At 33.2% G+C, this 70,083-nt stretch overlaps 8 protein-coding genes across 10 annotated transcripts; 4 read left to right on the top strand and 4 right to left on the bottom strand.

Annotated features, from left to right (window-relative positions):
* Positions 1-3,638: 3,638 nt before the first annotated feature.
* Positions 3,639-4,703, bottom strand: LOC122588262 (transcription factor TCP18-like). The gene has a single exon (XM_043760380.1). It carries the CDS (start codon positions 4,701-4,703, stop codon positions 3,639-3,641), a length of 1,065 nt encoding a protein of 354 aa, XP_043616315.1.
* Positions 4,704-13,803: 9,100 nt separating this feature from the next.
* LOC122589012 lies at positions 13,804-18,975 on the top strand. Its single transcript, XM_043761241.1, has 14 exons — positions 13,804-14,080; positions 14,543-14,633; positions 14,780-14,864; positions 15,058-15,142; positions 15,227-15,296; positions 15,727-15,796; positions 16,403-16,448; positions 16,544-16,745; positions 16,922-17,127; positions 17,582-17,656; positions 17,732-17,801; positions 17,917-17,997; positions 18,331-18,410; positions 18,501-18,975. The coding sequence occupies exons 1-14, from the start codon at positions 13,956-13,958 to the stop codon at positions 18,577-18,579; spliced, it is 1,365 nt and encodes a 454-aa protein (XP_043617176.1). The 5' UTR covers positions 13,804-13,955; the 3' UTR covers positions 18,580-18,975.
* Positions 18,976-19,934: 959 nt separating this feature from the next.
* Positions 19,935-25,133, top strand: LOC122587127. Of its 2 annotated transcripts, XM_043759213.1 has the most exons (16): positions 19,943-20,202; positions 20,536-20,599; positions 20,687-20,771; positions 20,998-21,082; positions 21,162-21,231; positions 21,570-21,639; positions 22,192-22,237; positions 22,329-22,425; positions 23,066-23,253; positions 23,535-23,609; positions 23,686-23,755; positions 23,863-23,943; positions 24,180-24,254; positions 24,494-24,550; positions 24,727-24,800; positions 24,896-25,133. In XM_043759213.1, exons 1-16 carry the CDS (start codon positions 20,060-20,062, stop codon positions 24,972-24,974), a joined length of 1,359 nt encoding a protein of 452 aa, XP_043615148.1. In that variant the 5' UTR covers positions 19,943-20,059; the 3' UTR covers positions 24,975-25,133. The 2 variants fall into 2 exon arrangements, 1 of the variants encoding a protein (XP_043615148.1); XR_006322114.1 differs by lacking the exons at positions 24,727-24,800; positions 24,896-25,133 and having other exon boundaries at positions 19,935-20,202; positions 24,177-24,254; positions 24,494-24,551.
* Positions 25,134-27,190: 2,057 nt separating this feature from the next.
* LOC122590175 (protein DENND6A) lies at positions 27,191-31,483 on the top strand. The gene is made up of 5 exons (XM_043762508.1): positions 27,191-27,404; positions 27,852-29,529; positions 30,290-30,482; positions 30,775-31,071; positions 31,173-31,483. Exons 2-4 carry the CDS (start codon positions 27,971-27,973, stop codon positions 30,913-30,915), a joined length of 1,893 nt encoding a protein of 630 aa, XP_043618443.1. The 5' UTR covers positions 27,191-27,404; positions 27,852-27,970; the 3' UTR covers positions 30,916-31,071; positions 31,173-31,483.
* A 5,879-nt stretch (positions 31,484-37,362) lies between these two features.
* On the top strand, positions 37,363-39,248 carry LOC122586544 (transcription factor MYBS1). The gene is made up of 2 exons (XM_043758533.1): positions 37,363-37,895; positions 38,462-39,248. Exons 1-2 carry the CDS (start codon positions 37,486-37,488, stop codon positions 38,931-38,933), a joined length of 882 nt encoding a protein of 293 aa, XP_043614468.1. The 5' UTR covers positions 37,363-37,485; the 3' UTR covers positions 38,934-39,248.
* A 152-nt stretch (positions 39,249-39,400) lies between these two features.
* LOC122586543 (histone deacetylase 15) lies at positions 39,401-47,643 on the bottom strand. The gene is made up of 18 exons (XM_043758532.1): positions 47,510-47,643; positions 45,576-45,820; positions 45,053-45,226; positions 44,777-44,891; positions 43,719-43,795; positions 43,454-43,529; positions 43,206-43,270; positions 42,859-42,914; positions 42,656-42,779; positions 42,433-42,558; positions 42,288-42,338; positions 41,998-42,066; positions 41,763-41,871; positions 41,555-41,634; positions 41,386-41,468; positions 41,257-41,302; positions 40,649-40,820; positions 39,401-39,669 (listed from the first exon to the last, which is right to left on the bottom strand). The coding sequence occupies exons 2-18, from the start codon at positions 45,816-45,818 to the stop codon at positions 39,536-39,538; spliced, it is 1,800 nt and encodes a 599-aa protein (XP_043614467.1). The 5' UTR covers positions 45,819-45,820; positions 47,510-47,643; the 3' UTR covers positions 39,401-39,535.
* Positions 47,644-49,521: 1,878 nt separating this feature from the next.
* Positions 49,522-58,012, bottom strand: LOC122588394 (histone deacetylase 15-like). Its single transcript, XM_043760499.1, has 18 exons — positions 57,836-58,012; positions 56,915-57,091; positions 56,638-56,752; positions 55,594-55,670; positions 54,913-54,988; positions 54,679-54,743; positions 54,308-54,363; positions 54,106-54,229; positions 53,878-54,003; positions 53,705-53,755; positions 53,433-53,501; positions 53,198-53,306; positions 52,960-53,039; positions 52,792-52,874; positions 52,664-52,709; positions 51,981-52,152; positions 50,356-50,873; positions 49,522-50,250 (listed from the first exon to the last, which is right to left on the bottom strand). Exons 2-18 carry the CDS (start codon positions 57,080-57,082, stop codon positions 49,747-49,749), a joined length of 2,439 nt encoding a protein of 812 aa, XP_043616434.1. The 5' UTR covers positions 57,083-57,091; positions 57,836-58,012; the 3' UTR covers positions 49,522-49,746.
* A 3,251-nt stretch (positions 58,013-61,263) lies between these two features.
* LOC122589632 (pentatricopeptide repeat-containing protein At3g53170) lies at positions 61,264-66,972 on the bottom strand. 2 transcript variants are annotated; one of them, XM_043761946.1, is made up of 9 exons: positions 66,470-66,972; positions 65,024-65,639; positions 64,540-64,942; positions 63,355-63,725; positions 63,148-63,177; positions 62,650-63,056; positions 62,087-62,286; positions 61,855-61,995; positions 61,264-61,703 (listed from the first exon to the last, which is right to left on the bottom strand). In XM_043761946.1, the coding sequence occupies exons 1-4, from the start codon at positions 66,797-66,799 to the stop codon at positions 63,710-63,712; spliced, it is 1,365 nt and encodes a 454-aa protein (XP_043617881.1). In that variant the 5' UTR covers positions 66,800-66,972; the 3' UTR covers positions 61,264-61,703; positions 61,855-61,995; positions 62,087-62,286; positions 62,650-63,056; positions 63,148-63,177; positions 63,355-63,709. The 2 variants fall into 2 exon arrangements, 1 of the variants encoding a protein (XP_043617881.1); XR_006322295.1 differs by lacking the exons at positions 64,540-64,942; positions 65,024-65,639; positions 66,470-66,972 and having other exon boundaries at positions 62,650-62,895; positions 62,990-63,056; positions 63,355-63,707.
* Positions 66,973-70,083: the final 3,111 nt, after the last annotated feature.

Genomic DNA, 70,083 nt, shown 5'->3' with positions numbered 1-70,083 from the left:
TTCGATAACCATTTGGTTGAAAGTTTATAAAGACAGCTTGAGAGAGGTCTTTAATTCTACTCTTATCTACACCCATTTTTTTTACAACAAAGAGCTGACTTAATGATTACACAAACACTTGGTGACCAGTGACGGATCTAGGATTTTGAGAAGGTGGGAGCAAAAAATTTTACGTTTATAACAACTATCTAACTTTTCAAACATGTGACAGAACAACACTTTTACTACTAACTATCAATCAGGCCCGTCCAAAGTTTATGATGTCCAAGGCGGAATGAAGAAAAATGCGTTATTAGATTAATAGACAAATAGCACATTAACTTTAAGATGTTGTGATCTAGTCAAATTAGCCCGCTTATTTTGATGATGATTTTTTTATGTAAAAAAACTCTTGCATACTTTATCAATCTTTATTATATATATAGGTTTTAGGTAAAATAAAACAAGTATTAAAGTAAAACAAATAAAACAATAGGTTCTTTCTCACTAACAATCACCGTGCATCATGAATATTATCGTGCATCAACTGCTTCATGAATCTTCGTGCATCAATTTAACCATGATCTAAGGGTCAAAATATTGTCTTATTTGTTTTACTTTAATACTTGTTTTACAATACCCAACCCTTATATATATATATATATATATAAAGGGATGGAAATATAAGGCTGTTAGGTACCTAAACTAAGATGCTGGACACTCACATATTAGTTTTTTAAACCATAAAAATCATGAGGCACAGACATTTATTCATTAAACAATAAATAATAAAATATTAATATGTGAGAGGTTCCACACCTAAACTTAGGTGTCGGAGAGCTTTATTTTCCATATATATATTTAGGGTAAGTTTCATGTGAGAAACATTTGCGTAAAATTAATTTGTGTCGTAGCAAAAGACTAAGTCATTGACTACAAAGAAATGTTTTAATCTATTTTGATTATGCCACTAGATTCTGCAAATTAAAAACCAATAAGTCAAAGGGTATAATATATATTGTCAAAAGTTATAAGGGGTAAATAATACGAGTAAATAACATGTGATCTTCTTCCATTACACAACTTCCAAGGCTGCAACATTCCTTTTTTCAATATTTACAAAAATCTGGTGGGTTTTTTTTTTTCCTTTTACTTTTTAGGCTGTTCACATAGAGGTTGAAATCTAGATAAAATTACTATCAAATTGCTAATATTGGGCTAATTTGGCTGGGGTCAGCCTCCCCCTCTCTAATGCTTTGCATCCGTCACTGTTGGTGACCTTAACGTTTCAAGTTTGATTCTCACTTTGTTTAGTTTTTTAAGGTATCGATTATATATCAATGAAGTCTAGGGCAACATGTAAATTTCTAAAGACACGGTTTCAACCATTCGGGGTGCCCAAATCATGTGGAGATTGTGATGGAAGTATTAAACCGTTATCATAAGGGTCATATGGGTTTAGTTTGATGGATATCTAATAATGCTAACAGAGATAGGGTTCCCCGACTTTTTTTTCACTACAGACACAAGGAAATGAACGAGAATAAACACATCAGATGTTTCGGTATGAACCATTTGAGGATATTAGAGCAATGAAACATATTCGTGATTAACTGTTGAATAACGCCTTGACAAGGACATCAAATCAAATAACTACTTATGTATGTTTAACCAATTAGTGTTTGGTTTTTTACTAGAAATTTTCAGTTTACTATAGAGAAGCATGTGTGTACTTTATATTTTGTTTATTTCTTCTAATTAAATGAAAGTGGTGCTTCTTTTTATCTTTAGCATTTAATGGCATAGTCGCTCATCCCTAATGATCCTTAAGCCCCGTCCGTTTTAGGACGGATGTCATCGCAGAGAGACAATAGGGAAAACCCCTTAATAGAACGACAAATGACAAAACAACTAATTAAGGGTAAATCTTTCATCTATTATACTCGAATCTAGGTTTCTCCAGAGCAAGCATCGACTTAAAATACCACTGGGCTATTGCTACAATGGTTAAATTCCACATAAAAGCCACTTATTTCCGAGGAAAACCATGTCTCCCGCCCGGGCATCATTTCTGTCCCCCCCTCTTTTTGATTTGATACCAGGAACCCAAGAGCTAATACTAGTACGTGGTGGGTCTAATTGTTTTAACTACATACGAGTACGTTATAATCTACTTGTATTTGTCATTTAATTTCATACGAAGTATTTATTTAAAGTCAGCATGCAGTGTAACTAATACAGTATGCTAGCTTTTTCGTTTCATCATCATCATCTTCAAAGTATATAGAAATTCTATATCCTGGGTACAGATAGAAGGGATCCGTACCATACTATACGCATGACGGCAATAACATTTAATTTGTTCCAAAACGTACGATTGGCCGGATATATAAATAAGCACCCACATATCTTATCCTCTAAAGTGTCGATTCCATTAAAAAGCTAGCTAGCTAGCTAGGAATATATATTGCACCGGCCAATCAACTCCTGTAGACAATAATAATCCTGTCATTATAAGTCATTTCTCCAAATTTACACAACCAATTATTAAGTACTCATCAACCAACATATGTGGAAGAACCTTTTGATACATGATACATACATATATAGTTTCATATACCAATTAAATGATTCTCTACCTTAAACAAAACCTACAATTGATCAAGCCGGATAATCTAACTGATCGACTATCAAAGTCGATCTCTTCTGAACTTTTATACAGCGCAGCCGAGAGATCAAGATATGATAGTGTAGCTAGGCCATTCTCTTAGAATTAATTAATGAAGGATACAACAAATTCTATATAGTAGCATATATAACCAAAAGTGGTTCTAATAAGTTAAGAATGGGAAGTTCTATTTATGTAGCAGCAACATATATAACCAATTAAAAGCAGGCATGCATTAATTGTATTTCATGTATAAATTAAGCAGTTTATTTGTTGAAGAATTAAGAAAAACAAAAAAAGCAAAGCAGTTTGGAAGCAAGTTAATTGGCTATATATATATATATATATATATGTTAAACATTACTTTTAAGGAAATAACTAATAGGAAATTAAACTTGTACATAGATGAGGAACGAGAAAGAGATCGAAGACTGTGTACTACATCATATCTTGAAAATTTATACGTAGTCGTATCAAAATTGGGCAAGCCAAATTCAAAAGGGGCTTACGACATATCCAATTCTAGCCAAACACGCAAATTGGTTTTAAACTAACCACAAGAACTTAAGTTTAATCACTTGAATTGAAATAACGAGCTAGCTTTAAACTAACGTACCACAAGAATGATTTCAGATGAATTATTAACAATCAGAATACGTTCATTAATTTATACATATGATCGACCTTATATTACAATTAGTTAATGATAAACCAACAAAAATGGAAAATGCATATGAAGAAGCAAGTCTTACTAATTACAGTAATTCATTGTGGATTCCTGCCCATATATATATTGTTTACTGAATCTGAAAGTCACTGAACTGATGCTGCTGATGCATATGCTGCAAACAAAGTTATGAAGATATATCATTTCTTGTGAAGGCCTATATATATCTATATGCTCAGTGACTTGATGATCTGTAACTTAATTGGTAGTCAACTACTACTACTTACAGAAGTATATTATTTGAGCTTATATATATAGATAAAGTTATATTACCTCATGAGAAGATGATCCAGGAATAGGATTAATGTTGTGATAATTGAACAAGCTGGATGGCATCCAGTTATTTGACATCGAATTTTCGCCAGCGATATTCCCTGCTTGCTTAAACTGATGAGTACTATGGGATGAGCTGCTTGGAATATATTCGGGTTGCTGATGATGATCAGTAGTAGTTGTCTGAGGTTGGTTTTCACCAAAGGGAATCCAAGACCCTAATCGGTTGGCATTTTGATCGATTACCTTATCCAAACTCGGTCTAATTAGTACTCTTGTATCACTACTAGCAGCAAACTTTAAATTCCTCTTTTCAAAGGTTCTCTTTCTAGCCCTTTCTCTTGCCTTTTCCCTTGTTTGTTTAGCCAGTGTTTGATCAATGTACACACTTTTCCTAGCTCCTCTATGCTTCTTCTTCGTCTCTTTGTTACCACTACTCTTCCTGCCAGCTGGGCAAGTGATGATCAAATTTTCATTATTTATCACACTTGCTTGATCATGATCATCAATGTCGTCAGAGAGAACTTCACAATCTGAACCAGAAGATGCACCAGTACTGTTGTTTAAACTTGTTATAAGGCTGCAGCTAGCAGCTCTCTGGCTGTTGGAATGTTGTTGTTGGGAAATTACTAGATCTCGAATAGCCGGTTTTGACTTCATTATCAGCCACTCGATGGTATTGCTCGCCTTATCGAACCCTAACATGTCTTGTAACCTAAAAAACTTCTTAGCAACATCAAGAGACAGTCTCATTCTTCGATCCCTTGGGCCTCGAGCCGTGTTGATCTTGCTGTGCCGGTCCTTCTTCGAAGATCTCTTGCTCATCGGCATATCTTCCACGACCACATAATTGTTATCATTAATGTAGCTGCACGATTTCTGCACATTTATAATATTCTTTAGATTTGAGTAGCTTTCATGATCCTTAGTGGTAAATGGCTTTTGTTGTTGGGAAACCGATCGAACGATAGGTTGATGATCTTCCATGTAATGAACTTGATAGTTTTTTGAAAGATTTTCAGTGTTGTAGTTACAGAAAAAAGAAGGATTATGCATTGTTTTAGTATACCCTGTGCAGATCTATATCTATATCTATTTATGTATATAAATGTTTGTTGTACATATAATTGATGTAGAAAGGAGATTATGAGAAACAAACAAATAGCCTAATTGCTTTATATTATGTGATGAGGGATGGTGACAGCCACAGGGAGAAAGAAAGCTAGAGTGACCATTTATTATTGCACATTCTTATACATTATTATTTATTATATTCAGACAGAGTAACTAGCTAGGCAGGCTTCCAGCAAGGAATATTGATTGTTTGTTGCTAAATTAAGGTGTTTCTGTTGACTGTAATATTATCTTCTTTTATGGTAGTATACTAGAAGGGTACCTATACGATGCGCGCGGCGGTGAAGATAACGGAGACGGGTCGTGGTGGTGTGCGGCAATAGTGGTGATGGTGACTAATTGTGGTGGCGTGCGGCGGTGATGGTGGTGACGATATAATGACGGCGGCGGCGGTGCCGACAACGATTGGTGGTGACGGCAGTGGGGTAGCAACCGATAGTGATTATGGACGGTAGTGGTGTTAATGTGTGTGTATGTGTGAGAAAAAGACGTGATTTTGTATTTGATGTCTTAGGAGTGATTAGGAATATTGGAAAATATTTATAAAAAAATGCTTAATTTTCTTAAAATGAGATGTTGTTTTGTTTTATAAGATAATATACATATGTTGGATTGAATATGATTTGTATAATAAGTATAATGAAAATATGATTAGAGAGGAAATGGTTGGAAATGGTTCTCTATTTATAGAGAGATCATTTATAACTTTAGCCCCTGGTGTTTAATATGTGTAATATAAGTCCCCGTAGTATAATCATCTAATGAGAAACCCTATAACATGTCTTTAAGAGTAAATACATCCATCGTATATTTACTAGGCATATGGATTTTAATTATCGTTAATTATTATATCACGAATGATAAATGATCAGTAATGGTCATATTTAACGTGGTTCCAACAACGTAGATATTTTGAATGATGAACTTGTAATTGTTAAGCAAAATCAACATGACAAGCTTTATAATAATAGGAAGAAAATAGAAATAGGATGTACTTGTTGATTGTTAAGCCAAATCAATATGACAAGCTTTACAATTTAATGCCTCTTCAGTAACTTCACCACTTTCATCGATAAATGATGTTATGTGTAAGGCTTGAGATAACTGTTCATTTTTTTTTTTTTTATTTTATTTTTTTTTTTATCTCCTTAATGTACAACACCCACTATGTTACATGTTGAATCTATTTAATTATAATGCTCAATTAAAGAGAGGATTTATTTGAGAACTAAGAAGACTTGATTTATTATGCTCTAGGTACCTTTTGGTGTATAAGGGTGAGGCAACTTTTTGTGCATTCGCACTAACAACTCTGGCTACCACTGATTGGCTGGGAATGGAATTGAAAGAAGATATATAATGGACAGATGTTCACATGGGAGTTTCATGTTAGTTTAGTCCAAAGCGATCGAGTGGGTAGGGAGAATCACTTCTTCTTGTGCCACTTCAATTGATTCATTCTCACTGGCCGGTCTATGAATGGGTGCATGTGTGTGTGCAAGAGAGAGAGAGAGAGAAGTGATCCATCATAAGTGAGTGTGCTTGTCTGATGTGGCTTTCTGTTGCGTTTTGAGTTGGATATGCTAAACCACAAGTCTACATTTTGTAGTCGTATATGTTAGTAGCATAAGTAAAACAGAAGTGTTAAAAGTTTTATTTTTGTCGAATTAAATTTGGATCTTGCTAATGATGTATTGTCATTAACATGTATAAAAAAGTAGTTAATAATACCTTAGTCTCCGATCCAAAGGCAGATGGTGTTACAAATAAGTATTTTCTTAAACAATGAATGCAATATAAGACCTCTTTTAATTATAGAAATTAAGATCGTGTTTGGTTTACATAATTTGATGGAATCTGATGTAATTAGATTTGAATTTCATTTCTTAGTACGTTTGGTTGTTCAAAGAAGAGGGATCTCATTTTGTAGGAATGAAAACATTACATCATTTTATTGAATCTCCATTCCTTGTGGATGGATGAAGAAATTTCATTTTTTCAGTCACTTGAATTTTCAGAAAATAAAAAACATTCCGTTAAATTTCACACCGCGGAAAAGGTTAAACGTCGTCTCTGTCAAATAAGCTATGAGACTCTGGTAATACCTGTTGCTGATCCTCATCTTGTACTTGTGAACAACATTATTTCAAATTCCAATATTTAAAATAAAAATTTTAAAAAGGCATATTCATTTTTTTTTTGTTCTAGGATATAATGACATAATGTTCTTCAATAATTAAACAGTCTTTGATGCGCACAACCTAATATAAATGACAACGCACCCTAAGTGAATACCGGGTCAATGAAAGTACATACAACCACGATGGTAGAGGCGTTGGCCTTTTGGAGAAAAGATCAGGGTATGGTATATAATTATGAAGTTTATAGCGTAGTCATAAAGTAGATTTATTGTTCAAAAAAATTTTATTCGGAGCAATCTTTGTTTGTCAAGTGCTATATTTGAAAGGATTTTGTTAATGACAGCCCTACGTAAAAATTAATTTGCTGCATTAAAATTTGTATCTTGCTGTTAACAAATTCAGGGTGGTTCATAATATATATAATGTACAAGTTTTTAAAAATTTAATAAGTTGAACAACCCTAAGGGCTCTCATCATCATTTTCCCATTTGAAATCACTATGAGTTCTAATTTTTATGGGAATGGGAATCGATTTTGAAATCCATCAAACAGGATAGGGTTAAAATATAAATAGATTGAGGAGTTTCATTCTCAAAAACCAAACACACCGTCCTTGTTCCAAAAACTACTATACATTTTCCATATTTGCATGCCGTCTTATATCGTTTACCTTCAAATCTATCGTATCCTAATGAGTTTTATACAAACAAATATTTTTGTACTTGAATTATGACTACTTATTAGGACCACAAGGGATGGGAATGGGAGTAGATAGATAGATATAGATAGATAGTACTATGATGATAGCTTAAAAAGACAAATGAATATCTTGAAAGAAGAGGTCCTACGCTACTTATAAATGTAGTACGCCATGCTTGGGTGGATGACAACGAAATCATATATAGAACAAACCTAAAATTAGTGCTTTCATTTCAGTTTACTTTATTTGCTACAGTGTGCACAATTTGAGGGTACTAATTAAACAGTGCCTAAAGAACAGATTCTTTGCTCTCTAGACCTAACTTGCAAACAATATAATTCAAACACCATTTATATGCACACTTATTATTCCCACTTGGCTTACATTTTTTTTCTTTTCATATCCAACAAAACTTATGTACTTGGGTATAATTAACATATTTGGATATCTATTTAGAGTATAATTGTTGATTTGTGGGTTTATTAATGTGATTCATGAGATTGTCCTGATTCGGATCAAGGAGCCAGATCGATAACCTGGATTGTGAATCAGTCACAGCATAGATGCATCAATAGATGAACCAATGGCAAAATCTACAACTACGTACGTACTTGGGTGTGGCATCAATTTCTAAACTTGGATAAAACAAATACACATGTGTCATTATATATAATCGTAATGTACGTACTATTGTTATGGCCAAATAGTAACACATGTGTTTAATGAAGCGATTTTATGATGAGATTATTTTTATGACTGGCGTTTATCTTAATTAAGTTAGCTCTCAAAACTAGCTACATATAGGACTCCAACCAAGAAGAAAATTAAGTACATACCTGCTAGATATATACTATCAAGAAGAGAAGCCAAACAGGGTAGATGTCAAATAATACGGATTTAAGGGAAAAGAGTGAATTACATGCGTCACCGTTTTATTACGGGAATATATTTAGGGGTAGGAAAGAGCTCCACTTGATTAGCAAGAAATTAAACTAATCAAGTTCGAGAAGCTCTCATCCTTTACCAAGCTAATTAATTCTGTGTATCTTATAAAACAATATTATATAAAATGGCGATAAGCAAAAACTTTGAGTTTCATGTACAAGTTGAATTTGACATGGTTATGGATTTGAGCTCAAGCACCGCGTTTAGTTAGAGATTAGAGACTCACGATCGAGATCAAAATCGATCTATGGGTTAACATGGTAAGTTGCATATGTATGGTAGGACTGATGAATATATACGATAATTTAATTATTAGTTGATGGCAAAAAATGGAACTAGAAATCCTTATTGCCCGGAAAACTGGCCGGCCGGCCAACAACATAGCCACAAAATGAATTTGAGATCGACTAACATATATATTTGATTTGATCATATATAATTAAGCCATCAACAAGGAATCACCTGCAGGCTGCAGCCAGTATATATATAAGATAACCACAAAGATCCCTAGAGAAATCATGTTCTATACATATATATGTCCAACTGCCGCGAGTTTTATAACTAGGAAACCAAAATCTGCAATCACTCCATTTACACCCATTTTGCGCTCCAAAATTAACTCTCATTTCGACCACAACTATATATAAAAAATACTATACAAACAAAAACCAGTAACTTGTCTCTCTCTCCCACTCTATATATTACATAGTCAAAATCAATCTTCACATTTAATTTAGAGGGCCTTCAAGACTGGATATGGTGAACAACAATTATATGATGAAGCTGTAACATTATTAGCTAGGGAAAGAAGAAAATCAATTAATTATTTGGGCATTATTAACTTTTTAAGTAGTGGCACTCATTCGATTATAGTTGAACTATATATATTAATTAGGGCATTAAGTGGCACAAAGTAATAAAGGTGATACAAATTTTACCCTGAATCCTTATATTTTTCTGGCTATGGTTATATCTGCATCCGAGCCGTACGTAGCTAGAAGAAATTAGTACGTACTGAGATTAATTAAGCAGAATAATTAAGTGGATGCACAGTAGTGAAGATATATCTATATATATATTTACACACATGAGATCTGGTACACAAATTAACAGGAAATTAAAATTTTGGTGTATGATGATCAGTAGACGCGCAGCATGCTCAAAATTAGTGGATCTTCCGAGAAAATTTTTGGCGTGAGAACTGTACTTCATTCTTTTCATCTAAAGAAACTTGCAAATTAAAGCATTAGTCCAGTAGTATTAATTACTTCAAATTAGTTTTTTTCTCCTAGAGTATTGTGGGCTCACATGCGTTGGCTGTGGATGTGTTAACGATCAAAATTCAAAAGCCCAATACAGGGAATTGAAGAATATATATTTTCTATAACTGTGTTTAATTTAATTTGTATCAGTTTAATACGAGTAATTATTATGCCTGCAGCTGATCAATTTTCAACACCACTCGTCCTTTTAAAATCAAGAACAATATCGTCCTAAGATTTTCTCAGTATGGTCTAACAGTAGATTATCTAAACATATAACTAGGGTTCTATGCACTACTATTCAATATCAATGTAAATGTGCCGTAAAGTTCTAAGCATCTTTATATATATACTCGTAATATATTTAATATTAATAAATTAACAATGATAACAATCAGTGAGATTGCATGAAAAGTAGCTTAGACCACCCCCATCGGGGTGTTATAGAGTTTGGTCATTCAGACATAAAGTGGAAAATAAATATTAAACAATCCAAATAATGTTTCATTTGTTCACACTTTTATTTAGCGTGAACAAATTAAAAGTTTTGTCACACTTTTATGTGTGTAAAAATATATAGAACTAAAAGTGTGTAAAAATTTTATACACAATAAAAAGTGTATAGATTTAATAGTTCACACTTTTTAGTGTGGACTTTCATAATTATTTTGTAACACCACATTTGTTCACGCTACCTTTTTAATTAGCGTGAACAAATGAGGTGTTACAAAATAATTATAAATGTTCACACTAAAAAGTATGAACTTTTAAATCTACATACTTTTTAGTGTGAAGAAATTTCTACACATTTTAGTTTTACATATTTTTACATACATAAAAACGTAACAAAATTTTTAATTTGTTCACCCTAATTAAAAGTGTGAACAAATGCAACATTATTTCTTGGGACACTTACCGACTAAGTCGGTTAGCCGACGATGTTTGTGTACCAAAAATTTGAAACTTGTTAACACTCAAAAGTTTTGTGTTTTGCCTTTATATGTTTTCTTTCTCTTGTTTTTTAAGTTTAATTTATCAATATTTTTTTATATTTTATTAATTTTAAATCTAATTTATTAATAACCAACATAAATCTAAAGTCTATAAAAAATGTATAAATATGTGATACAGAACAATGATGATTGATAACTTAATATATTAAATTAAAATAATATTTCTAATATTTTAAAAATTAATTTAAAATTAAAATGTTTTAACTAAAAACCTTACTCCGTATTATATAATTAAAATAAATAGTTTAGTTGGGTTGTGAATGAAAGTATAAAAATTGATATTAGTTGGGTTGGGTAATTGTAAAAGAGATAAATTAGTTTTTTAATGAATAGTACCGTTGAGTTGGGTTATGAATGAGGATGATCTTATAAAATTCGGTTATATTGAGACATGATTCAAGAACAAATCTGGAAAAAAAAAAAAAAAATTTAGGTCACCTGATTGATAAAAGTCTCATGATTAATTTATATAGGGAGTTATATATCTATATATAAAAAAAGTAACCATTCACAAAATAAACATGTTTTAAACATTTATATATGAGAAAAATAAATATAAGGCTATCCGATACTTAAACTTAGGTGTGAAACACCTCACATACTAATTTTCTAAAACTTTTTGTTTAATGAATAAATGTTTAGGCCCCCATGAATTTTATGGACTAAAAACTAATATGTGAGTGTTTCGCAATTAAGCTTAGATACCTAATAGCCTTATATTACTATCTTTTTTATATATATAGGTTGATGGGAATATAAGGCTGTTAGATACCTAAACTTAGATGTCGGACACTCACATATTAATTTTTTTAAACCATAAAAATCACGGGGGCCCAAACATTTATTTATTAAACAATAAATAATAAAATATTAGTATGAGAGGGGTTCCACACCTAAGCTTAGATTTCGGACAACCTTATATTCCTTTTTCTATATATATATATATAGGTAACACTTCGGTGAGAACACTCTTAAAATAAGAACGGTGAGAACACCTTAAAAACATCATTTTGATGCATTAAAAGTCCATAAACTAACATAGTGCAGAACTAATTATCTTTATTTAAGTGTTTAACAACACATTCATCCGTCAAAATCGAAATAATCATGTTTTTTGTTTTGTGCATCCATCTTGGATGCATAATCATCAAAATGATGCATCCAATAAAAAACGTAATTTTTTCGATTTTGATGAATCAATGTGTTGTTAAACACTTAAATAATGATAATTAGCTATTTACTATGTCAGTTTTATAGAATTTTAATGCATCAAAATGATGTTTTTAAGGTGTTCTCACCGTTTTTATTTTAAAATTGTTCTTATTTGATTTTTCCTCATATATATATATATAATATGTACATTTATTGGTAACTTTACATTTATTGTTGGTAACTTTAAAATGAACGTTCTATGGGAGAAGATTTATTTGATTATAGAAGAAAATCTCTAGATCCATAAATTAAAGGATGGAATATTGGTACATATTTATTATGAATAAACGAAATTTGATTTATAGTTTTGCAATCTAAGAAACAAAAGTTTGTTATTTCTCTTTGGTTAAAAGTATGTAAAGGGAAGGAGTAAAATACCTAAAGTTTAAACAGGCTAGTTATGAGAAAAAATGGTCGGCTAAAGAAATTTCATAAGGGTTCATGCCTTTAAATAGTTTTTTATGTTAGAGGCTCATAAAAGTAAAAATGTCAAAATTGAATTATTACTTTATTTAATAAGAGAATAGTATGTGAATAGTACCTATTTTGTCTCTACATGCATTTCTAATAAAAATAAAAGATTTAACAAAGATAAACAAAGCTATAAAATTGCTGGAATAGAAGAATCCTCATTTATTATACCTGAGGTACCAGGTTTTAATCTGACTTGAACCTTTAAGCCAAATTTTTTTGTTTTGTTTTTTATTTTCAAAATTCACTTTGCCCATTTCAAATTTTACATTTATAGCCCTGAAATTTTGTATTTAGTTATAATTAGATATAGTTTCATTTTAAATGATTACTTGGATTTAATTGTATGTGTTTAAATAGTTTTTTAAAATTTTTTGTTTGTCTTAAAAAAAAATAGTTATTCGTGAACTTTTATAAATAATTTATCTTTTTGTAATCTTTTGTTTCTTTTAAGTTTTTTTTTTCTTGTCTTATGTAACTTTTTGGTTTTTTATAACTTTTGTAGCATTTGTTATATATGTTCAATATTTAACATTTTGTTTTTTTTTATATTGAAGTTTTAGATTTTTAACTTTGTAATCTATGTTTTTTTTTCTTTGTATTACATTTTGTTATTTTTAACATAATTTATGACTTCTTTGTTTTTTTAGAAATATTATATCATTTTTGTTATTTCAAAACTTTATCTCAGATATTTTTTAGAATCTTTTCATATTTTTGATTATAATTTCTGACGGGTTAATTGGTTTTTCTGGGTTCTTTATTTTTAATGATGTGTTTGGTTTTTTACACTTTGATAAAATAAATTAATTATTCTTGGTTTTTTGGAAAACTTTGTTTTACATATATCCCATCCGGTTTTCCTTTTAATTCATTTTGTATCATTTTTTTTCTCCTTCATGATATTTTGCGGTAAACATAAATACGATGTTGTTTTTGTAATATTGATCTGAAAAGAAAAACGGATTTTCTAATGTTTTATACCTTATATTTAGTTTTTATAAATATGATTTTTATTTTTGTTAAATGAATACTACATGTTATCTTGAAAAAATTTGCTGCATTTCTTTAACTTCGTTAAAAAATGCAGACGCTTGCAGAAATAACGTCGCCCATCGGGCGGGTTAAACATCCTAGTTTAAAATATAAAGATAAAAAACTTCGGGGAAAGAAGGAACGGAAGAATCAGGAAAAAATATCTGTTTAAACTTTACACACGGCGTCCATCCAATCCATTCGTCATAAAACACGCGCGCGCACACACACTGTATCTATCTATCAAATTATATCTCCCACGCGCAAACACGCACTGCTAGAAGAAGAAGAAAATTTAGTGATTTTAAGCATGAGTGTTCTTAGATAATTATTATTAGCTTATTGAATTGATGATATACGAGTAGTTAGTTAGAGAGGGGGGTAATTAATTAATTATGAGGTGTAACAGAGGGATATGGAAATCATTGCAGGCTTTCTCAGCTCACACTTTACTCTTCACTTTCACTCTCTTACTCCTTCTGAAGCTCCAACATCACTTCTTTTCCCTTTACTCTTGGTGGTAATTAATTCTTTTTACTACTTCCATCTGTTTGTTTTAATTCTTGTTTTACTTTTTGTTTTATATGCTCCTGAGTTAACCGTCTGAATAATTACCATTTTACCCAATAAAATATAGTTGTGTTTCTTTGAATGAAACCTATAAATGATGTTTGCGAAAAGCCAAATATTTGAAATAAAAGTTAGTGACTTGATGGAAAAAAACCATGACCTTTTCAATTGGGGGTGTTTGGGGTAGCTTTTTTTTTTTAAAAAGCTTATTGCTATATATATTTTGCTATAACCTTGTATACAATACAAGGAGTTTAGTTCTCCCCTTTTTTTAATCATTAGAATCAATCAAGTGTTTTTAGATTAAACAAAATTGAAATATGTTAATAAGTGCTTTTTATAATTCTACATGCTCATGTTATATATATAGTCCATTTTTGCAAAATGTAACATAATTCGGCATGTTCTGTAGGATTATCTTCCTTCCGCTTTTCCTGTTTCACGCGGTTGTTGCCCGAGGAAGGTTCTCTTTACCTGCACCATCGGTTCCCCATGGCCGTCATGTATGATATATCTTTTTTCTACTTCATTGCTGTCATGAATTGTTATGTGATTAAAGATTTAACGGGATGACGTGTGTAGGACTAGGGTTGATTTTGTTGACTAGGTGAATAATCAAACTGTTGTTTTTTATGTGACGTTTTTGCAGTGGGCACCATTTCATGCGATTGTTGCGACTCCTTTGCTTGTTGCATTTGAAGTGCTTTTATGTGTCTTTCTGGAGACTGCACATGGTATGTATTGATTGTTCGTGCTCTACTACTTTTGCATATTTTGAATTTACTATTTTTTATTAGCTTCTTGATATCCAATGTAACCATTTTAAGAAAAGATTGCATTACTTCATAAAATAGTTGAACTGTTTAATCTTAGCTGTTTCTAGTAAGTATATTCAAGGTTTTGAAATTAGTTCAAATTTCTGCACAGTTAGGGAAGCCCCAACTGTAAGCTTGAAGCTTGTCTTTCTTCCATTATTGGCATTTGAAATAACTATTCTCGTCGACAATTTCAGGTAATGTTTGTTTGTGTGCCGCTGTTTTTTGCCCAAATGTGCTAATGGCAACACCTTAAAATTCTGATAATTTATTATATGTAGAATGTGCAAGGCTTTACTTCCAGGAGATGACGTAAATCTAAGCGATGATGCAATATGGGAGACGCTTCCTGTGAGTTTGATTATAAATACACATTGATGCCGAATATTATATTTGCAATTTCAGTTCCCCTATCTATTATACAATTATGTGTGTTCCCACCGTTTCGTATGTGTTCTATTAAAGGTCATGTTAAAAATCCTAAGTCCTTAAAACTGCAATACAGAAAAAAAATCAGGCCAAAATTTTATGTATCATGATTTACAAGCAAATCAATCCCTAAACAGTGGTTAGCGCCAAGGTGTCTATTGCTACTATATTTTATTTTTTTTGGGTGAAAATGTGAATTATATTACTAACCAAAATATTGCTACTATATTTATGCGTATAAAAGAACAAGAAAGAAAAAATAGTGTTATTCTGATAATGAACTTTAATGTTCCCACAAATTTTGTTTGCGTGCTTGATATGATACTGCCTAATGATTGTTCTGTATTTACAGCATTTTTGGGTTGCAATCTCTATGGTTTTCTTTGTAGCTGCCACCGTGTTCACCCTTCTAAAGCTATCCGGTAATATCCTCTCTCAAATATTTTCTGTGAAAAAGATTCTTCAAATCTCTTAAGATAGTGCATGAGCACCCTTAGGGGTTACAATATTGACTCGCTTATACTACCAATGGGTTGTTAGTGGTTATACTTAATCTTTGACGGTGATGCTTAATCATTGACAAGTCAAATCAAATGAGTTGAAAGACTAGATGAAAGGGGAAAACAGGGGGCAAAACGGTTGAGTAGGTTAAAAGTCATTTTAAATGATTTAAGTGCATAAAACATCCCAAATTCTAATATTAAAAAAAGATAAGATCACCATCACCAATTCACCATTGTAATAGTATAGTTTTTATTATATGTGTTACACATTAGTTTCTTATCCAAGTTTAAAAGAAAAAATTGAAAGGTCTTTACAGGTCAGCCTAACCCCGTTAACCTGTACGATAAGTTACCTCTATTGAGTCACTACCTAATCTACCCATATAGACATCCCTTCATGACCCCTTTCCAGCATCAATTAGGAAACTTTGCAGCAGATTCTACTCATAAACGTTATATTTGTGCAAATCCTACTTTCAGTGGTTTAAGTTATCACACAATATTGATACCACTCCCATTTAACAGGTGACGTAAGTTCATTAGGCTGGTGGGACTTGTTCATAAACTTTGGGTATGGTTGGCTTTAGATTTACTGATTTTCCTTTTTTTTTTTTGCATCTGATATGCTATAGCTAATCTAACATATACCAAGTTCATACTTTACAGAATTGCAGAGTGCTTTGCATTTCTGGTTTGTACTAAATGGTCCAATCCAGTAATTCACAGAACTTCTCAAATACCTGTACCAAACTCATCATCCTCGGATGAGATCTCTGAGCATAGCATATGTGGTGTACAAGATATAGGTGGCCATGTTATAAAAATTCCCATCATTGGTTTTCAAATCCTCCTTTTTATGCGCTTGGAGGTATATTTCCATTCGGGTGATTCATTCACAAACCCTCATTCCAAACACACCTAAATAGTTGGTAATTAATACTTTAATAGTGTCAATCTGCACTTCAAAATTGTAGCTTAAGCTATTGTTTGAATATTTTATTGTTATATTCTTAAAATGATTTGCCAACATACCATGGGTTTCAGGGGAAACCTGCTGCTGCTAGATTTATCCCTCTTTATGTTGTCTTCTCTCCTATATTTTTAGTTCAAGGAATAGGAGTCCTTATTTCTGCATCTAATTTGGTGGAGAGAATCATCATTTTACTACGTACGGGGGCTGGTAGAGGAAGATACTTTAGATATGCTGCTAGAGCTCGTGACTCCTTTTGCTTTTTGCACCGTGGATCCAGGTAAATGGACTCTGACATGTAAATGTTTGTAATTTTGATCTATTTTCTTATGAATAGATCTATTCTTGTTATGATTTTATCTCTAATAGGTCAGACGAGTAAAAATTTAACTTGGTTAAAAAGGTATTGGGTCAGATTGGTTTCAAAAGTCAAATGACAAGCTTTCTCTCCCTTTGGGAGAGTTTTACCGGTTCGAGTTTGTGACTGTGTGGATTTGGGCTCAGACCTTGTGGATACCAAAAAGTAAACCCTTTTGAATCACTATATTGAAAAGGTTAGATTATGAATAACATTATTTTGGGGAAAATATCGAATCAAAAGTACTGTGTCTCAACTTGATCTGCCCTGTTTTGACTGTTTAAACCACTTGACCCAGTGATCTTTTCCCCTCTACAGTGATGTGTGAATCCAATTACAGATAACCCACCATTCATTGTACTGTAATTGTGTGTAGGCTCCTTGGTTGGTGGTCAACTGATGAAGGAAGCCAGGAAGAACAAGCACGGATTTTCTTCAATGGGTCTTCTGGGCAAGTTCATGTCCTTATTTTTGTAGCTGTCGCTGTTCAACCCTTTTGTCTAACTATTCTGAATGTGAATTATAGATATAACACATTTTCTGGTTATCCACCTGAAATAGTCAAGAGAATGCCCAAGAAGGATCTAACTGAGGAGGTAATCTTTGCATACCTAAAATTTCAGCTTTGCCAAGTTAAACTTTGATTCAGTCAAGTCAATGCTTGGTGGCTGCATTGATAGCCTGATCTTTAATTGTTTTAATCTTATTAAGGTCTGGAGACTTCAAGCAGCTCTTAATGAGCAAACCAATATCACAGAATCCAGCGTACAAAACTATGAAAGACTTCAAAATGTAAGTTTTTCTGCAACTTGACTTACTTGAATACCTTATTTAAATTACTATCATGATTATCTGAATGAGTTCTCCTTTCGTCCTAAAAAAAATGGTACAATTTCCGTTTTTGCTACTTTTAGTTTCGAATATATGGCGGGCCATTGTCATGGTTATGCAAATGATATTCATTTGCATTTACAAGATTCTCTTATTTTGCATTACCAAAGGGTATTTGAGAACTGAGAAGAGTTGGTTGATAGCGACACATTTTATCATTCTGGATGTATAAAGTAATGATATGGATGTACCTCCAGACTCCTGACTGATATGATCTTAATTTGGACATGTCAGGAAAAAGTCCTATGTAGGATTTGCTTCGAACGTGAAATAAACACGGTGCTACTCCCTTGTAGACATCATATTCTTTGCAGGTACATGTTTTACTTTTTCCTTTTCCATGGTAAGAGGTCTATTTTGTATCTCTACATTGTAACACAACCTTCGGTGCCCTATTTGAGCAGTTGCTGCAGTGGAAAATGTCAAAAATGCCCTATATGTCGAGTCAGCATCGAGGAATGCTTGCTTGTAGATGATGTGTAGCCTCAAATGACCAAAGTACTATATAATTTATGTGAAGCTTATCAAATTGTGCGCGTACGTGATCAATGGAGGAAATAGCTTGTTGGATCATATATAATTAGAAGACGTCGGAGATGCACGAAACACTGAGTTCAGGTGGATAAAGTTTGTATGTGTGTGAATATAATGTGTGATTTGCAATTGGTTACTCAGCTCTTATCGATATATATCTTTGTTCCTTGTCCATATACATTGTGAAATGGGGTCAAACTAAAGGAACAGAAGTCAATCCCTTTGTACATGATATATGCAGAGACAGAGCCTGGACTCCTACTTATTAGGTGTAGTTTACTTGACTTTTGTGTCTGTAAGTTGGAATCTTTTGGAGCTTGGATGAAGTTTTTAAATTTCTTTTGAGATCAGTTGTTCGAGATTGATACTTGTTCAGTCAATCATGATTTTGGCAATGGGCTAAACTTAAAGCTTGAGTTTTATGAAACTCATTTTATTCATCCCAGCACATCCTTTAATTGTACCAAAATACATAGAATTGTAAGCACTTTTGTACAAAACCAAATGTATATGAAAACTTCTGCTTTGTAAGGCATAAAACATGCTACTATAGGAGTACGTAGTATGTTTTAACATGTTCAACAAGAGTGATACTTCTTTAGTTATTCGTATAAATCTCTATTTTTTTGGACTTCTATTTTGACATGTTCAACACCTACCATCATCATATATACGAAAATACACCCATGCATACATACATTGATACATTCAAGTTTGAATATATGCAGCTACAATCCATGCATATTTACATAATTACAACAACACATGTATAATTCAAATGTTTCAACTTATGACCAAAACCATTTTATTACTTTATATAATGGTTGATTGGGATTGCATTTTTGATAGACTATTTGATTATGATGTTTGTGGATTATAATCAAAAGAATGTTGTTCAGTTTAAAATTAGTAGTAATCTACGTTTCACTTGTAAATAACTCAGTTTCAAAATAAAATAAAAACAAGGTGGAAGTAGGGCCTAATCAATTAAAATAAGGCCCATAATAATATCTATCTCTATACTATCTAATTAAAAAAAAAAACAGCCCCAAAAAAAGCAGCCCATATAAAAGAGTTGTTTAAAATGTTTTAACAAATAAATTATACTGTAAGTTTTTTATTTTTTAAAAAAATATCTCCATAAACCCGTAGCTTGTTATGACCTTCATCATATTATCGCCGTCATGACCACCGACGCAATGGACGGATAGCATGTTAGTTTTTAATTAAAAAATACTGACCGATTGGACTCTTTCTCTTGGCGACAAATAAACCTTGTTGACCCCAAACGAAATCATCATGCATATAATATTCTATCATAGAGAGAAAAAACTAAAAGTTCATTTCTCTGTCTGGCACTGCTAAATGCTAATAATTAAGGAGAAGAAATTAAATTAGGGATTTTGAACAGTAATTGGGGGGGAAGGAAATGATGAGGAGGTTGATCAGAAGAGTAGAATCAGAATCATCGTCGATATCATTATTAAAAGTTTTATCAGCTCATTTCACACTCTTATGTTTCACTGTCTTGCTTTTTCTTAAACTTGATCACATCATTTCCTACTCTTGGTGGTAAACATTCTATCTATCTATCTATCTTTTATTTCTTATTTTACTAATTTTTAGGGTAATTATGTTACTGTAGTAATTACTTTGATTTTATTATAAATAAATATGGATTCCATTTGGATATAATTTGATGTGTCTAAGTATACACTTGGTTATTTGCTAATGTAATGGTACATCAGCGACTTTTTCTTGGTTCAGCCATTCTCCATGGATTAAGTCCTAAACCAACAAACCGCGTATGACTTGCTACATTTCAGACATTAACTCAATAACCAAGTAGTAATATGTTAATTGGCCCTCTTTTAGAAATGTAATGTTATTCGGTACGTTGTGCAGGATCATCTTCTTCCCACTTTTCATGTTTCATCGGATTGTTGCCCGGGGAAGTTTCTCTTTTCGTGTATGGTATTCACTTTTAGTACATTATATTGATAGATTGTTATCTATTAAGAAAACTCAAAAGGGTGTTTATTTGATGTTTGTATAGTGGGTACCATTTCATGCAAGTGTCGCCACACATCTGCTTATTGCATTTGAAGTGCTTCTTTGTTTCTTTCTGGAGACTGCATTTGGTATTGTGATATGTTGATTGCTTGTGTTACTACTTTCATATATTTTGAATTTATTATATTTTTGTCGGTTTCTTGATATCCAACGTGACCATTTTGACCAAATGTTGCGTTATTTAAGAAAGTATGCAAATTTATTGACTCAAGCTGTTTCTAGTAGCATGGAAGTATTTTCTCTGATTTTGTGTGCGTTCAAGGTTCTGATATCATTTCAAGTTTCTGCACACAGTTAGGAAACATCCGAGTGTAACCTTGAAGTTTGTCTTTTTTCCGTTGTTCGCGTTTGAATTAGTTATTCTCCTTGACAATTTCAGGTGAGGCTTGTTTTTATACCCTTTTGCCCCAAATCTGCTAATGGGAACACCTTTAATTATGATCATTTACGATGTGCAGAATTCTCAAGGCTTTACTAGCAGGATATGACGTAAATTTTAGCAACAATGCAGTATGGGTGGCATTTCCTGTGAGTTTAGTTGATTAAGAACACCCATAGAGGCCTAATATCCTAGTTAGATATTTAATTGTTAGAAATCTTTCTTCATTAATTTGCGACTTCAACTCCCCTATTTGATATTCTGACCCTGTTATTTCTATCCCACTGTTTCTTTTGTGTGGCTCATATGTCATATTAAAGTCTCAAGTCATAAAATTGCAAGGAAATAACATTAAGTTTTATTCTGATAATGAACAAGAAAGTAACATCAATCTTTATTCTAATAATGAATGATGATCGATGGGTCCACAGATCTTGGTTGCCTGCTTAAAAGGAAACTATTTAAATGATTGTTTTAATATTTTCAGCATTTCTGTGTGGCAATCTCTACGATTTTTTTTGGAACTGCTACCTTGTTCACCCTTCAAAAGCTATGCGGTAACATCCTTCTTTAGTTTATGTGTTTATTGAAAAGGATGGTCCTAATTTCTTAAAGTATAGTGTATGAAATTCCTTAGGGATTACAGTATCGACATATTAAGGGTTGATTGTGGTTGTGCTTTATTTTTAATGAATAAAATAAGTTGAGCTAAAACATTAAGTCAAAGGAGAAACGGGTCAAGATGGTCGAGCAAGTCTAATGTCATCTGTGTGTTCAAATAAAACCTGCCAAAATGTTTTATTAAAAGAGTTGTGATCATCAATAATATAGTTTTCAATTCGTATTTAACACCTTAGTTACTTTTGTAATTAACCAATCAAATATAAAGGTTTTTACATGTGTGCCCATCGTGGCTGACCCTTACTAAAAAAGCCTGTTTTGACTTGCTACCTAATTTGATATCCCTTCATGACCCTTTTCCAGCATCAACTAGCAATGGGTTCCAACACTAATTTGTGATACTAGTTCTTAGTGCGTTATGTTATGCAAATCCTTTGTTTAGTAGTTAAAATCTTTACCCAATATTGATTTTGATTTTCCCATTTCAGGTAATGAAAGTTCTTTAGACTGGTGGGAATTGTTCATAATCTTTGGGTATGGATGGCTTTACATATTGCGGTTTTTTTTATTCCCTCATCTAATATGCTATAGCTAATCTAACATATAGCAAGCTCATGCTTAACAGGATCGCTGAGTGCTTTGCATTTCTGGCTTGTATATGGTGGCTTAATCCAGCGATTCCCATACTTGTTTTTCAAATCCTTCTTTTTATGCGCTTAGAGGTAATATCTTAATTGGGGTGATTCAATTTTTAAACCCTCATATGAGGATTTTATTGCAAATAAGTTACAGGCAAATTTGGGTTGGTTGGGTGAGGGTAGGATTGCGAAACAAAAACGTCCTGGATTAAAAGAGATAATTTATAACTGTCTGGTTGAGTTTTCTCGAAAACTTTTTGTCCATTAGTGTATGTAAAGCATGATAATATAATCTTACTTTTTGAGTAAAATTATTTTCGAGGACTTTTTACACATCCGACCTATTATAATGTGTTTCCGCTAAAGTTATTCTTTTTATTACCAGTCTGACCAGTTAGAGATATCAAAAACTCATAAGTAAAATGGGTTAAAATTGCTACTTCTAAAATTAACCATTTTTCTTATGAAAATGCAAATAGAAAAAAACCTCACTTTTCTGAATGCTATATTTTGGCTAATACATGTGAGTTACAATTTCGTTTCATAGCGTAAGTTTTTAATCTTATAATTTCTTTTCCATTTTCACCGGCACAATTGTCATTTGCAACTAAATGCGGATGACAAAAGTAGAACAACCTTCAAACTTTGTAGCATTGAAGCTGTTGTTTGAATTTGTTATTGTCATCTTCGTAAAATGATTTTGCCAACATACCTTGAATTTCAGGGAAGACCTACTGCTACCAGATTTATTCCCCTTTATGCTGTCTTCTCTCCTATATTTTTAGCTCAAGTAATAGGAGTTATTTCTGCATCTAATTTGGTGGAGAAAATCGTCATATTTCTACGAACTGAGGCCGCTACAGGGAGATACATTAGATATGCTGCTAGAGCTCGTGATTCCTTTCACTCCAGGTAAATGGATTGTGGCATCTATAAGGTGCGACTTTCGATCCATATTCTTTTGAATGGACCTATTCAGGTTATAACGAAAAAATACTCTGAAGTTATCAAAGTCAAAAAGGTCAGACTATTATTCAATATAATATATATAAACTTTTTAAATGGATAAATCATATCGTGGGTCAATCTGATCTGACCCATTTTGACTTTCAAAACTACCTTATTTGCCTCTAAAGTGATGTGAAAGCCAAAAGAAGATAACCCATCATTCTTTCTACTATAATTGTGCGTAGGCTGCTTGGTTGGTGGTCAACTGATGAAGGGGGACGGGAAGAACAAGCACACATTTTCCTCGATGGGTCTTCTAGGCAAGTTCAATTTCTTTAGTCTTGTAGTTGTCACTGTTTCACCATTTTCTCTAACTATTCTGTACTTGAATCTCAGATACAACACATTTCCTGGTACCCCACCTGAAATAGTTAGGGAAATATCCAAGAAGAATCCAGCTGTGGAGGTAATTGTAGCATTTTCAGTTCCACAACCTCAATTTTCCAAGTTAAAATATGATTTGGTCAATGTGTGATGGTTGCTTTGATCTGTAATTGTTTTTATGTCATTAAGGTTTGGAGACTCCGAACAGCTCTTAGTAAGCAAACGAGAATCACAGAATCCGGCCGAAAAAACTATGAAAAACTTCAGAAAGTAAGTTTTTCTGAATCGTGTTTGACTCGAAAAGTACTATGTAGGATTTATATTTCCCAAGTCTCCAAACATTCTGTCATTCCAAGTGTATAAGATTTAGATATGGTTTTATACCTCCTTGAGTGTGACTGAGGAGGTACTTGTTGCATATCTTCCACTTCAGTTTCCCAAGTTAAAATCTGATCTGGTAAATATGTGGTGGTTGCTTTGATCTGTAACTGTTTCTGTGTCAGTAGAGACTCCAAGCAGCTCTTAATGAGCAAATGGAAATTACAAAATCCAGCCAACGAAACTATGGGCGTCCTCAAAATGTAAGTTTTTCTGAATTGTGATTGATTGGCTAGTAAAAGTCCTATGTAGGATTTTAGACATCCTGACTCTCCAAACATTTTATTATTCCGAGGGTATAATATGATGATATGGATTTATATCTCATTAGTCTAAATGAGGAGGTAATTGTTGCATATCTGCAGCTTCAATTGTGCAATTTAATTATGATTTCATTAATTTGTGGTTGTTGCTTTGATCTGTAATTGTTTTATATCAATAGAGACGCCAAGCAGCTCTTGATGAACAAACGGAAATCACAGAATCCAGCCAACAAAATGTACGTTTTTTTCTGAATCATGATTTGACTTGAGAAAATCTTATGTAGGATTTATACCTCCTGAATCTTCAAACATGTTATCATTCCGAGTGTATAATATAATATAATATATTATAATGATATAGATTATTGGATTAATACCCTGGAGTCATATGATCCTAACTTGAACATGTCAGGAAAATATATGTACGATTTGCTATGAACATGAAAGAAACACGATGCTACTCCCTTGTGAGCATATCTTTTGCAGGTACTTCTTTTCTCTACCTTTGCTATGGTAAAAGGTCTGTTATGTATCTCTATGCCGTTGTACTAACTTTGATAATTTGATGCCCTCTCTAACAGTACCTGCAGTAAAAAATGTCATAGATGCCCTTTTTGCCGTGTTATCATCAATGGACGCACGCATGTATTTGATGTGTAGCTTCATGTGACTAAGTTACCATGTAATTTACTAGAAGCTTCTCAGAATGTGCCCATGGATCATCAAAAGGGATATATTGTTGGATAAGATACAACTAAATGACACTGGAGATGTACAAAACGCTAAAATCTTAATGCAGGTGGATTAAATTTATATTTATATATGTGTGATGTGTATTTGGTTACTCGAACTGTCAACCAATTTTATCTTTGTTTCTTGTCCAAATTATAATCATGAAATGCCTAACACCAATGTAGCACAAATTCATATGTTTGTACATGGATTACAGAGATGTAACCTGAACTTTTACCTTTTTAGTTGCAATTTAAGCTACAGGTCGTCGAATATGCTTTAAGATTAGTAGCTTAACTTTAATGAGCCAGTCAGTTGAATGGTAGGATAAGTATATTTAAACTCGGCTAATTTAATATATTGTTTACTCTATTTTACCGAGTATTTCATAGTTGTTCAAGCTCGTAATGATCTGGTTATAATTAATACTTGAGGAGTTCATTTGCAAGCTGGATAAACCTGTTACATACCCCGAAAGCTTGAATAAGCTTATATATACTTGCGCTTTGGGTTTAAAACTTTAAATCATATTAGTAACCTCTAACATTTTTTTAGTTTTTGAAACAAAAACGTTATGAGTTAGGTTTTTTCTACATGTAAAGCTAGATTAGCTTGTTAAACTCGTGAAATAGTTATGTAATTTCAAACAAGTTGAGCTCAAAACTAATTTTTATGCTCGTCTCATGAAAGTATGAAACTGATCAAGATCGATGTAAGGTGTTTTAGCTAACTTTTGCTTAAAAAATGAAGTCCGGGTCTAAACGAACTTCAACTTGATTAGCTCTTTTATTGTTGAAGTCAGTAGCATCCCCTTCATTAAGTTGAATTAATTTACGAAGTAGTCCCTTCCCATTAAGGCTGGCAATTTTGACACGGAACCTGTTAACACGACACGACACGACCTATTCTTAACAGGTTTCGTGTTTGACCTTAACAGGTTTCGTGTCTTAACAAGTCCGGATATGTTAAGACCTGTTAAGATTTGTGTCTTAACAGATCCGGACTTGTTAGGACCTGTTTAAGACATGTTAAGATTATACATATATATAAAATTCCAAGAATTGATATTATGATTTGATATATGATTTTTATAAGGTAAGATGTTTATGAACTTTTGTAATGTAAGGATTATTGTCGCTATAAAATAGTTGAGATTTGTAAGAGTTTTTGTATCCTTAAGGTTTTTTTTTCAATATTAGCCAAGAATTCTATAATATACATGTTAGCAGGTTCCTTAACAGGTGCACCTGTTAGTTTTCGTGTCGTGTTCGTGTTTGAAAAAAATGACACGATTAGTTAACAGGTCGTTTTCGTGTTTGACCTTAACAGGTCCGTGTCTTAACAGGTCTGTGTCTTAACATGTTTCGTGTGACCTGTTATGCCAGCTTTACTTCCCATCATAAAAAACAAGTTCTGTGATCTACAAAGTAACTTCAATTAATATAATGTATTTAAATTATACAGGTCTTTTTACAATATAATTAATTATTTTTTTTTTAAATTCAAAGTAATTTCTTGTAGTTAATGAAGTCTTTGTTTTCTTAAATTTATATATAGTGTTTAAATTTTAAGGTTAAGCCAACAGCGGTCGTGATGTATGAATATACAATGCAATTTTGAACTTTGCATGAACTTTTTAAAAAATACTCCGTATGAATATCATGATATCTAACATATATTGTCTTGACAGAGCCCGTGTTAAAAAGCTTTCTTTATTCAATTTAAATCATTCGATGAAAAACTTCTTTCATTTAAAAATAAGGAGAGAGAAATCTCACTCAAACCTACTATACCATGGTTATTTGAATATATTGTGTAGAAAAAAAAATAAAAAATCCTTTGCCAGTAATAAAACATTAAAATATTTGGTGATAGTTTAACCATAAATTTACCTCTCCGAACTCATTTATTGCATGATTTTTATAAAAGGATAACTTAGATGATGTTAACATTATTTTGGTTGGATGATGTTGCTCTCACAAACCATTAAAATCATGGGAGGATTTTTGACCTGTGTAGAAAATGATTTAAATGAGTTTGTGAGAGTAACATCATCCAACAAAGATAATGTTAACATCATAAATCATTTTCCTTTTTATAAAATAGAAAAAACAGAAAAATAGTGACTCGATAGAAACAGCAGAACAACAAACCCCAAATCCATTTCATTTCAATTCTTCTACATTCAAAATCAGTCCAAAATTTTCATATCGCATCTCAAAATTGAACACCATTTTCTTCACCTACATATACATATACTTAAAAACTATCTATATCTATCTACCCACCCAATCAATCCAAATCCCCTTCAAAACCCTTGTCAGACTCTTCATTCCAAGATCTCCAAAATAAGATCAGGTAATTATAATTACAATCTTTTTTCCATCTTTCACTATTTGATCTGCCAATGTCAGTGTGTGTGTGTGTGTGTGTGGGTTTAATTATATTTATTTCATATACCAACATATCATATAAAAATAAGTATGTTTATAATGCAAATATGGGAGATTTCCATAACAATGATGTAATGGATTGCTGTAATATAGTATGTATAGTACCAATAACAAGAAGTGCCACATCAAATTATATATATTTTCCCCTTGAGTCCTTGACAGATATATATAGTGATAAGGCCATAATAGTCAACTATTAGAATCTTGTTTGGGAATTGTGTTGTTGGGAATATTTGTTTGGCACGATTATTGATGAAAGTTAGTTGCTTTTTTAGTGTTTAAGTGGTAAATATGTTAAATCTTGGAATGCCAAAATATATCTAAATTCTGTATAATGTCGTAATCGGTGCAGCATTCGGGAGTTCTAAGTATAGTTGGAGGTAGATGATGATGATGATGATGACAGTCAAGATAGAACGATTATTGAGTTGATATATCAAAAGGGTGGAATTTTGTGATTGTTAGTTGGATATGAGCAGGTCTCCGTCATTTTCTGCAAGGACGGAACCCATTATAAATGTTGACCCCGAGTCTGTGCAACGTTGGATTGTTGCGTTTTGTATAATTAGGTTTGATCTTGAACAAGGTCAGCTTATTGAAGAGTGTTATCCACCTGGTTGTCTTACTCCTGAAGAGGAACTTGATGTTGCGTTTAGTTCATTTCCTGATTCGGTTTCCCAACACCATAACCGATCGAGTATACATGATTGCATGTTCTTTTTTAGAATTCAGAGGAGGGGGAGTTTTACGGGTAATAACGGTGAAAAGGTACCAAAGAGGCTGAGTTTTGGTGAAAAAGATCGTGACTTGAAATATTTGTATGGTTTTGTATTTAATAGACAAAGGCATGATGAGAGACTAAAACGAGGGGGCGAACAGAAATCAGTGGTGATTTTGTCACATAGTCCGTATTCTAGCTTATTTAAACCTCTATTACAAATCATGGGTCCTTTGTATTTTGACATTGGAAGAAAAGCTCTTGATTGTGTTGCTTCATCTATGTCATCATGGCCTGCACCTTTACCTGGTCAACTCATGGAGCTACCTATCGGAAATGCTACACTTAAGGTCAACTTGCCGCCAGTCCATAGCTTATCGTTTGATGGTGAGGTATCGCTTGAAGAGTCTGCATCTTCCATGGCTCCACTTCTTCCAACGAACCAGTCAATCCCACATGGTCTTTTTCATGATTCAGATATTTTCGGGATTTTTAGAGGGCTTTTATTGCAGCTTTGGTTGTTATGGGAATTGTTGCTTGTTGGAGAGCCTATTCTAATTATAGCACCAACGCCTCCACAGTGTTGTGAAGCTGTTGCTAGTTTGGTTAGTTTAGTTGCTCCACTTTTTGTTAGTGTCGATTTTAGGCCTTATTTTACTATACATGACCCATATTTTGCTCATTTAAATTCACTCCAAGAAGGTGATACCTTCCCTTCAATCGTTCTAGGTGTCACGAATCTGTTTTTCCTAAAATCATTGCGTAATATTCCCCACATAGTGTCAGTTGGAAGCCCGGCTCTCAATTCGACCCGCCTCCCCTTTGCTTCTAGGGCTTCAACCGGAAGAATTCCAGGCCGACCCGAAGGTTTTAGTCTCCCCCAACTAAACTTGAAGAAGTTTTCTCCTTCAAATTTGTTAAATGCTGTGAAACTAAAGAGAGATGGTCCACTTTGTCTCATGACGGAACATAAAGAAGCTGTGTGGAGTGGTTACATATCGATAACTAAGCCAGATACGTCTATTCTGAATAGACTTGTTGATGCAGGGTTGTCACCAAGGGTGGAAGAATCAATGTCAGTTGTTAACAATGAGATATTGCGCCGCCATTTCTTGGAGCTTACTACTAATTTCTTAGCCCCGTTTGGCCCATATTTTAGAGCTAATACACCTTCTGTCGGGTCATCTCCATTTGTTGATCCTCCTCCTTTGTCTGCTTTTGATGCCGATGAATTCCTTGGAAGTTTATCAACCAGAGGTCCTGGGAAATTTCTATCAAAGAGGATGAGATCTAATTGGCTAGATCTCTACAGGTAATAATTTACAGCTTCCAGATGCTATATACTTCAATTGCTATATTTTATATTCTACTAGCATAATCGTTATCCCAGAAATTGTAGTGATCGTCTTAATTTTATATACTCGATTAGCAATACAGATCACAGAACTGTCAAAATTTTATTGGATTTCTTCTACCAATATTTCACAAACCTTTTGTGATTATGGGTATATATAACTTAGAATAATGTGTGTTTGTATCTGTATTACACAACTTATAGATAGTGAAGTGGTGAGAATAAGGGTTGTGCAATGGGTCAAGATGGGTTATTTTGGTATAGGTAAGGTTGTCCTAAAGATACTTTTACTCCAAAATTTCTGAATTTTTTATTCACAGTTAGTGTATCGAGTATGATGAAAGGTGTTATTTTATTTTTTAATATTAATCCAGTATATTGATTGAAATAGTTTAGAAGGATTTTGCATTAAATTACACTTTGGGCAACCTTCAACATGTTTATCATATTTGACTCATTTCCTTTTAAGCAGTTTTTTTACCCAGTTGATCCTTTAGAGAAGACGTAACCCGAGTTGGCACATTCACAAGTAAACAGAAGAAATTTCCGCCTCTAGACCTTCTAATCTCTAAGAAAATAATATTAGTGACTTGCAGTAACCAGCAATTACCATTTGCCTATTTCTTTGTTACTTGTAATTTTTCACTTCTTGTGATATGGTGTTCTAGCTCATAGGTAGAAAACTTTATTGACATTAAGAAGTTTCATATCCTTTTAGGCGGTTCATGAAAGGGCACAACTTCAAGCCATGGTTTCAAAGAAAGCGAGCCGTGGCTGAGCAAGAGCAATATAGATTGTGGAGGCAAGCAAGAATGAATGCTGACGTACAAGTATTTATCAACAAATTATCGGAGTTGGAAATCGTAGAAACATTCAATGCTATTGAAAGGCATCTTCTTGTTGAAATGCAGGTGAGTGTTTTTGTTTATTTATTGAATGATTATGCTAAATTTTCTAGGCAACTGTGCACAATATGGTTTGAATGTTGTACTCCCTTTATCTCCCCCCCAAAGCAACACTTTCTGTTTTGGGCGGTCCTACGAAACTGAAACATTTCCTGTTGTGGTAATATGTCAATCCAAATTTTACTGTCTATGAGTACCATTACAAGTTTTAAACATATTTGTAGACTCACAATTTGCCAGTATAATTCTACACCAAATGTTACTGATTTATTCTGTGTAATGTGTTCCTCTCATGCAGCAATGTGAAAACTCTAACAATCATTCGGAAGCAACCTGCCATAAACTCAAAGGAGATTTGCAGGCAGTCTTCTACGTCCTTCCCAAAGACATGCAACATCTCCTACTTATGAACCCCGAGAGGGCCGCCCTTTTACAATGACACCTAAAAGGGGAAATGGAAAAACTTTTCCACTTTGACATAGATATTAATGTAAACGCCCACTAGAAGACTACTATCCTCTTATTAATAGTGCTGCTAAATCTGTCTAAAGATTTACAGCTTGAGCTCGGGTTCAGTCCATAATCATCATGCTAGGTAGTGTCCATCTTTATGTAAATCGTACGCACACAATAATTTTATCTTCTTTTTCTTTTCTAGTTCTGGTCAATTAATCTGTTATGGGCTCTTTTTTCCAGACAACTGAAGGTGGATTCAATACAGCTTTGATGACTAAAAAATCTCTCAAATGCTCTCTGTTTCCTTTTCGTTAAATGAATTGTTCGAGTTTTTCTTCATGATCAGGGTGTTGGGGCTTGTGGAATATGTATTATGCAAATTGTCTGCCCAGAATTGAGTTCTCGGGTATCATCAGGTAAACATGTACCAATTTAGTAACAATTGAGATTAAGATTTAATGAATTTATGTTCTAGAATTCATCTTTTCATGAAGATTTTCTTTAGACATCATTTCAGGTTAACCAATTGTCCATAACATCTTCGTTTTTAATTTAGTGGTTTGTTTTCATCTGTTCATCTCTTATGTTTTTCTTTGAATTATTAATTGTTACATATAGACGCCATTGTTGTTATCTCCTAGTTCCATGAAAATTTGTTGAGCTGTTTCTATATTTGTTTTGTATTCTAAAGAAAAAAACACGCAGAAGGAGCAATTTCTACGCGTAGCTTTATAGTGATTTACCATTTTTAAGATATATATTATCATTGTATCGTTGCCTAACAAGTTCGGATATTTCTTTATGTAATGTCTTTTTCTTGGGAGTTAATGCACATAATTAAGATCAAACATGAACCACTATCCATGTGTTGAATACAAACAATCATCATAAAACGACAGAAGGCTACTAGTATAACTTCAAGAGGTCACTTGTAATAACATTTAATCCTCTTGACATTTTCCTTTCCACTAAATTTGGTATTTTGTATAATAGTTCTACATCTAATCTAATCTCCTTTCATGTTCCCAAAAAACTTCTTGACTAAGCTTATGTTTACCTTAAAATTAAAATGCATTCCTTTCTCGCCTGACATGGTGGTGTAGTGAGTAGTCTCATCCAGCCAACCTTGCAATGCAAGTTCTTTCTATGGCCATTGTTAAAAAAAGGGTTTAACAGCTAAGCCTCCTTCAATCTCTCATTGTCGATAGATCTTCACATTTTCATATGGTTCTTGCAATTAACTCTTAAAAAAAAAATCATGAAAGATTTTTTTTTTTTCCGGTGATGATTATGAATTACGAGGACCAAAGCTGGAATTTATGCGTATGAAAAATGTCAAATGACTTTCTTTGACGTCACGTGAAATGCAAGTGAGGGTTTTTTTTTTTACAAACGAGTAGTAAGTATTCGAGACACCATAATGACATACAATTGGACATTATGTGGAGCTCGAACCACACATGTCTGGGATGAAACTCAGAACTCTCAAAAGTGAGGGGTTTTGGACTTTTAGCAACAAAAGGTTGAAGTCCTTGACCCGAATGACGAAAACTGCAACAACTATCAAGTGTGAGGTTTTTTATTAACTTTTTTAACTTAAAAGATGGAAAGTAAAAAAAACAAAGGACTTCAAAACAAAAGAAAATGTAATTTACCTCATAAACTATATATAATCCAAAGGCAATATGACATAGATTTATCAATTTTGCATTTTTACGCCCTATCTTTCATTTTGAAAAGGATGGTTGCCCTTCGACTTTGGCAGTTTGGCTCGGCGATAGGCTGTGCTTTTCAAGCATATTTGTGATTTCTCAAGACCCAAGGGACTTTTTTCAACCCATTCATCGTTAGTATAAACATTACATATTCAAAAAAATACAGCTTAATAAATGAAATAAAGAACTAAAAATTACTAGTATAAGATTAGACAAAAATCATCTTTTCAAACGCACAAGAGGGCGCCATAATGAGTTGGTCATTGTCGAAAAGAATTGAAACTTGAGATACATATTTAATGATATGATATGAAGAAAATAATGCTATCCATAAAACTACTTTATATTATTTTTTGTTTTATTACATATATAAATAGATAAATCATTGTCGGTTTCTTACTTTACAGCCAAATACATAATTCTATCTATGCAGAAAAAAATTTACTCCGTATAACAATAGCTATCAACAAATTATCAAACTTAATAAATTAGATAAAAATATATTTATATACAATACATAATAGGGTCTATAACAAACACAATGAAATACTACAGTTTTCATATAAGTTGTAACTAAAGAAATAATTGTAAAAGCAGACTGAATTGTATTCTTTTCTTAGAAAATCGTTTATTAATTAAACTGTTTTATATATAAAGAAAACTAATAAAAAAAAAAAAAAAAACTTTAACTTAAATAAAGGTAGGCTAGGCTGGTGCCTAGTGGGCAGGGCCGACCTCCTTCCGGCATTGACAAATGAATGACACTCTATCTATCGAAATATAAAGTTTCGATTATAGTTTTATTTGATAATCCAATCTTTTTAATATATTTTATTATATATGCATGAAAAATAAAAATAAGTTTCCAGCGAAATTTACTTTAAAAAAAAAAAGATAAACAGCACATAACATATATAAGGGAGGTGATATATCTACAACTAATTTTAGTCATCCACAACAATACATACATTGTATAGTTGTACACTGTATTGTAAAATATATACAATTGTTTTAGATGACTAAAAAGTGATATAGATTATAGACATATCACTCCCCCATATACAATGATAATAGTTCACAGGTAGGGCATTATCTTAGGAAAATGCTAAATGAAGCCCTTAGGACTTCACTTTACGTGCATAAAATTGTTGTACATTTTCATATTAAAAGCTCACCTCCTAAATTTTATGGTAAATGTACAAGTAATTAATGTACCTTAACGAAAGCTCTTATAGCTTCGTTTAGCAAAACCCTATATCCTATATCCATGATTATTTCAATAGTACATCAACGGATTTGTAGCCTCGCTCCAACATTTTATTTCAAATTTTTCTTTTTGCAAACGACAAATAATAATAACTAGTGAGGTTGGGCCTCGTTCGTGTTAATACGACTTAATTATGGTAGTCTACTTGCGTTGAACCTACTTAAAAATCCAAAAGAATAAAAGTATGAAAAATCAAGAAATAACTTAGAGAAAACAAAGACAAGTTTGTATAAAAAAACTTAATAAAAACATATTAAAAAGTTTGTAGTATTGAATACATACATTTAGTTAGTCAATAAAACCAGAAATAAAATACGAAGAAAAAACAAAATGTTGAATAAAAGTTTTGAATATATTAGTTAATAACACAAAAGTAAAAAACACAATGGAAAAATAACCAAGAAAAATACCCCAAATGAGATCTGCATCTGATATGACAAAATGTAAATAGTGATGCGGAGTATAAGATGATAGAATAGAACACAAAAGTAAAAACATTATGCAAGAAATCAAGAAAAACCGAAAGAAAAAAAACAAAACGGGATCCGATATGTCAAAATCCGTATATTAAAGCAATGAGTAGGTCAGTATAACAGTGTCACATGATGGTGACACTATATTAGTTAAGAACACAAAAGTAAAAAACAATGAAAAAACTCCAAACGGGATCCGATATGACAAAATTACTATATCATAAAAAGGGAAAGTTATGAACAGTGCACCCTGACGTGGCACTGTTCTATTGGTCCACCTACTACATGTGTTAATATTCATATCAGATCCTGTTTTGGTTTTTTTTATCCCGGTTTTTCTTGGTTTTATGCACAATTTTTTTGCTTTTATGTTTTTTTCTAACATTTTATACCCACCGATTCAAGAGTACAAGAACCAATTAACACTTTTTTCAGGTATCTCAATTGAAATCCCACAAAATGGCATTCTCCGTAGGAATAGTATTCTTGCTTGGATCTCTTGCAAGAAAGTGATAATCTATAGCTTCGAATTGTCAACTATATCCTTAGATGTTAGAAAAGAACACAAAAGCATAAAAATTGTAGAACACAAAAGCATAAAAATTGTGCAAAAAATCAAGAAAAATCGAAATAAAAAAAAACAAAAAAACAAAATGACAGTGACACTAGTTATAACTTTCCCTTTTAATGATATAATAATAATAACATCACACATTAGTTCACAGATTTGTACAACCTTTAGATTGATATTACAGGATTTTTTTTATTAAGACCTATCGGTAATACGAATATGAGCTAAAATATAATAGTTGAGGGCAAAACTCAAAAGAATGTAAGCTATATATTGACTATATATTTTTTCAAATGTATTTCAATTTGTATAATAAACTCGAAAAACTATCAACGTAGCTAATTTACTGCAAAATTTTGTTAATGTAAAAACCGTACCCAATGAATAATAATGATGCACACAACATACTTTCAATGGGTGTTTCAATATCAACAAGAAATGCTGAAAAAATATACGAGTATACTGAAAAAATTATCAATATATACAACGTACTTTTAATGTATATAATTATCAAGTTTGCTCTTATTATGTATTAGGATCGAGTTCCTTTACTTTATAAAATGAAATGTTAATTCGACAATTCATCGTTTGTTGGGAGAAAAAAAAAAGAATTGTTCCAAATCAACTTAACAGATACGCTCTACTATAAATTAAAATAGAAGAAAAATACATATATTAACACAACATAAATTACAAAAATAATATCGTCTAAGATTCGAATTTGTTAAAAGAAACAAAAGCTAAATAAAAACAACACTATGAAAAGAACTTTTGTGGATATGAATATCATATAAGGGTGTTTTAGTAAAGTTACACCAATTTGAAATAACCATTGTTTTCATTGTATGAACAGTGACAAGGAAAGTCGAAATTCAGTACCAATTATTGAGTTTCGGAGACAAAAATGTTATATAAGTCCATTTCAACGTTTATCGTAAGTCAGGGTATAGTATATAAAATTTTTATTATTAATAGCCATTAAATTAATGTCTTGAATCATATATGTGATGATATAAATCAATAAAAGATTTTTTTATAAAAAAGACTAATCTTTTTAACTCATATGTATATAGTCTAACCAAGGATCTTGTGCCATTATTGAACCCTTTACATTTATGGTGTATTAGCTATTGATTTCAAATACTCATATTGAAAATAACGAGATTGAAATTTTAACCGAGTGTAACAAAGGTTGGTATGACGGTACGGTAACGGTAACGTATCCAATTCGGCAACAGTTGGGCTTGGAGAAGGTATAATGTAGACAGTCTTACCCTTACACACATATGAGATTATCAGAAAATTATGCAAGTATTGGCGAGATAAAGTTTTCGATAGTCTTTTTTTCTTGAATTTAAAATTAAAATAAGTATTAAGATTTCATATAGTATTTTGTGATTGGGGGTACCATCGATAGAGAAAGACATTGGGGTTGGTAGCCAGTGGTTGACGATGGTGGATTTTAGTTAATCTTGGGCTTGTTTACACATGTTGAATGCTTAGTTGCCTAATCGAGTTTAGTATATGCCACTTGAGTTCGTGCAAAAGGCCTTGAGCTTGTTTAATCAAATCAAAGTTTCACAAGTCAAGATCAGATAGCCCATAATTAATAAAATTATTTACAATCTTATATATATAGCATATTAGTTCAAGAAACCATGATTTCATGAACTAATTTTCTCTGCCCATTTTATGCCTAAACTGATCCTAGGAGGAATACAATTTTAAACTTGGATAACTTAATCTAAAATATTTCAAAATGATGAATCAAATTAGACTGAATCTTCATTGTTCATATATGCGAAACAATTAACAAAAAGAGATATAGCCAACCGTTACTTATTCCAATTCCATTTCCATTCCCTGGAATTACCTGTTTATGGATGAATTAGTAAGTCAAATTTCATGTTCACCTGATTGAAATATCAAACTTTTGGGTAAATTGAAATTTCTTTAACCAAAAACTCACTATTGGCCTCACCCATATTCTTATTTACACTGCTTAAATAGTCATAAAACCCATTTTGACTGAAAAACAGAGATTTTTGCGTGTGACTCAACCATTCCGACTCATCCATCTACCAACACGGGTCATTATCGATGGAAATGTATACAAGTTTCATCATCCGAAATAAGAGCATTTTGATTCCTCAGGACAATCATTAAGTAGAAGTATACTTACTATAGTTAGGATATAAGAGATGAGTTTTTGTGTAAAAATGGAGGAAGACTAGTTACAGATTTGGAATAGTCCTAATTTAAGAGCTTTGGGCGTGGAAAAATGTCTAGCCATTGTTGAAGAAGTAGTATTATTTGTGAAGAAAATGACAAAAAAGCCCATCCCTTCAACCTCAAAGTGGTCCTATTCCATTAATACATTTGATACCCAATTCTTATCCCTCAATGCCCCTTCGCTTTTCATCTCCTTATTCAACAAACACCCTTTTTTCTCTCCTCTTCGCTTCTCTCCAAACCATCATCACCCAACAACCTCTATAGTACAAGCATTAAAGCAAGAGGTACAAGAATGTCATCATCAAAAGTTTGGAGCAAAGAAGAGGATAAGGCCTTTGAGAATGCCATTGCCAACCATTGGAATGAGGATTCCAAGGAACAATGGGATACAATTGCTTCACTTGTACCTACCAAAACCATTCCAGAGTTGAAACAACACTATCAATTACTTGTTGAAGATGTTGATGACATTGAAGGTGGAGTCATTCCAATTCCCAAGTATCTTGGAGAGGAATCATCTTCCTCTTCTACCAAAGACAACCACCACCATGGTTCGAATTCAAATCGACGTTCATCGTGCAATTACACTAACGGGTTTTCTGGATTCGGCCATGATTCCACAGGGCAAGGTGGCGGAAAAGCGAATTCTAGAGCAGAACAAGAGCGGCGAAAAGGGATACCTTGGACAGAAGAAGAGCATAGGTATGCAGCTAACAAAATTATATGCTTTTTTACACTGATTTACCTCTAATCCTAGTAGTCAGAAAATTACATCAATATAGAACCTGGGCTAATATATAGCTTAACCAATAGAATATATCAGATCCTAAAAGATACAGTCAGTAATATTTCCAGCTTATTTTCTGAGGAACAACTAGATTACTTTGGTTTTTATGTTCTTTTGAACTCATTAAATTTAGTTTATTTTTACTACTATTAAAATACTAACTTTGTTTAATAGTAGAAGTACAAGTTTTTGATTATGAAATCATTACAGCATTTATGTATTTGACAGTACAAGATGTGGATGATTGACCATTGGGAAGTGTATTTGTCAGTAGACCAATTATTGTAGCAGGAACGTTGTACAATTACTGTTGCAGAGTGTACAACTTTAATACAACAACTCTCCTTACACCTTAATATATATACAACCAAACCCTTTAGATAACTAGATCTGCCTAATTCTAGAGCAATATTATGTTATGGTTTGAGCTTTGAGCCTTGGAAAACTTCTTAATTTCTTATGCATATCTGAACAAATGCAGGTTGTTTTTGTTGGGATTGGATAAGTTTGGTAAAGGAGATTGGAGAAGCATTTCAAGAAATTATGTGATTTCAAGAACACCCACACAAGTTGCTAGCCATGCCCAAAAGTACTTCATAAGATTGAACTCGATGAACAGAGATAGACGGCGAACTAGTATTCACGACATCACTAGTGTCAACAATGGTGATGTTTCTTCACACCAAATGCCGATTACAGGTCAATCAGGAGGCAGTACAAACCCAACAAACGGTTCAACGGTTGGTGCACCCATGAAACATAGGCCCCACCAACCAAGTATGCCGCCAGGTATGGGTATGTATGGAGCACCAATGGGACACCCAGTTGCTGCCGCTCCAGGCCATATGCCGTCGGCAGTTGGAACTCCAGTGATGATGCCTCATAGCCACCATCCACAATACGTTATGCCTGTGGCATACCCAATGGCCCCACCACCAACAATGCATCAATAAAGACTAAATCTTTCTGAGTTTTTCCCTTTATGCAATAATTCCCCTAGTCATAGTGCTAGCATTTGACAATGCAGTCCAATTGATGAGCTTTTCTTTCACAAAAATTTGATTGTGAAAGGTTCATTAGGACAAATAGTAGGACCACAACAACTTTTAATGATCAATTTCTGTTGGTAACAATTTTCACCAACTGCTGTACATTTTTTGAATCTCACAATCTTTCTCCTTAGAAAGATTTGTACCAGAAAGTATAAAGCTAATAATGAATTGTACATCTAGCAATAAAAGTTGTACCTTGATTTGGATTTGAGAAAATATGGCACTTGATTGAAGAGGGGACAGGCATACAAAACAATCTAATGGTGGTTTCTCTTCCAACTTTGTGAGGTCCAAAATGTGACACAGAGATGGGTGGTGATTGCCAAAGTTAAGCTGTCAAACATCATTGTCTGTGGATGTCAAAAAGATAAGAAAAACAAAAGCATGATAATAATATCTTCAAAACTTAATATTAGTCATAATCCCCTAATTAAAATAGAGTAAGAGTCATAAGACTATTGGTAGAAACAAAGGTAGTACAAAATGACTGACTAAGGAAGAATTTAGAGCCATAACGATGACTTTATACGCTTTCTTGAGTTTAGGCGTAGCTGCTCGGAGAGAATGTGATGTAGAAACTTTTTTCTTCCTACTTTCCACCATAGTGGTACCATAAATCGGTGTTTTCTCTTCTTTTCTGCAAGATGAAGATTAAAAAGTAAATATCAAGATTTGAATAGGAACATTCTTCCACACTCTTCAAAATACATTTGGAACACAGTCCAAAATTTTAAAGAATTCGTTTTGGGGATCCCATGTTGCCTCACAAAGTAAATGGACCCCATGTTGCCTTCACAAAGTAAAATGGAACCCACTAGATGTGGCAATTTCGGCCCATTTACTCGGAATGGATCTACTTGAGTCATAACTTATCTCTAACTGGTCAAATAGGTAAAAAAGAAAACTTGAACTAAAAAGGAAACTGGTCGAAAGATGCCCCAAATGTACTTCTAAAACATGCAGCATACTAATCTGTTTCATTACAAAGTATAGATTATTACTGTGATGATCCTGTTTAGTAAAGATGATTTACAAACACATTACTTGTAACATAAAAGAAAAACTTAAGATAAAGTCCTTCGAGTTTAACCCAACCCGGCCCATTTTGACACACACAAACAAATTACCTGTTTCAACTTGGTACCCAACCCATCCAATTTGCCACCTCTAAATCTCACTATCACGTTTCTTTTCAGGCCATTAATTGAGACCCGGAAAGTAAAATAGTTGTAAGAGTCCTTTAGATGTTTAAATTTGGATAAAGGAGTAAAATAGTTGTAAGAATCCTCTAGATGTTTAAATCTGGATGAAGGGGCTACATAGCATCTTAATGTGAACACAGGCTTTCATAGACATTGCTAGAGTATCTTTTTATTTCAATATACTGACGTCTGCATTTAATTTAGAGACTTGAAAAGACGAACTTTAAGTGGTCCACTACACAACACCAAAAATACCTCAAATCATTTTCAAGAATATCACGCAACATGATATTTTTATGTTATAAGCTTAAGTTTCATTGAAGTTGGTTTTAGTGATAATTTTTTATTTAATAGCAGGAATAAAAAAAGGTTTCAAACAATTCATGTATTGGGTAAAGAGAACTATGAACTCACTTATTTTTTGCGAAGCATACGATCCCCATAGTGTTTGCAGATCTGAAAGGATGGATCCCAGAGTAGGCCAAAAATTGTTTTGGATCTTCAAAACATCAAGAACAGTTCGTAGTCCAGATCTGGAAGGTACAACATTTTCCAACACGCTTGCGGGGTTTTCACCAAGCAAAACCTTCACATGAATAAAGAACTAATAAATAGATAAAATTAAGAAAATTGATAATTATACAAATCCAGTAAAGGTCACTCTTCATTAAAGAATTTCACAGCTAGCACTTTTTGATGATAATTTTGGACCTCTAGATCAAGTGCTTTCTATTGTAGTGATCTTTCTATAGGTCAATTAGTTTCAAAAACTTTGTAGATTAAAAATTAAATTGACTCGGAGAATGCATAGTAAATCATACGGTTTCTCATTGTTTTGATAACTTTATTAGGAAAACATTAACTGAGCACACGAAAAGGCATATTATCGAAAAACAAACTTTCTGTAATCTACTGTAAGAAAGCAGCAGAATATATATACAAATAATAAAAAGTGCATCAAATATCTCCGAACGGCAATTGCCACTAGCTAATAAGATTATGGTTGGTACTATAGTATCAACCTTGATGACTGCTGTAGCTGATGAGGATATTGAGCGAAGATTATAGCTGCAAAAGGGTATACATAAACATATCATGCACATAAATTGATGAAGAAAAAAACTAGGGATCGCATAGAGAAAAGTACAAACCCGCCCTCCAGAATGACAAGCAACTTTCCACTCGATAAAGAAGTCAACATTTTTGTCATCTGGGCATACCCCTCAGGCGTCACCTACAAGATTTGAGAACTTATTAGTTAGAGATAATACATACAAAAAATGGAATGGTGATGCATTAAAATTTGGATGTAGAGCTTACATCACAGCATCCAAGGGGATCTCCCCTTGCTGCATCAAATCCAGCTGAAATGATTGTGATATCAGGGGCAAACTCACAAGCTGCAATCAAATGAATTCTGGAAGTAAGAACATAAATGCATAACCAGACCAATCAAACAAAGCATTAAGTAAAAAGAACAAAATACTATATTAGCAAAGAGACAAAAATGAAGATAGAACTAAATAACCTATTGGAAGCACAACATGTTCAAACGCAAATATATAATCATTATCTCCAACCCCTCCCCGACTCCATGGAACATTTACACAGTACCCTTCTCCACCCATAGAACCAACCTGATAGAAATTATATTCACTGTTAGTATATATCAAGAATGAATAAAATGAAACTTAATGGATATGGATGCATCCGGCTATCCACATGATCATATAAGAAATATTTGAGGAGCAAGATCTGGTTACCTCAGTGGCAGCACCAGTACCAGGATAGAACTTTCCACCTTCATGTCTATGTAAGGATATATACAACACCTGCAACAAATCAATTTCATAAGCAATAAAAAAAATTAGCATTCAATGTCAGATTAGTAGCAGACCAGCAGGGTGAGCAACAAGTTTCTTGAAGAGCATGCAACTAATGCTAATTTTCAATAGTCACAAAAGCAATATGCTTGCATACTATATGCATTTTATTTTAATAAATATAGTATCGACAAGCAGAAGAAAATATTATAAATAGTAGGAAGGGTCACCGATTTGTTCCGCTCAAATATTTCTTGAGTGCCATTACCATGATGTACATCCTGAAAATGTTTGGAGAGATAAATAGAAATCAATCTAACATTCTAACGTATATTGAAACAGTTTAAATGAGAAGCTAAACCTATCAAGCATTACCCAATCAACAATCAGCACTTTCTTAGCTCCTGCAACCTGAGCAGCTGATGCAGCAACTGCTGCATTGTTATGCAGGCAGAACCCCATTGCATGTTTTACACCAGCATGATGCCCAGGAGGGCGCACCTGACCCATCACACAGGAATACACCCACACTCAGATTATTTATTAATAGAGTAGCTACAGATGAAATGTAGTGCCATGGAGCTTAAATGCTATTTACCAGAGCAAACCCGTTTTTTGCACGATCCGTGTATATTGATTTAGCAAGATCAGCACATAATCCTGCTGCAAGCCTTGCAGCAAGTGCAGAATCTTTATTTGCATAAGTATCAGAGGTGAAATAACTGCCAGACAAACAATGATCACCAACATAATTAATAAAATATCTTGGAGCAAGACTATTAACTTTGTTATTTCACATACCTAGCCACACATTGGCTTGTAAGTTCAACGGATTCAATGTTTTCATCAGAGTGAACCTGAAAACAAGGATCACATTAATTTGAAGTCAATAGCTCAAGTCAAACCAAAGTTACTGTTTATAGATAATACATATAGGGCCAATGCAAGTGATTTTACATAATAGTGGCTCAATATAACAAAATAGAGAATATAATAATATCCCGTCGCAATCAGCTTTATAAAGATACAGGTCTTTAAGTAAAATCAATATAGCAATACAAATCAGAATAAAAACTCGATTACAACCACAATGATGAAAAAAATGTCGTCTACAAGTTAGCTGTTAACAAATTGAGAGAAATGCTCACCATCTGGAGTTCTTCTCGCGTAATTTCTCTAGCTAAAATGGGGTGGCACTTCCCAGGAAATATGCCTATGATTTACAAATGAGAGTGAGTTATAAACAGAACAGACCGAGCAACATAGGTGGTAGAGCAACAAACTGTGATATAAAAATAGGTCTATGCAAGTTGTATTCAATTGATAACAGGTGAAATATAGACTATGAGCTAATAAAAAAAATGCAATGATTTACAAATGAGAGTGAGTCACATACCTGCTGTTGCAAGGCTAGCAGCAATTGCTCGAAGACGATCTGGCCTTTCCGGATGAGGAAGAGACTTCCTTTCAACCTACAACATGAGAACCAAGTAAGTACATCCAATTACGAAATATCAAATTTGAAGAATTACTATACACCAATTTTGAAAAAAATGATAAAATAAGCCATTTAACCAGATAAGCATTTAGACAATGAAAATAAGGCCATGAATACCAATTTAGTAACATGCATGAAACTTAAACTTCAAAAAATATCTTACTTCAGAGTGAAGCAACATCCTCTCATCAAAACCCACTGCTGTCGATTTATGTGGTGCTGACGTTTTTGAGCAAGAAGCTACATTTATAGAATAAAAAGATCATGAAAACTAAAACATCCGGAATGAAAAAAGGAAGTTAAAATAAACATTGTGTAACAGTGAATTGGCACTTTTTCTAATTCTATAATTATTAATTTTACCTAAAACAATATTGTTTATGAACTCCTAAAATTATGTTTTTTGATTGTTGTAACATACTAGCATTATGGCTTTACATTTCTCATTTGGTAACCTCATCTTTGCATTACAAGGAAGCCTATATCTTTAAAAATCTTTGGATCTAAAATAACATGCAACATACTCTAGAAGTTGGTGGGATTAATAACTGGGTTTAGCTAGATTTTAAAATTAAAAATACAAAGAAGCATAGGATTATGACTGGACATGTGTATGCGTTATGCCCCTGCATGTAATTGAGTTTTTGGAAAGTAGTTTGTAAAACCCTTATATAGAAGTCATAAAATATTTACTTTTTATGCTTCAAAAAAATCCCGTCGGTCCTAAATTCCATAAGCACAAAAGCAAATATAAGATGTTAAGCTTGGCCATTGTGTGCCTAAAACGGTTTTTCAGTATATAATTTTGCATGACACATCGCTACATTGGACCTGTTTCCATGTTAGCTCATGCTCATGCTTCTGAAAGATTGTCTATTGATTTACAAATTTCCAAAACTAGACTATCCCTGCATTGATACGTTTAAGTTATGCTAATATGACAGGATCAACAAGATTAGGACCCTACAAAAGAAAATAGTAGTTGGCCATTAGTGACTAAAGATTTATGGTAGCTTAGTCGAATTAAACTTTGTTTCTTATTAACTTATTTAGTTCTTCATCCATACGAGGAGCAGCCTAATTACGATAATACCTTCCATGACCAACAGAACAAAAAAAAATTTAAATGCTTTTATAGATAGTCAGATATAAACCTTTCTTGCAATAGAAACATAAAGAAGCAGTGAAACATATAATTAGATTAGATTGTGAGATTTGCACCTTCTGGTTTCCCATTTCGTTCCAACGAAATATTCAGAATAGAGCTTGCTTCCTCTAAAGGTGATGCAAGAAAGCCATGCCTAAGGATTCCAGACTCTTTGTGCTCTCCACATATCTGCATAGAAAAGGTGTTGCAAACTATTGATAAGCCCCCACAATGAGGTAATGAAACCAAAACTACTAGAGCACACAAGCAACAATACGTATATCAGACAAAAATAGAATTTTAGTTAAGTAACTGAAACCGTATCATGAAAGGAGTGGGCATAGTCATACATGGCAATAAATGGCACCATCAACATTCACCATGGTACAGTTGATGCAATTCCATTGGACAATCGATATATAGCTTTCTAAAGGGTCCCAGTCACTGTCATCTTCATCATCAAAATCACCTTCTTTATTATACATATCCTGAAGAGTCATGTCCTCATGCTGCCCCATACACTTCTGCAGTTAAAAGTTATTAAGAAATAGATATTGCAATAATCCAAAAAATCAACAAACACCATGGAGGGCCCCCATTCATAGCCATAAATCTTCAATGTGTGTCCCACTTATTACAGAATTCAATTTTGATACTCTATCCAACAAAAAAATTGGTAATTATAAGTAGTACAATATAGTTATTGAATTCCTAATATCAATCTGCAAGTTAAAAGAAGACTGGTATTAAGAGTTAAAATTGATTCTTGCCTCTCGGAATAACCAGAGCATCATATCTTTACCAAATTGGGAACTAAGCCAAACGTACCAACACTTATTTTTTTGAGATTTTCAAACTACAGTAGTCACTTACTTTTCCTGCCATTCCATCTGAGGATGTTCCCAAAACATCCCCAGGCCCTTCGTTGTCATGGGATGCATTTGCAATGATTTCACCAGATCCCAAGTTTCCATTCCTTTCATTTGATCCCCATACGAGTGTTGGATCGTTTTGAACATAAATGTTGGTTGCCGCGTCACCATTTCCTAATCGGTTGCTTTGCATAGTATTTGAGACTATTTTGTGTTCAGGGTGACAACCCTCCAACACAATCATTCCTTCATTAAGAATGCAACCGTCAGTGAATCTATCATAGAAAAAATTATGCATGCCATATATTTACCATCAAAAAACATTAACCAATAGCAAAATGTACACCCCTTGTTATAAACAAGATAATACTAACAGTATCCAAAAATATGACAGTATGAGTGTATGACACCTCTTAGAGGTATGCTGCAGCTACAATTATTAGTAAAAAGCTGAGGGTCAACAAATAGAGGTATCAGAACGATTACATAATTAAATTGATTAACCAGAAAAAATGACATATAAACCTTGGCACCCGTTAATGATTCTCTCACAGATAGTATCTGGCTAAAGAAGAAAACGTTTTTTTTTTCAAACAGCGTAACATGTTGAAAATGCAACTCCTTCTGGCATAATAAGATGTTTTCAGAAACTTACAGACAAAATCATTAATAGAATCTGAATTTATCACTAGCTTGGCCATAGTAACTATTACCTGCGTGTTACTTTATATAACTATCTAAAACAGAACCATATGCTTCGAAGCTAAGAAACGACCCACTTAAAGTTGTCAAAGTGAACGTATTTGCATATATGCCACGTGAAAACTAACAAAATGCCAATAATAAAAAACAGCCTTACAAGCACATAGAAACATACACAATCGCCAAAATTTAATTATCAATCATTCTCTACAAGTAAATAAGTTTAAGATATACTAGACCCCTTTTCGTTATAATAGGAAGCTAAAACTCCAACCTTGCGGGGCACGGTGCCTCTCTACTTAAGTTTAAGGGCTATAATATGAACAGTAACCTTTTTGGCTTACATAGCTTAATCTCATAACAAATAAACATAAATTACCATAATTGAAAGTACCATACGTTTAAAAGGAAACACACAAAATATTACAGATATAATTGGAAAGAGGGCATAAGATCCCACCCTGTTCCCTTTTCAAGATTCAATGAGTGCCACATCACTCTCTTTTATTTACCTACCCAATAAAAAAAGTGGCACGTAAACCTCTCTCACCTTCTCTCCTTACACCAATACCATCAATCATCATCCAATGCTGGCACCGGCACCCCATTGTAGACGACACCACCATCCACCGTCATCGGAAAATTTGATTTTCTTCTTCAAAATATAACATTTTTAATTTAAAATTGTATTTGAACAAATCGAGAAGTAACACAAAACTATCCGCCGCAGGTAAGACACTACCTTTAACATAACTAAAAGGCTACACTTCATTTACCATCATATTCTCACACACACACATGTCATTTGAAAATTCTCTTGGCCCTAATGTTCTCTCCAAAGAAAAATACCAAAAAAATCTCTCATTTAATGCATATATATATATATATACATATAATAAACATATACATACACACACTCGCATACTCACACACTGAAATACTCTCAAACCTCAAAGTAGAGGGTTTCAGCTTACACATAAACAAAAAATTCCAAAATAAAGTAAAGTATTTTTGATAAACTATAATTATTTATTTATTTTGCTTATGTACTCATGAATAACATTAATAAAATATATAAAATATAATAATTTAAAATGAATAAAAAAAAATACAAATATCATGAACACAATATATAGATACATTAATAAAACTAGTTATAAGTACACAATTGAAATTAGAAATCAAAATGACTTTTATTTAATTAATTTATTTCTTAATAATGGATTAACTGACCTGATTAAGCTGAGTACGGAGCTTTAATTTGACTCCGATTTCAACGGGTTTTTGTTTTGTTTTTTCATATAAATCTTTTGGAAGATTTTTTTTTTATTTTTATTAGTTACTCGTATTATTTTGGGGGGTTTTAGCGGAGTGAGTGAGGGAAGGAAGCCGAAAGCCGTCTTTTATATTTTTGGGGGATGCTTTTCATTTCTACCCCTTGTTCTTTTCTCCTTTTTATACTCTTGGAGAGTAATTGTGTTTTTTTTTTCCTATATACATCCTCCTTAAATCACTTTTTCAAATTTTGATTTGAATTTTTATTAATGTTACATCTATACTCCCTTAATAAGCAAACTACCCCACCCCCTTTTAACACCTCTACCTTTAAAATGTCTTTTATGCCCTCCTAATTTACACTATCCTATTTTTTCTCCATCACGCTCATTACACACACATACATTCATCCGATTTTCTCTCCCTCCCCCCTTCTTTGATTTTCTCCCCCCATAAACACCATCCACCATCGCCCCAAATACCACCATCCACCGCCGCAATCCACCTTCTATGTACGCTATCCCCCATAAACACCATCTACCACCGCCCCAAAAACCACCATCAAAACACCATCCACCGCCGCCGGCTTATTTTTTTTCTTTTTCATCACCGCCACCCCACAAACCACCATCCCCGCCGCCGCCCTACAAACCACCATCAAACCACCAGCGTTTTTTTCTTATTCCCTGCCGCATCCCGCGAGTACAACGCTAGTTTGGAAAAAAGTAATCTATCATTGGGCATGTTCTCACCATGAATTAGATTGGAATTGTAATGGTTTTGTGATATAAGAAACGAGGGAGATGAAGAAATGAATGGGCGGGAGTGTGTCTCATCAACTATTCCCAACGTATTACCTACCTAGCATGTAAAAGTTAGTAGGTCGTAAAAGTTTTTGAAATTCAAAAGATATTTTTCATCATACATACTATACAAGGCTGGTCTAGAGTATATTAGTAATTATGTATTAGAAGAAGCCAATTTCATTTGCAATCACGCAAACTTTGGGCGCAAGAAAAGTTTAACAAAATTGTATTGAAATGACCAATCCAAATCTTTCCCCATCAATTTTTTTTCCTCTGTGGACCAACCAGCTCTATACATCACCAATTTTTGGCAATACACCACTAACTGTGCTTTATAGTGTTGTACTGTACAACTCAATAAAGCATATTGGGTGGTGTATCGCCAAAAACTAGTGGTATACAGATCACCTCCCAAATAAAACAGAGGTACGGTCCTTTTTAAAAAAAAAAAAAAAAGTAATCTATCATGAATGTGGAATGGGGTGCAACGAAAAAAATGTTATATATGAGAAACACCATAACGCAAAAGGCTATTTAGGCCACCCCAAAGTTATTATATCATCAATACAAATACTTCAGCCAGTCTTTTGAATTATGATATATAAATCAAGTGACATAGGGTATGTTTGGCAAAACTAGCTAGTAGCTGTAACTAAAAGCTGGAGGTTGTAGTTGTTAGATAAATTTAGGTGTTTGGCAGAGTACTTGTAGCTGTCAATAATATATGTAAAAGGACAAAAATAGACATACACATAATTTCTTTCATAATTAAATATCAAATGGTCATTTTAACAAAGTAAAACATAATCGTTTACAAACACTCGAAAACATAATATAATAATACTAGTCACTAATGACGTGCATTCCATATCAGAGTAGCAATGTTGTTACGAACTTGTTTCATCTCATTGGTTCTTCCCACATATACACCGTCGATGCTTGTGTCACGGTTACTAACATCATGTAGTTCATCTCGTGGTATGTAACAAATTCTTTCTTCCCTTTTTTATTTTTAGATTCCATCTAGCTACACCATATGCTTCAGGTTATAAGTAAGCTACACCATAACTATATATACACAATAATTCACATCGTAATAAGCAAGTGCAAATTGGAAAAAGCCAACCTGCAAACATACATTGTGATAAGTAAGTGCAAATCAGAAAAAAGTCAACCTGCAAACATACATTGTTTAAATTGCCAGCAGAGACTATGAACATATGTTGTTCTTCAAAAAGCCAACAAAGGCTATAAACACAAATTTTCCAAATTAAAAACATGTCACAAGAGGGAAGAAATCAAGTTTGGTCTTGAGGAAAGGGTGCATGATCGATCTGAAGCAGCTCTTCTGCAGGAAGCTCCAAACTGGCAGCCAACTGAGAAATAAAGTCAATTTTTCTCCTCTAAGCGCTCACCGGCAGCTCTAAGCTCCTCCAGAGACTTGTGAGTGTAGCCTGCCAACTTAGTAAGACCCTCCACAAGGGACTTTCGGTCTCGTGTAACCTTTTCCTCCTCCTCCGACAACTTTTTCATAGATAATTCCAATTCCTTATTCCTGACTTTCAAACCATTTTCCCTCTCCCCAATTGCGACCATATCCAGTGCAAACCTCTCTACCTTAACCTCCCACTCTTCACATCGACGCCTCCACTCATCTCTTTCTGAAGCCAGCGCATCCACCTTTTGGCGCACCACTCTCAACTTAGACTCAGCCATATCTTTCTTCTTTTCTTCAAGCATCAAGGCAGTCTGAAGCTCTTTAAACCGCTGCTCTTGAAACTCAACGTTCTTACTTTCCTTCAATCTCTTAATTTTCTTCTTCAAAATATTGTTTTCTAAAAGTAAACGATTATTGTCTTCATCAGACAGCTTCAATCGCTTCACAAACTCATCCTGGACACATCATAACAAATTTAATTTAAAAAGGAAGGGCAAAAAAATAAGATAACGGTAGATATATAAGAATAACAATCACAAAAGCAAGTTACAATAACAGACCTGTACAGAGATCATCTGAATCATAGATTTGTTGACGTGATCTTTAAAGGTTTCGTCAGTCATCATCATCACTTCACGGAGCTTTCCCGGAATCATAACATTCTCCACATAATCCCTTCTCTCCCCTACTAAATCCAACAAACTGTTATATACTTTTCTAAACGGAGGAGAATACATAGGGTGATCAGATATATCGATGGGTCTCTCTGTAAAATTGGGAGAAGTTTTTTTGCCCTGAAAGCCTCTGGTCGCTTCTTCAAAAGAGAAGCCGCTGTGCACATCTTTGACAGCTTCTGAATCAAAGCCTGGAAGCTTGTGAATGCCCTTCATTCCTTTAGCCCTCCCAGGATCCATGCCCACATTCTCATTACCATCATCCCGACACCTATATGCCCCACCCGTAGGCTCTCTCAACTCAATGCCTTTTAAACCCTGTGCTTTCTTTGGTTTCTGTGGACGAGGAATCCCTGTTTCATCGACTTTTCTTTTTGAACTTTCCTTATGACTCACAGCATCTCCTATCAAAAATAAATAATATTATTGGTAGAAACAAAGATAACAAAATGAGTGACAAAGGTAACAAAACGTAATGTAGAAAATTTTTCTTTCGACTTTCCACCATAGTGGTATAGATTGGAGTTTTCTCTTCTCTTCTGCAAGATGAAGATTAAAAAGTAAAAGTCAAGATCTGAATAGGGTCATACTTCCACACTCGTCAAGGTAGATTTGGAACACTCCCAAATTTTAAAGAAATCGATTTGGGGATCCCATGTTGCCTTACAAATTACAAAGTAGATAGACCCTACTAGATGTGGCAATTTTTGCCCAATTACTCAAAATGGACCTACTGGAGTCATAACTTATCTCTAAGACTCTAGCTGATCAAATGGGAAGAATAAACAAGCTTGAGCTAAACAAGAAACGGGTCGAAAGATGCCACAAACGTATTTCTAAAACGTGCAGCATATACTAAACTATTTCATTATAAACTATAGAATATTACTATACTGATAATTTTTAGTAAAAATAATTTCCAAATACATTACTTGTAACTATTTCTAACAAATTGAAAGAAAAAAAAAAAATACAAAAAGACCTCAAGTAACCCACACCGACCCCATTTCGACACACATAAACAGATTAACTGTTTCAACTTGGTACTCAACCCAACCAATTTTCCACCTCTAAATTCTAAATCCCCACTGTCAAATTTCTTTTCACGCCATTAATTGAGAACCAGAAACTAAAATAGTTTTAAGAGTTCTAAAGATGAAAATTTGGATAAAGGCGCTGATATAGCATCTTAATATGAACAAAGATTTTCATGGGCATTGCTACAATATCTTCTATTTCAATATACTGAAGCCTGCATTTAATTTAAAGACTTGAAAAGACGACCTTTATTTGGTCCACTACACATAACAAAAAGATACCTCAAATCATTTTCAAGAATATCATGCCACAGGATATCCGGATATGTATCTAAGGTCAACAACACTTTTAATCTTTTACGTAACAAGCTCGAATTTTATTGAAGTTGGTTTTATAGAAATTTTTAGCTCATAGCTGGAATAAAAGAAGGTTTCAAAAAAACCATGTATGGGGAAAGATAACAATTAACTCACTTATTTCCTGCAAAGCATTTGATTCCCATACTGTTTGCACATCTGAAAGGATGGATCCCAAAATAGGCCAGAAATCGTTCTGGATCTTCAAAACATCAAGAACAGTTTGAAGTCCAGATCTAGAAGGTACAACATTTTCCAATATGCTTGCAGGGTTTTCACCAAGCAAAACCTTCAATGCGAAGAAAGAAAAACTAGAAATTAAAATTAAGAAAATAAAGATTATACAACTCCTAAAAGTATAGGCCACTCTTCATTGATGAATTTCACAGCTATTTTTCAATGATAGTTTAGGACATCTAGATCAAGTGCTTTCTACTGTAGTGCTCTTTCTATAAGTCAATTAGTTTCAAAGAGTAATTCATCTTCCACTCACAGTTGAAGTATAGAATGAAATATAGCTTTGTAGCTTAAAATAAAAATTACTCAGAGAATAGATGGTAAATCATACGTTTTCTCATTGTTTTGATCATTTTATTAGAAGAATGTTATATGAGCATCACAAAAAGGCATATTGCTGTTGAAAAACAAACTTCTGTAATCTAGTGTAAGAAAAATTCTTTGCCTTGAATCATATTAGAGCAGATTATATAAACATATAGAAAGTGCATCAAAATATCTCAACATATCAGTTGCCACTGCCCACTTGCTAATAGGATAATGCTTAGTAATAAAGTATCAACCTTGATGACTGCTGTAGCTGATGATGATATTGAGCGAAGATTATAGCTGCAAAAGGTATACATAGACATATCACGCGAATGAATTGATTAAAAAAGGAACTAGTGATCGCATAAAGAAAAATACTGACCCGCCCTCAAGGATAACAAGCAACTTTCCACTGGATAAAGAAGTCAGCATTTTAGTCATCTGTGCATACCCAGCAGGAGTCACCTACAAGATTTGAGATCTAATTAGTAAGAGATTATATATATAAAAAAGGAATGGTAATGTATTAAAATTTGAATGTAGAGCTTGCATCACAGCATCCAAGGATATCGCCCTTTGCTGCATCAAATCCAGCTGAAATTATTGTGATATCAGGGGCAAACTCACGAGCTGCAATCAAATGAGTTCTCACATGAATGCATAACCAGACAAATTAAACAAGGCATTAAGTGAAAAAACAATATATTATATTAGCAAAGCCAAGAAAAAAAACAAGGATATAACGAAATAAAAAATAATAAAGATATGGAAAGGAAACAGGAAATAACCTATTGGAAGCACAACATGTTCAAACGCAAATATATAATCATTATCTCCAACCCCTCCTCGACTCCATGGAACATTTACACAGTACCCTTCTCCACCCATGGAACCAACCTGACAAAAATATTATATTCACTGTTAGCAAATAATAAGGATGAATTAAATGAAACTTGATGGATATGGATGCATCCACTTCCACATGATCATATAAGAAATAGTTGAGGGTCAAGATCTGGTTACCTCAGTGGCAGCACCAGTAAACGGATAGAACTTTCCACCTTCATGTCTATGCAAGGATATATACAACACCTGCAACAAATCAGTATCATGAGCAATAAAAAAAACTAGCATTCTATGTCAGATTAGCAGCAGTAACAGCAACAAGTTTCTTGAAGAGCTTGCACCTAATGTTAATAAATGCTTGTATAATATATGCATTTTATTTTACTAAGCATAGTATCGACAAGCTGAAGAAACTCAAGAAAGTAATATCAATGGTACGGAAGGCTCACCGATTTGTTCTGCTCAAATATTTCTTGAGTGCCATTTCCATGGTGTACATCCTGAAAATGTTTGGAGAGATATATAGGAATCATAGTTTGTTTATTACTTACATCTACAACAATTAATCTAGTGTATACTGAAACAGTCTAATGGAGAAGCTAAACAAACTATCAAGCATTACCCAATCCACAATCAACACTTTCTTAGCTCCTGCAACTTGAGCAGCTGATGCAGCAACTGCTGCATTGTTGTGAAGGCAGTACCCTGTTGCCTGTTTTACACCAGCATGATGACCAGGAGGACGCACCTGACCCATAATACAGACAGACATACACCCACACTCAGATAACTTATTAATAAAGTAGCTACGGATGAAATGTAGTGCCATGATCTTTATATGCTATTTTACCAGAGCAAACCCGTTTTTTGCACGACCCGAAAATATTAAATTAGCAAGATCAGCACATAATCCTGCTGCAAGTCTTGCAGCAAGTGCAGAATCTTTATTTGCATAAGTATCAGTGGTGAAATAACTGCCAGACAACATTAATTACCAATTTAATTAATAAATATCTCGGGGCAATGCTATTAACTATTGTTATTTCACATACCCAGCCACACATTGGCTTGTACGTTCAACAAATTCAATGTTTTCATCAGAGTGGACCTGAAAACAAGGATCACGTTAATTTGAAGTCAATAGATCAAGTTAAACCAAAGTTACTATTTATACATCTGCACAGCACCACATGTAGAGCCAATACAAGAAGTGATTTCAGATATAAGTGGCTCAATATAATAAAGTAGAAATTATTCAGATATAATTATATCCCATTGCAATTAGCTTTATAATAATATTTGTCCTCAGATAAAATCAATATAGTTATACGAACAAGAGTAAAAATTCCACAATTTATAGCATAATTTATGAAAAAAAGGTCGCCTACAAGTTAACTGTTAACCAAACGAGAGAAATGTTCACCATCTGGAGTTCTTCTCGTGTAATTTCTCTAGCTGGAATCGGGTGGCACCTTCCAGGAAATATGCCTATGATTTACACATGAGGGTGAGTAAGAACAGAAATACCAAGCAACATACGTGGCAGAGCAACAAACTGTGATATAGAAACAGGTCTATGCAGGTTGTATTCAATTGGAAATAGGTGAAATATAGATTATTAGCTAAAAAAAATGCAACAAATCGATGAGTCACATACCTGCTGTTGCAAGGCTGGCAGCAATTGCTCGAAGACGGTCTGGCCTTTCTGAGTGAGGTAGAGACTTCCTTTCAACCTACAACATTAAAACCAAGTACGTACATCCAATTACAGAACCCATGAACTTGGTATAAGTGTTGAAGGTACGCCATTTAAGAGATCCATAACCAACTGAACCCGTGAACTTGATATAAGCGTTGAAGGTAAGCCAATTAGGAGATCCATAACCAACTGAATCAGGCAGATAAATAACATATTTCACACAGCCTATATAAAACTGAAGACCCTGGCAACTCTTGTATTACACTATTACATGAATACAACTAAACCAGTAAACCACTCTCTATTTAAGGATAAAATTTTTAGTTTTTACATTCACATATTCTACCAAGACATTTTGTAAAATCTTAATTATCCACCGAGGTTTATCTAAGAACTTAACTCGTACATTGTTATCAATTCAGTCATTTGCGAGCAATGACAAGCGACCCCCACATGTCAACCTTATTTCACTACAGCAGTCCAAGAAATATCTAATTTGCAAAATTACAATACACCAATTTCGAAAAAATGATTAAATAAGCCTTTTAACCACAAAAGCATTAAGAAAAATGTTAAAAGGGCCATGTTGTCTAATTTAGGGACATGCATGAAAGTTAAAACCTCAGAAAAACTTCTTACTTCAAAGTGAAGCAACATCCTCTCATCAAAACCCACTGCTGTCATTTTATGTGGCGCTAACGTTTTTGAGCAAGAAGCTACATTGATAGATAAAGAGATCATCAAAACTAATAGATCAGGAATGAAAAAAGGAAGCTAAGATAAACATCAACATTTAAATGTGAAATGGCAATTTTTCTAATTCGATGCTAAAAAAAATTACCTAAAATAATATTGTTTAGTAGCTCCTAAAATTACTTTCTTTATCGTTGCAGCATTATGGCTTTACATTTCTCATTTGCTTACCTCATCTTTGCATTTCATGGAAGCAGAAAACCTTATAAATCCTTGGATCTAAAACAACATGCGATATACTCTGGAAGTTGATTGGATTAATTATTGGGTTTAGCTAGATCTAAGATTAAAAATACAAAAAAGCAGAGGATTATTACTCCCCAGCATGTATTGAGTTTTTATAAAGCGACCGCGACAGTAGTTTGTAAATTCTTTATGTTAATCGGAACTCGGAAGAATCATAAAAAATTTAGTATTTCTGATTCCAAGAAATCCCGTGGTCCTAAATTTCAAAAGCATAAATATGTTTACCCTGATTATGTGCTTAAAATGTTTTTTCAGTGTATTATATTGTGTGACGCTCATCTCTATTTTAAACGGTTTCCCTGTTGGCTCATCCCCATGCTTCTGAAAAACGGTTTATTGATTTCAAATTTTCAGGACTAGACTATCCCTGCATTGTTACGTTTAAGATATGCTGATATGACAGGATTAACGAGATTATGACCCTACAATATGTGATACAACTTTACTGAAGTTTCATTGGGGAAATTTCCGAACTGATTGAATAATAGTTGGCCATCAGTGACTAAAGATTTATGGTAGTTTAGTCAATTTTTTTTGTTTCTTATTAACTTATTAAGTACTTTATCCATGAGGAGAGCATCCTAATAACAATAATAGTTGGCCGAACTGATTGAATAATAAACCCTTTCTTGCAACACAAACATGGAGAGGCACACAAAATAAGAATAGAGTGATAGATTACACCTTCTGGAGTCCTATTTCGTTGCAACGAAATATTCTTAATAGAGCTTGCCTCATGATAACGTGACGCCAGAAAGCCATGACTAAGGATTCCAGATTTTTTGTGCTCTCCACAAATCTGCATATAAAAGGTGTTGCAAGATATTGATAAGCACCCACTATGAGGTAATGAAACCATAACTAGTAGAGCACACAAACAACAATTCGTATATCAGACAAATATAGAATCTTAGGCAAGTAACTAAAACCGTGTTAATGAAAGGAGTGGGCATAATCATACTTGGCAATATATAGTAGCATCAACATTCACCATGGTACAGTTGATGCAAAACCAGTGATCAACCGACGTATATCTTTCTAAAAGGTCCCCGTCACTATCGTCTTCATCATCAAAATCATCTTCTTTATTGTGCGTATCCTCAAGAGTCGTGTCCTCAGTCTGCCCCATAGACTTCTTCTGCAGTTGAAACTTATTCAGAAATTAAATTTGAAATTTTATCCGAATATTCAACATAGTTCAATGTAGTTAATGAATTCATAATATCAATCTGCAAGTACCATACTTTTTCAAAAAAAGCAAATAAACATAATCTCTACTATCTCTATCTCTAATTCTCTCTCTACTATCTCTATCTCTATCTCTACTTCTCTAGCATTTGTTCCCTCCAAAAATTTTCAACTTTTCAACTTTTTCAACAATGTACACCTACCAATGCATAATGTACAATACATCTATATACATCTCAACCACTCATTTTTCTCTCTCCTGCCAATGCATAATGTATAAATCATTTTATTCCTCTAATTCATTCAAAATCTTTTATCTCAAAAACTGTACATCGATAAATTATATAGGTGTTCTTAAAATTTCATGCTCTTTCTTAGAGATGTCATTCGCTATACTTTTGACGAATTTCGTACGGCTAAAGCATTTGGCTATCACACTATATGACTTATCACCCCCACCATCTTACCGCCGCAATGCGCGGTACTTTGTCTCGTTTACCATAACCAAAAGTTTCATACTTTTGAAAGCCAACACACAAAATATCACATATTTTAATTGGCAAGTGTGACAAAGATTCAATGAGCGCCACAACACAAAATATAACCAACAATTCAATTCAAAATGAATAAAAATAGATACAAAATAGAAATCAAAATGACTTTTTTTAATTAAATTAATAATTGATTAACTGACCTGATTAAGCTGGGTGAAGCGCTTTAACTTGATTAGGATTTCAACAGCCTTTTGCCCTTTTGTTTGGTTTTCTTTTCTGTAAATATATTGGAAGGATTTTATGGTTTAATTTAATTATTATTTTGGGGGGTTCTGGCGGGGTGACTGAGTGAGGCCGAAAGCCTTGTTTTCTACAGCCCTTGTTTTTTCTCTTTTTCTAACTACTGTTGGAGGGTAATTGTATTATTATCGTACGGGTAATTGTATATCTTTTTCCCTGAAAAAGAGTTTAATCCTTCTGAATCATAAATTTTCATTCATTAATAATAATAATAATATATTATTAAAATGTATTAAAAGGATTAGCAGATGATTTAGGAGGAATAAGCATTTTTTCTTTTTTATTACAAAATCTCTATCTCAATCTCTATCCTTAATAAAACAATGTTTCTTAGCCTAATGTCTTCTAAAATTTTACCAAGTGGCAACATTGCCCTTTCATTAGCTTAATTTTTGTTTAAATTTTGTTTTAACGTCAAAATAAAATTAAAAAAAACAAAAACAATTTAACGTTTTCCCAGCTGAATTTAACGCTAAAATTTTGCCAGGTGCATATGATATTATTATTTGATGAGTTTGCAACACCTTACAATGACTGAGCTCCATTTATATTTTATGTATAGGGCGAACACTCAAAGATGTTCCCAGCTGAATTTAACGTTTTCCTCGGAAAAAGATTTGCTTGGAGAATCAACGTATCAAAATACAATATCGAGCACAAGTCTGATTTGTACACAGTTTACAAGTTCTCAGATAATGTTAGTGTTATTGAGGCTATACTCCATATGGCATCAGGTGATAAGGTATTTATCAAATATAGTACCACGTAACACTTGAAATTAACTTTCTTTTATTTCAATTATCTTAACACATATTATTTAAACTAATTTAAAATAGGATGGCTCAGTGTTGATCTCCAAGTATTGAATGAACTGCCATCAAGTATTGGGCTTAACAAAGAGGTACAACTTATTACATGCCAAACTTTTATTATTGAACCTTAAACTTAAACACGAAAATTGTTATACATATATTAAATTATTTCTAATTTTAAACATAAATAGAATGTTATGTTCGGGACCAGTGAAACAGCAGGTACTGCCTCAAGTTCAGGTTCTAAGAAAGTTGTTGAACATGAAGATGTAGATGATGTTCATAAAATAAAAGTTCCAAAGCTACATAACTAATTCTCATAAACACACTTCCTACTTGAAGAACCCATTTGATGTTTCATATTTTCTTTAAATGTTTTACCTTTTACATTTTTTAGTAATATATTGTTTCGCTACAATTTTATTTTATTGATTTTATGGAATTTCGAGTCGCTCAAAAAACTATGTATGAAATCATTATAGGTGATTTAATTAAATATTATGGTTAATTGGATAAACGCACTTACAAGTATTTCAATATATAAATTTTTATATGTATTTTGCTACTCATATCCGGGTATCACCCGGATTGATTAGCTAGTAGTTTATTAAAACACTTATTAATTAATGAGGACACATTTGGTACTCCGAATGGTTTGAAAAGAATTTAAATTCTTAAAAGGAATTGGAATTAGAATTTGTTGTCTTTATTGTCATGTTTGGTTTATTAATTCATCAAATGAATTGGAATCTATAATAATTCTTAAAATGATAAATAATAATAAACGATCTGATTGAGTTTAAAGAATAGGGGCAAGTGAGCTACACCTACTAATAAACAACAAAAAAGAAAACCCATCACCATCATCCTCTCTACTCTCACACACAATTTATCTTTCTTTCCATCTTCAATAGTTTTTTAATTTTCACATTATATTAATGGTCTCCTAACTAACTACATCATGAGATCCTTTGATCTGAGCCACACTTTTATCTTTCCTTTTTGGCCTAAAGTTAGATCTTTCCCTTCTAGGTAACCACCGGGCCGAATATGTTGTTGGATCGAGGTTAGTCGGGTCAAATCCTTTGAGGTGGCGTGGCTCCTTTTTTCTTTTTTGCTTTATCCTTGTTTTTTCGTTTGATGATGTAATGCCCGATGGCGTGCTATAGATGTAAACAGATGGTGATGGAAAAGGTGACTAGCAATGACGGTGGAGACGGTGTGAGGCCGCCAAAAGGTAGTCGGAAGGGTCACTTGAGAAAGATGAATTCGTACTCTAGTAGTGATAATGAAGCAGATGAAGGGCCTATTGGTCAATACATGTGAATGCCATATTAATTATAAACTTTAAATACCATATGTGAAGGATTTCTATATTACGTTTTCTAAGGAATTTGAAGGAATATTTTAAATTCAAATTTTTTCATAAACCAACCAAAAAATTCAAATTCCATTGAATTCCTAGTAATTCTATTGAATCAAACACCCCTAAAAACTTATATAAGTGAATAATCAACTATAATAAGTAATCTAACAAACTACATAACAACAAATATAGACCATACTTGATAACATCAAAATAGTGAATAAATATTTAATAGAAAAATCGTAATATATATATATATATATATATATATTTGTATAAACCGTGAATCGTGCACGGATATTAAATTATAAATTAATATAAAAAAACTGGCAAATTAAAATATGGATACCTTTATATTCACTCCATACTATCATCTAAATGGGGTTCACATAATGCAATACTCTCTGACTTCTGAATTATAGCTGCTTGCATTATAAACATTTGGTCACAACTCACAAGGTGTCACTGAAATAAGCTAGAAATTTTGTGTAAAGAAGTTGTAAAAAATTTCAGTACCCATACAATGTGTGGTAATGGATAAGTTCTTAATACTATGTGACTTCTTAATTATAGCTGCTTACATTATAAACATTTGGTCACAACTCACTAGGTGCCACTGAAATATGCTAAAAATTTTTTGTAAGGAAGCTGCAAAAAGTTTCAGTATCCATACAATGTGTGGTATTGGATGAGTTCTTATAAGACTTTATATTTCGGTGTAAATCAAATACAAAAATGAAATTTGTAAACTTTAATTAGTACATAAAGCAAATGGTACGGCGGGGATAAAAGCTTCGTCTGCTGCTAGCTTTAAGTTGTGTAACATAAGGGCTTACTGATTAGGGAATATAAAAATTTGTGATTTTTGATAAAATCATAGATAAAAATCACAATATACAAAAAAGCATCAAAACGCAACTTATTTTGCTAGTCTCCTCAATGCACACCTAAATAACTTTGGGTCCAACAACTCAATAAACCCAAAATAAAACTGTAACGACAAACTGACAATTGTCTGCTTGATCTAACACAACCAATTTCGCACATCTATACATAACTTAATAACCACTTTTGATGTACCTTACTCGTAACTTTAGGTGTATATGCTGCTGCAACAAGATGACAGTTCATTGGCATTTGGCAGGCTACAAAATGAGAATGTATTGTTGCCTTTCATCATATATAAATACATGAAATGGTTTCTGTTTCATGACCACAAAAGAAAATAATATCATAACTATTATAAGAACAATAATATGTGCAGCATACCAAACCTTGTACATGCCGAACCTCCGAACTGATAAACTGCTGACACATTTCATACAAAGTTTATCCTTTTGACCCGTTACAATCAACAAAGAAATTTATGCCACTTCCCAGGAGGCATCCTGGCTGAGTCTTGCCAAAGGCAAACTTGAGATAATCAGGGGATTATTATGTGGTTGAGATTCTCCTGGACACTAGTCTGGCTGGGGATTAGTGGATACCAAATGGTACATGGAATCAGAAGGTTCCCATCCAATTACCATTTTTTTTACGTCTAGCCTGTTGTAGGTTTTAATAAAATCTTAACCCTGTACCTCTTTTAAACTGCAAATCCAAAAGCTAACCAACTTTAGCTTCTGCTGCAAATGTCTCCATACATAATTTTGTTGCAAGTTTTTGCAGTGTATCTATCATTCTACCAGTGTTTTGTATTATCATAATGTTTGATAGCTAGAACATAAAGACATAGTAATACCTTCGATTCCTCGAATGTATTATCCTCTAACAGTTGTTCAGGCAACTACGTTAATTGACACTGGTTGTTGTATATTGATAAGTAATAGCAGATTGTATCTCCAATGCTTGAATCACTCTATTCAGCAGGCTCCTGTTAAGCCTGTATAGTGCATATGAAAAACATGTGTATCAGCCTCAGTATAAACAATAAAAAACAGTAACAAATTGCACACAACCAAAGTTTCGATTACCAATGTAAGTCTTGTTTCAAGGAATCCAACTATCTATCAAGATCTGAGTTACCAATAGCATCAACGCCCATTAAATCACCATCAGACTGTTCCTCTTAAAGATAGCTCAGATATTGAGTTTTGTAAACAAAAAGGTATGTGAAGAATTGCATAATCAATCTTCAAATCAAAGGAAATGCACTGATAAGATAATGTTACATCTGCAAGAAGAAATCACAGTGAAAAGCACCTTCTGACTTTATGTCATTACATATCCAACACCTATTTCTGAAGTAATCATAATACCACAGTAAGTCCTGAAACACTACAGATTTTGAGTTTCATAAACATGTTCTGCCAACTTTAAGGTATACACCATCTTAGTTAACTGCTTCCGGTATCCTTTTTACTATATACACATCAGCTGTATGCGTCTACAAGTGCTGCTGAGACACCTTAGCTGGTTTTCTTATGAAAATGAGTCTAACTACAATGTTTAATTGTCATACAGGCTTCGTATTTACAGCTAAAATAGAACTTGACATAGTGATTAATTATGATAGACCAGGAATACTTTTTCATACCTCCTTTTGAATATCCAAATTTGGTTACTCCACATTCCACAAATGCAAGCATCCATGACTTCTATCCTTTCTTTCTTTCTTTTTTTCTTTTTGCATTTTTGGAACCTGTGGTTTAAGTATCAAATGCCTCAAGTGATTACTGACCCTGAATATTCTGCATTCGACTTTTCTCTCAAGCTCCCTTCAAAACACTAACTGAAGATAGAATTCTCGAATAGCCAGGTCCATTTCTGGAATGATCTGGAACTGATAATTTCATATTTTGCATTTGTAAATGAATATTTTTCCTTTGACAGGTTTGAATGCTTGACGAAATACCAAAAAAATCAAAATACTTAACTTTGCAGTAAATAAGAGACAACAACTCAGCATTCTTGGATTGAAACCACCATAGTATGAAATGTTTCCTTTTTTATTTAAAAAAGGGTAGTTTAGTACATTGAAACTAACTTTCTCATTTTGCTCTAACAAGACTGTTATGATTAGTAAGCAACATACCTTGGAAAGGATCAGTACCGCTAGAAATAGCTGAAACCAACATGTTAGATTGTGTATCAGATTCCAAATAGAAATGTAATTTTGAACTTCTGTGGTTCATATAACCAACCCTATTTGTTTCGAAAATATAATTCAGATATTATTTACACTCACAAACATGTTTGATGACTTTTACACTACAAAAATTACAAAATTTGATGTGCATACCCTTCTATATCCTCCCGATTCCCGAATTTTCCCTCTTTCTAACTCATATTGATATGCTCTCACCATCAACATCTTCAGAAAAGGCCTGGTTGTTAAAGGCTCGAAAGGGAACGGCAAAAGTTTGGAAAGATATCTTATACTGCCGTCAGTCATGTTACCAGATGAGCATTGACCAATCTACAAGGGCATGAAGTTTTAGGCTGCATGTTAATCTGACCCTGACCCTAGTTGTGCTGGAAGCCTAGAACCCAATGCTCCAATAAAAGTCAAAAAGACCTGTAATAGTAAAGTTATTATGGCTTGCTTTTCCTTTTCAATAGCATCTCATCCACATTACCATCAACCATACTCGCCCTCACTCAACCTTGTCCCTGATCACATCAATGTATGACACATACATCAATACTGTTTTCAAACTTTTCGAGTTCAGTGAAATGAAATCTAAAAGAAAATGGGAAGTCAAGTCTAGCTGTTCAGTATTATGATCCTAATTGCAGGTGTGCTTCTTGCAGAAATAGAAATTCAAATGTGCACAGAGTTAATTATTATAAACTGTGTATCGCCAGAGTGCCAATTAGACCAACAGCAATGACATTGACAAAATTTCTCCTTTTGTTATTTTCCAATAAAATGTGATTCTAATTATAGTGTTTGACAGATGCCCCCATAGCATAACAGCTTGAAAGCTTAACAACTTAAAATTAGTTAAGAATTGAGTACAAAATATACTTGGAACATTTAAGTTTATGAATGGAGATTGAACAACACTAGGTAAAATAAAAACTAACTAAAATTATATCAATAAATATATATGGTTGAAATAACAGATAAGGAGAAACATTCAAAGAGTTGATGTAAGAGAACCGATTACAGAGATACGTAAAATTGCCTAATTATTTATTGAGTTTGAAGGTAAAAAAAAAACCAATATACCCTCATGTGACGGACCCATGAAAAGGTTAACGGTATGTAATTGACGGTTGTGAGACGGATGGACCAAGCGCCCAAGTTTTGGCAATCAGTTGGACCAACCAAATAGTTTTTTTTATGTTAGGGACCAACGATGAAATTCGTGCTAACCACAGGGATCATCCGTATAATGAAAACTATCATTTCTTAATTTATCAACTGTGTTTTTGATTAAATCAGACCAAACAGGCAGAGCTAGAAGTAGTCAAGTGTCACCTGGATAATGTATGTTCGGTCATAACAATACTATTCTCCAAACTTTGAGCAGCTTCCACCATTCCCATAGCTTTGTAGGCATGAATCACGGTAGCAAAAGTAATGCTGTCTGGTTCAATCCCTCTCTCCTTCATAGCAGAAAACATTTCACCCATTCTTTTCATATTACCAGCCTGACCATAAATACTAATGACACTATTAAAAAAAGTTGTATCAAGTGTCACATCAGAATTTTCTATTTGCCTCATAACTGAATCTATCTTGTGCAAAAGTCCAGCTTTACCATAGCCACTCACAAGAGAACAATAAGTAACCGCATTAGGCTTAATTCCCTGATGCTTCATTTTCAAGAAAAACTCCTCCATTTTCTCAATATTTCCAGTCTGTTTGAATGTATCAATAATTATGTTGAACGTAACGTTAGTTGGGGGAATGAATCTTTTGCTCATGTATTCCGTAACATACCCCATTTTGTCATACATGCCTGCTTTCCCGTATGACTTAATTAAGATATTATATGTCATCACGTTTGGTTTTATCCCCATCAGTTGAAATTCATCAAACCATTTCTCCATTTCTACAATCATCTTCGAGTTTCCGTAAGCCCCAATAACTGAATTAAACGTGAAAACATCCGGAAGGCAAGTCCCATGTTCAAGCATATCTGTCAATACACTTTCCATCAGATTCAACAATCCCGCCTTCCCATACCCGTCAATTACGGTATTATATGTAACAATACTGCATTCAATTCCTGCATATGACATGTCAGCAAGAATTTGCTTGATCATATCAAACCTACGAAGCTTAGTGCAACAATTTATTAAGATTGAGTAGGTATATACATCAGGTTTGCAGTCAGGTATCGACTTCATATCATCAATGATTTCTAATGCATTGTTCAAGAGTCCAGAATAACCATAAGCACTAACAAGTGCAGTATAAACATCAATAGTTGGTTTAAGCCCGTCTTGCAGCATCACCTCAAAAAGCAAGCTAGCTTTCGTGGGCTGCCTGCATTTGCCTAGCATGACCAGTAACTTTGTATACGTCTGGCATCTTGGCTCATACCAATGTTGATTACGAAGAAGATCAAATATCTAAAAATCAAATAAAACCAACCAAACACTAGTTTAACTTATCATTCCACAGCAACCAAAATCAACTGAGGATGTAAGTATCTGTCTCTGTCTCTAAATCCCATTTTCATTATGCAGCTACCATATATCATAGTAATTCTTTTTAAAAATAATTTTGCAAAAACTTTGCAGATAGAAAATCAACTAGGAAGCTACCTTTTCTCCCAACAATTTTACTTCACATGTATACATTTTAAGTGATCAAACTCTTATTCAAATATTCATTTCTCATCGATTTCACATATATATATTTGCATTCATTTAGACCACATGTGTGTCTCATTTCTACAATTCTACATGAGTCTAATCTTCATTATTGCAACATCTTCTAACAAATTGTGACTTTACTCCTTTTTTTTTGTCTAAATTTATACCCTACTTTTACAATTGTCCAAATCAGACAATGTGCTCAATTTTGGGCCATCAAACTTCATATAACTTTTGGGCATTATTCAACCATATGACTGGTAAAAGTCGGCAAAATAAATTATGTGGCAATATGCTTTTGATCAAATGATGACAACATTTTTGCATACATTACATGTTTGCCATGTCATCAATTTAACAGGACTTTATCAGTTACTCAGTTGCATAATGCCCAATAGTTATATGACAACTAACTATAATGACCTTTTAGTACATTCGGACAAGTGAAAAAGTAAGTTGTTCTTTAAAAAAATAATCCGTGTATGCAAGCATCGCAACAACATAATTATTGAGTATTACTGTAAACTACATATAATTATATAAAGTTACTAAAACAGTATCTACGAAAAGCTGAAGAATTGAACCTTAAGAGCAGACTCCCATCGTTTATGTCGAGTGGCATTATCCAAAGCTTCCAAAAGCAGTTTAGGCGAAAAGCGGTTATGTTTAACAGTAGTGGAGTTAGCTTTTCTTTCAATAGCTTCAATGGCAGCTTCTGATCTTAAAATGTACGACAAGTGTTTATCGATCGATTTTTCTGGAGAAGGGTCCTGAGAATTCTTCTTCTTGGCTGCTGTAATGAACACAAATGATGTTGGGTTTGAAAATGAGCGTGGACGTTCATTGAGGCATTTCATCAAACAGTTGGTGGACGAAGTGAAAAATGAAGAAGATAAGTGGATACAGAGCTCCATTTTTCAAGATTGATATTATTATATGAGTGGTTTTATTTTTGATAATTAGCTTTAACTTGGAAAATTGAGTTATTGTTTGTAGCTTGTTCAAAGGCTACAGAAAATTAGAAATTTGACTAGGTGGGAGACTGCCAGACTGGGAATACAAGGATGGAACATGTTAGAGAGGATAAAATAGAGTATTAATTGGTGGGTTTTTATTTCTAACTGAGAAAATTAGTGTATTTAAGAAAAACATGAAATCTTTTTTATTCAAATATGATGTTTTAAAAATAGAGTACTTGTTACTGAAAACAAAATTTTGTTTTCAACTTATAACTACTTGTTGGAAAGTTTATTTTTATGCCCACTTAGATCACGTATTCTCTATATATACATTTAAAACTCGTGTATGAGTATGCGTGTCATCTCACAAACGAGTTTTATTTTAATTTTTTGGTGGGCCAACAAAAGTTTTACTTTTTTTTTCGCCGGCTTTTTTTTTTTTATGGTTTTTCAAATTCTCCACTAACCAACAAATAAACAAATATCCAAATTCCTCGATATATTTCTTCAATAGGCGGATATGGCAGGTGAAGCATTTAGATACATATGTACACATACACATTAACCACCGGCAAGTCAACAACAAACCTTAAACAACCACGCCGGGAACCACCATCTGTCTCCTTAAACAACATCGGGGAAAAAAAACACCCTCCTTTCTTCCATTCTCCTTCCGCCAACAATCGCTATCATCAACACAAAAAGATTGTAAAACCACAATCTTTATGAAGCGGTGATCGGCTCTGGTAATCTACAAAAGTGTATATGAATGTAATTATGTTTTGGGTAATAGCCCAATGGCCACCAGTCGCCACTTTTCGGGGGAGGTTTTGGTTCGAATCTTGGCAAAGGCAAACTTGAGATAATCAGAGGATTATTAAGTGGTTGAGAATCACCTGGACACTAGCCTGGATGGGGGATTAGTGGGTAACAAATGGTACATGGTATTAGGGGGTTTCCATCCAATTACCTTTTTTTTATATATATCTAAAGCTATTAGGAAGATTTTTAGGCTAGCTTTTTAGGAAAATAATCATTTTCCATAAATAGAGTCAAGGAATAGATGAGAAAGGGTGAGAAAGAGGTAGGGTTAGTAGTGAGTGAGGAAGAAGTGATCTAGGAGAGAGAAAAACTGATGTGACAATATGGAAGAGAGATGATGGTGTCTTGGGTTATTTGAAAAAACCAAATTGATTACACTGATTAAACAAAAAACATAAATTCTTACTTCTTACATTGATTAAACAATCTCCTAGGTTACTATGAAACATTATCATTCAGTCATAATTTGTTATAATAGGGTTATTAGAAAAAACCAAATTATAGAGTTTATGTAATCAATACCAGAAAATCAACCAAATCGAGTTATAAGTCCCTGCACATATGAGTTATAAGATGGAACAAATTATAGCCTTGGAAATTTTCTCCTCGAGCTATTACGTGGTACATTGCAAAAGGCAGTGTGAGATTAGCTGACTTATCATAAGTTTTTGTTGCTAGAAAAACTGTAGTATTCATGTAATCTAAAATAGTCTATATATCTTTTGATGATTCATATTTTGACCATCAAAGCTCTCAGTATAAGCCTATTCGTCTTACCTAGCCTCACATGATTAATATTTTTGATCATGAAATCATTGACCACTCCATGACAAGTAAGTGAATCTGTTTCTCTTTTTGAACATAAGTGTATCTGTCATTGTAGAAGCTCTAATACCCCGTATGTATTGTGATTTGACTTATGATACATGAGCTCAAATTTATCTACTCATACTCAATGTGCGTTGCCGTTAAAAAATAAAGAGAAAAAAAACTCAAATGTGCGTTAACGTTAACATAAACATTTTACTCTTTAATAATCTCATCTATACCTAACCTTAATATGTGTCAATCATCGGTCAATGTCATGAATTCCATTTTATACATGTTTAGGATTATAAACGTTAGTTCTGTATATTACTCATTTGATGGAATGAGAAACTAAAATTAGTACAACAAACTAGCATCGATTCCAAGGTTGTTGCCATCTCGAACTATGACTCTATGAGTGTATGTATATATAGTATATGTTTGCAGGCCTATGAAAATTGTAATGGTATATCATATATGTGACTAATTTGATAAATTAAAAAACATGCTCGCCGTTCAAAAAAAAACATGCTTATAAATATAGGTTGACGAATCGATTGTGCTTATAACAATCATAGTTGGCAATGAAAAAAGGAAACCTAAATAATTGTTTCTTCCACCCCCACTTCCAAATGGTATTATTATCAAGAAAATTTCTCCAACACAATCGATTGTGCTTCTAATGCAAGAACAATTAAGGATATATTACCTTAAGGGTTCCATTATGAGCTACGGGTCGATTCGACATCGGATTTTTTAAAATAATTATTTAGTAAAATCTCTTCATTAGTGACCTACGAATGATATGTTGGTGTATTTAGAAGAAAAAAACGAAAACACTCAATAGTAAAGGAGGTTTACCTTAAAAGATTTTGCAGTAGGTGAAAACTTTTGAATTTTTGTGGTATAGTAGTAAAACGAGAAACAAATTGATTAGTTGGATCAATGGTGAATATTTGATGTGATACAAAGTTGTACAATTTTTTGAACCTTCCCTATTGATGGCGAATAATACCAAGATAAGTTATATTTCGTAAAAAAAACTTCTAATAATATTATAACTAAAGAAATAGTAATACGATGGTGATGGTGGTAGTGGTGACCTGATGGCGGCGACGATTAGTGGCGGCGGCGTAATTTAAGTTATTCATGTAAAATGGGCAGTATAATAATTTCGTAATTAATTGATAGATATTGTAAAATAATGTTATTAAAGATATATTGAGTAAGTAATATATTCATGGATAATGTTAGTTATGCTTGTAAGGGTATTTGGAGGTATTTAAAGATATAAAAGTTGAAAAGAAAAGCATTATTAATATATATTTTATAAAGTTGTAAAGATAGTTATAAAATTATGTAAAAATTTATCAACAAAAATAATAACTTTTTTCAGAATTTGTTAAGAGATGTGTTAAATTTAGCACTCGTTTATCCAAATCGGATAAGAATATATTTACCATCTATTTGTGAGTATTTATTAAGCCATGCAAGTGATGCAACGGACAAAAACATGAAAAAGTCAAACAACTAAACTAATTTTTTACATATTTGGTCATTGTTTAAGTAGAGGTCATTTCCAGTGCTCAATGTATATATGTAATTGGTAG

The sequence above is a fragment of the Erigeron canadensis genome, chromosome 2 (genome assembly GCF_010389155.1).
Source record: "Erigeron canadensis isolate Cc75 chromosome 2, C_canadensis_v1, whole genome shotgun sequence".
Taxonomy (NCBI): domain Eukaryota; kingdom Viridiplantae; phylum Streptophyta; class Magnoliopsida; order Asterales; family Asteraceae; genus Erigeron; species Erigeron canadensis.
This window is presented reverse-complemented; position numbering and strand designations above follow the sequence as displayed.

What these genes read in the sequence shown, in the direction of transcription:
- LOC122588262 (XM_043760380.1), bottom strand. Translation starts at nt 4,703, where the DNA reads ATGCATAATCCTTCTTTTTTCTGTAACTACAACACTGAAAATCTTTCA.
- LOC122589012 (XM_043761241.1), top strand. Translation starts at nt 13,956, where the DNA reads ATGAGGTGTAACAGAGGGATATGGAAATCATTGCAGGCTTTCTCAGCT. An exon ending in CAATATGGGAGACGCTTCCT is followed by an intron (nt 15,297 to 15,726) that starts GTGAGTTTGATT and finishes CTGTATTTACAG; the next exon opens with CATTTTTGGGTTGCAATCTC. An exon ending in AGAAGGATCTAACTGAGGAG is followed by an intron (nt 17,802 to 17,916) that starts GTAATCTTTGCA and finishes AATCTTATTAAG; the next exon opens with GTCTGGAGACTTCAAGCAGC.
- LOC122587127 (XM_043759213.1), top strand. Translation starts at nt 20,060, where the DNA reads ATGATGAGGAGGTTGATCAGAAGAGTAGAATCAGAATCATCGTCGATA. An exon ending in ATTCTCCTTGACAATTTCAG is followed by an intron (nt 21,083 to 21,161) that starts GTGAGGCTTGTT and finishes TACGATGTGCAG; the next exon opens with AATTCTCAAGGCTTTACTAG. An exon ending in CACCCTTCAAAAGCTATGCG is followed by an intron (nt 21,640 to 22,191) that starts GTAACATCCTTC and finishes TTCCCATTTCAG; the next exon opens with GTAATGAAAGTTCTTTAGAC.
- LOC122590175 (XM_043762508.1), top strand. Translation starts at nt 27,971, where the DNA reads ATGAGCAGGTCTCCGTCATTTTCTGCAAGGACGGAACCCATTATAAAT. An exon ending in AATTGGCTAGATCTCTACAG is followed by an intron (nt 29,530 to 30,289) that starts GTAATAATTTAC and finishes ATATCCTTTTAG; the next exon opens with GCGGTTCATGAAAGGGCACA. An exon ending in ATCTTCTTGTTGAAATGCAG is followed by an intron (nt 30,483 to 30,774) that starts GTGAGTGTTTTT and finishes CCTCTCATGCAG; the next exon opens with CAATGTGAAAACTCTAACAA.
- LOC122586544 (XM_043758533.1), top strand. Translation starts at nt 37,486, where the DNA reads ATGTCATCATCAAAAGTTTGGAGCAAAGAAGAGGATAAGGCCTTTGAG. An exon ending in TGGACAGAAGAAGAGCATAG is followed by an intron (nt 37,896 to 38,461) that starts GTATGCAGCTAA and finishes GAACAAATGCAG; the next exon opens with GTTGTTTTTGTTGGGATTGG.
- LOC122586543 (XM_043758532.1), bottom strand. Translation starts at nt 45,818, where the DNA reads ATGATTGTGTTGGAGGGTTGTCACCCTGAACACAAAATAGTCTCAAAT. An exon ending in ATGGTGCCATTTATTGCCAT is followed by an intron (nt 44,892 to 45,052) that starts GTATGACTATGC and finishes TTTTCTATGCAG; the next exon opens with ATATGTGGAGAGCACAAAGA. An exon ending in CAGCTACAGCAGTCATCAAG is followed by an intron (nt 40,821 to 41,256) that starts GTTGATACTATA and finishes ATTCATGTGAAG; the next exon opens with GTTTTGCTTGGTGAAAACCC.
- LOC122588394 (XM_043760499.1), bottom strand. Translation starts at nt 57,082, where the DNA reads ATGGGGCAGACTGAGGACACGACTCTTGAGGATACGCACAATAAAGAA. An exon ending in ATGCTACTATATATTGCCAA is followed by an intron (nt 56,753 to 56,914) that starts GTATGATTATGC and finishes TTTTATATGCAG; the next exon opens with ATTTGTGGAGAGCACAAAAA. An exon ending in GGATGTTGCTTCACTTTGAA is followed by an intron (nt 54,989 to 55,593) that starts GTAAGAAGTTTT and finishes TTAATGTTGTAG; the next exon opens with GTTGAAAGGAAGTCTCTACC.
- LOC122589632 (XM_043761946.1), bottom strand. Translation starts at nt 66,799, where the DNA reads ATGGAGCTCTGTATCCACTTATCTTCTTCATTTTTCACTTCGTCCACC. An exon ending in GATGGGAGTCTGCTCTTAAG is followed by an intron (nt 65,640 to 66,469) that starts GTTCAATTCTTC and finishes TTTGATTTTTAG; the next exon opens with ATATTTGATCTTCTTCGTAA. An exon ending in TAAGTCATACGGGAAAGCAG is followed by an intron (nt 64,943 to 65,023) that starts GCATGTATGACA and finishes CGTTCAACATAA; the next exon opens with TTATTGATACATTCAAACAG.